At 37.2% G+C, this 71,388-nt stretch overlaps 4 protein-coding genes across 10 annotated transcripts; 2 read left to right on the top strand and 2 right to left on the bottom strand.

The window, feature by feature from the left end:
- The first annotated feature begins 16,791 nt into the window (after positions 1-16,791).
- Positions 16,792-26,782, top strand: LOC133868008 (glyoxysomal processing protease, glyoxysomal). 2 transcript variants are annotated; one of them, XM_062304796.1, is made up of 14 exons: positions 16,792-17,162; positions 17,245-17,291; positions 17,387-17,561; positions 17,656-17,703; positions 17,803-17,883; positions 18,559-18,702; positions 19,550-19,672; positions 19,837-19,940; positions 23,026-23,111; positions 23,194-23,288; positions 23,377-24,124; positions 24,910-25,108; positions 25,589-25,680; positions 26,265-26,782. In XM_062304796.1, the coding sequence occupies exons 1-14, from the start codon at positions 17,097-17,099 to the stop codon at positions 26,525-26,527; spliced, it is 2,271 nt and encodes a 756-aa protein (XP_062160780.1). In that variant the 5' UTR covers positions 16,792-17,096; the 3' UTR covers positions 26,528-26,782. The 2 variants fall into 2 exon arrangements, with proteins under 2 accessions (XP_062160780.1, XP_062160781.1); XM_062304797.1 differs by having other exon boundaries at positions 16,793-17,162; positions 19,580-19,672.
- Positions 26,783-27,645: 863 nt separating this feature from the next.
- Positions 27,646-32,454, top strand: LOC133868027 (mitochondrial arginine transporter BAC1). 4 transcript variants are annotated; one of them, XM_062304820.1, is made up of 9 exons: positions 27,837-27,895; positions 28,868-29,038; positions 29,385-29,572; positions 30,607-30,708; positions 30,859-30,963; positions 31,057-31,155; positions 31,225-31,413; positions 31,531-31,629; positions 31,808-32,454. In XM_062304820.1, exons 3-9 carry the CDS (start codon positions 29,567-29,569, stop codon positions 31,940-31,942), a joined length of 735 nt encoding a protein of 244 aa, XP_062160804.1. In that variant the 5' UTR covers positions 27,837-27,895; positions 28,868-29,038; positions 29,385-29,566; the 3' UTR covers positions 31,943-32,454. The 4 variants fall into 4 exon arrangements, with proteins under 4 accessions (XP_062160803.1, XP_062160802.1, XP_062160804.1 ...); XM_062304819.1 differs by lacking the exon at positions 29,385-29,572 and having other exon boundaries at positions 27,646-27,895; positions 28,868-28,957; positions 31,816-32,454; XM_062304818.1 differs by lacking the exon at positions 29,385-29,572 and having other exon boundaries at positions 27,652-27,895; positions 28,868-28,957.
- LOC133868028 (squamosa promoter-binding protein 1) lies at positions 32,455-56,536 on the bottom strand. Of its 3 annotated transcripts, XM_062304824.1 has the most exons (3): positions 56,083-56,531; positions 35,404-35,507; positions 34,771-35,138 (listed from the first exon to the last, which is right to left on the bottom strand). In XM_062304824.1, the coding sequence occupies exons 1-3, from the start codon at positions 56,412-56,414 to the stop codon at positions 35,071-35,073; spliced, it is 504 nt and encodes a 167-aa protein (XP_062160808.1). In that variant the 5' UTR covers positions 56,415-56,531; the 3' UTR covers positions 34,771-35,070. The 3 variants fall into 3 exon arrangements, with proteins under 3 accessions (XP_062160807.1, XP_062160809.1, XP_062160808.1); XM_062304823.1 differs by lacking the exons at positions 34,771-35,138; positions 35,404-35,507 and adding an exon at positions 32,455-32,724 and having other exon boundaries at positions 56,083-56,536; XM_062304825.1 differs by lacking the exons at positions 34,771-35,138; positions 35,404-35,507 and adding an exon at positions 34,221-34,614 and having other exon boundaries at positions 56,083-56,497.
- On the bottom strand, positions 41,789-42,769 carry LOC133868029 (uncharacterized). The gene is made up of 2 exons (XM_062304826.1): positions 42,283-42,769; positions 41,789-42,143 (listed from the first exon to the last, which is right to left on the bottom strand). Exons 1-2 carry the CDS (start codon positions 42,456-42,458, stop codon positions 41,933-41,935), a joined length of 387 nt encoding a protein of 128 aa, XP_062160810.1. The 5' UTR covers positions 42,459-42,769; the 3' UTR covers positions 41,789-41,932.
- Positions 56,537-71,388: the final 14,852 nt, after the last annotated feature.

Genomic DNA, 71,388 nt, shown 5'->3' with positions numbered 1-71,388 from the left:
TATATTTGAGAGATAGGTGTTGGTATTTGGGTTGTTCTAACTAAATCAATTGATGAGTTTTATTGTTGGTTGATTTAATACTTAAATTGAGGATTAATGGCTTTTAAAGAGACTGCTAGTTTGAGTTGTTAATTTGATCAGTGATGAATTTTAAAGAATAGATTTTCTATGTTGACCATATGGTGTTTTGGAGATTTGTTTTAGGTTCTTTCAATTAGATAGGTATTGGAATGTTATTAGGAGGTATTGGCTAGATATTTATGTGTGATATATATTGTGTTAATTTGGAATGGGTTAAATTTAGTTATAATGGATTGCTAACTGAATTTAAGACTCTAGGTGGCTTTTGTTGTTGATTTATTATGATATGAAGTATTATTGGGATTAGTGTAAGTACTGTGATGGAGTTTCTGTAATGTTAGTTTAGAGAAATCATTGTAATTTTGGAGTTCCTATTTTTGGATTACTGTTCAGGTTTTGGCAGAGTATATGAGAGTTGGCTGTTTGGTGTTTTGGCTAAGTCGTGAGTATGGATTGATTTTGGGTGGATTCTTTTTATGAGTTCGGTTTAATATTGGTTGGTTTGAATTATGGAGTCTTGAACTATGAATTTGATAATTTAAGAAGTTCATTTTTGGGGATTTATGTGAATAGGCCAAATGATTTCTTGCTTCTTATATATTGGAATTGCTAACTATTGAGGATTTAGTTCACTAAGGTAGTGATGTTAGTTAGATTACTCTGATTTTCAAGAAAAGTCATAAGCTATAATTTCAGATATCTGTGGTAATTTGGGTAGAGATTTTGTATTAATAGGAAGTATCTGAATAATTATGATTATGCAGTACATAGGATGTTATATAGGATATTTCGAATTTTAGAATATTCTTCTAAGCCTCTTCTTTCAATTTATTTAGGTAAAAGGTCGATCCTGACGCTAATGGAAAGTCCAGGTAAGGGGATACAACACCGAAAAACTCCCAACAAGATTTTATTATAAATCTTTTGAAAAAGTGTTGGGAAATTTTACAAAGCGTTGCTCATGTGATTTTTAATGCCAAGCTTTATTACTCATATGATATTGTTTAAGACTTTTGAGCATAAATCACAGTTTTGGTTAAGAGCATTTCTAAGAATTATGATTTATGCATAATTATAGTTAAGACTAAGAGTATTTCAGAAATTGTGAATTATGCATACAGATATGATTAAGAGCATTTTTAAAGTTATGAATTATGCATACTTACAATGATGAAAAAGAGAGCATTTGAAAGTTATGACTATAGAGCAGTCCAAAATAAATGACTCTATTCATGAATACAGATTTGAAAGAAAAGAGAATCTAAAGTTTTAAAATTTGCACATGACTACAGTTGTGAAAGCGGCTCTTACAGTTTAAAGCAAAGTATACAGTTATTGCAGAGCCTACAGAATTACAAAAAATCGTTCATGTGCAGTAATTGTTTTTCCCCTAAGGCACTATTACAATTAAGTCGGTACCGTATAGGGTAGCATGGCAAACACATCATGTGTTGGTGTGTGCTACCAGCCAAGGTTGGCCTTCACTTAGGGAAGATCCCCAACTCGGAATGACTCTCCCCTGTGACGACAGGCTGAGTCCATAGGTCTATGTGACAAAAGCCAACGTGCTCCGCTCACGGGTAACAGCGGTTTAGAGTCTGCAAAGGGTTAAACCACAGATAAAGGATTAAAGAGAAAACTGATAAAAAGAATTTACTGAATCATTAGAAAATCTGTTTAATTGTTCATTTTGTTGAACTGCATAAACTGTCATTCTTATACCATTATTCATATTCTTCAAATTCTATTTAATTGTTCATATGTCATGCCACCTGTCCTAAAACAATACATTTCACTTTATGAATCATGCTTTAATATGTGTTTTCTTATAAAACATAAACAGCCTAGTATATCACTTCTCAGACAACTATTCATAACTTAAATCTTGAACTTATACTCAATTTAAAATCACATATCATATTCATACTTTTAAACATCATCGTAAATTTTAATATACTCAAAAACACTTAATTCATCTAAAATAAATTAAAATCAACATACTTTTGGTTTAAGTTATAAATCAATTTACATTATGCAATTCATCATATGTGAAAATAATTCTTATCAGTGAGTAGAATAAATCTGTCATTATGCATGACTAAAGATTATGGCATAAAGGTTTATAACATGTTTTATTCCCCTGGTGTTGTATTTTCCTTACTGAGTTGTCGAACTCACCCCTTTTTCCTCCACCCCTTTCCAGATGACAACAGTAAGACGAAGTCTTTTCCTTGTAAGGGCGTAGACCTCACTGAAAGCGATAGTTCGTGATGAACCGGCCAAACCCTAGTATTGTATAGTATGTTTTGTTCTTTTTGGAGTTCATGACCTTGTAAAGAATTATTAATAGAAAGGTTTAATAAAATAGGAGATTTAAATTTATATGTTGTAAATGCACGCTTCCATTTATATGATTTTAGTACTCAAACTCACGTTTCCCTTATATCCCAAAACGGGGGCGTGACAGATTGACACAACTCGACACAACCTGTTTGACCCATTATATAATAAAGTCTATAAAAATAAAAATATAAACTAAAAAAAATTGATATTGTTTGAATAATCATATTACTCCACATTTAATAGTATGAAACGTTGAGTTGTTTTCTTGTTTACTTGGTTCAGTTCAACTTCAAGTTCGAAAACTTGAAGAAAAAAAAAAATGGCTAATTTTTTTTAGTCTTTGCATTTTTTGTTCAAGTTCTAACTCAATAAAAGGAAAATACTTGTTTTGTCTTTTGTAAGATCTTTTTAGTTTAGTATTTACTCTTTAAATAGAATATTAACACTCTCTCTCCAGAGCCCAGAGAAAAAAAAAGAAAAAAAAGAGAGAGTCTTTCGGCCGGTGAGACCTGTTTTGCCAGAGGGAGGAGGCTCCTCCCTCCTCTCGGCTGTGTTTTTTGCTTCTCTCTCAGCCATTTGAGCTGTAGAGTTTTTGTTCCCCCCGGTAGAACCGGTGGTGGCTAATCTTCCCCTAGCTCTTTTGGGCTATGGTGGTTTGTGTTTTTTTTTTGTTTTTTTGTTTCTTTCTTCTAGTTTTGGCAGGGAGACTCAACTCAAGAAGTCCAGTTTGGGGAGTGGCCGGCTTCTTGTGTCGTCGATAGTGTGCTTTGGCCAGATTTTAGTGCTTTGTTTCCTCGGATTTTGAAGCTAGATCTACGCACATCCGTCGACTTCTGTGAGACAAGCGCCACCCAGCCTTGTTCCCCGGCGTCTTCCGCCCCTACTGTCGGAAGTATCAGTCGCGTGGTTCACCGGAGCTCGGCGCGTGGTCCTCACGCGCCAGGGAGTCTTTGCCCTCTGACTGCGCGTGAAGGCCACGCTTCGCCTTTTTATGCCGTGCTTGGTGGCACCTGGGGCCTAGGGCCTACGGCGTTGGACCTGCTGCTGGGTGCTTCTGGTGTCGGCCCGTGTCCTACACGCGCCGCCACTCTGGCGAAGTTTTGCCATTTTTCCACTGTCGGCATCTTGTGTTTGGGTTTTTCTGTCATTGTGTTGTGTATTCCCTTGTTTCTCCAGTACAGTTTATCTTTGTACTGCTTAAATTTTACTGAAATTTTTATTAGCTAAATACTAGATCGGTCCTCTTTTATTTTGAGAGAGTGTGTTAATGTAAAGAGAGATTCAAATGTAATTCCTGTAAGGTTTGGGTTTCTGCTAAGACAGCTGTTTTTAAGTCAGATCCTTCTGGCTTAGAGTTGTAGGAGTCTTGTACCTCCTTCTCGTGATGTAAGCATTCGGGCCTTTTTTAGCAATATATTGGGTAGCACATGCTACTTTGTTCGAAAAAAGAAAGAAAGTATTTACTCTTTAAACAATGAGAGAAAGAAAGAGATAATATGATTGTTTAAGTTTACTTTTTAATGTTTAAAAAAAAAAAGTTTAAATATATGGGTCAACCCTTTTATGATCCAAACCCTTTTAAGCTTAACCCCGACCCTTTAACTTCATGTCGAGTTTGCGAGTCGTGTCAAAAATTGACAGCCCTTAGCTGCTTTGGAGCTTTACTTTTTTCTTTTCTTTTTTTAACTCTCATCACTGGCGCTTGGCCGTTTGGTCTTCAAAAGTATTAAAAGAACGTTTTGGAACTCGCAACACGCATACAAAAAAAAAAAAACACTCCAACGTGCCAACTAAATCGCAACACATGGAATCTGAAAATTTTAAATCACGACAAAAACTAAGGACATATTTGGGTAATACTTTTTTTATTATATTTTATTATTTTTCAAAAACATGTTTGGATTTTTTTTTTAATTAAAATTCTACTCAAGTTTTATCTAATTTTTTCTAATTTTGTCTCAGGTTCTCTAAACCATCCAAACATAATTTCAAAAAACAAATTAGCTTGGTATTCACAATTTTGAATATAATAAAAAATAGTAGAATATAATATAAAAAAAAAATCGTATACCCAAACGAGCCTTAAAGTTCAAATTGCACCAACACGTTTTGTTAAAAAAGTTTATTAAAACAAAGCGTTTTGTCAAAATCACTAACGCACCATTTTGTTCATCTTCTTTCTTCCTTAAGAGTGAAGACGTTAACCTAAAATTGGTTGAAACTTGAAAAATCTGAAATGGTGGAAGTCTTAGTCTTGGAAATGCTTTGCCCGTGTAATGTAGATGCTCCTTAATGAGTGGCTGAGAGTAAGAAACCAATGTATTCAAAAAAAAAAAAAAAAAATGGGGGTAAGGAAAAATTTTGAGGGTGGAGAGGGTGAGTTTGCCCCTCCCCCCACCCCCCGCTACGCCCCTGGTTGGTTGGTTGTGCGCCATTTTTTATTTACTTTTGTTGTAAGCTTTAGTTGATGTTTAGCTTTTCGGGTTTTGTTGTTTAGTTGCAATGTCGTAGCTTTGTTTTAGGGAAAAATCAACATACCCTCCTCAAATTACCAACTAATTGGCAATATCCTCCCAAACTTTAAATTGCGATAACGTTCTCCCCAAACTACCAAAGAAGTATCAATGTCCCCCCTCAAGATCATAAAATTAAAAAAAAAAAAAAAAAATACCTTAAATTTGTTTAATAAGACAAAACTACCCCTATAAATTCGAGAGAAATGCTTTGGTACAATGCACAAGGGACCTATCTTCGCTAAATTGCACCTACACCATTGTTGTGGGCAATTTTGAAACCTTTTGCAACAACCGCAAGGGATGGCGAGTTCTATATCGCAATTGTTATGTCTGATATGTGCGCTATCCTTTTATTTTTTTGTTTCTTTCTTTCTTTTTTTTTTTTTTTTTTTTTTCGCTTGATTCAAACAACAACATGATTGATACTCTAATGGCCATAATTTATCCATAACTACTTTTCCAAGCCTAGCACATAGGCTAAAGTTAATTACACGAAAACAACTACAATGAAGTAAAATCTTACTCATGACGACTACATTGGAGAGACTAATGGAAAATGCAACAAATACTCTATTGTACTTCTCTACTCACAAATATTGGAGAGACTGCTGCTTCTCTTTTATAGTGATATGAACAACAAATTTTCAAGGTTTTTACATGTGACTTATATCTTAGTTAAAATGCATAAAGAAATAGAGTTAACAAAAATAAATAGTTTTTCAAGAACAAAAAAATTGTTCTTGTAAACTGATTCAAATTAGTTTATTTGCTATTAACAGTCATTCGCCCAGCAAAACGCAACCTAAATGACATGTTGCTAACCCTTTCTATGGAAGTTCTTGAGGCTAATTTTTTACTTGGCATATGAAATGGGTTTAAAAATTGAAATTGCATCTACCACGGTACGTAAAAGAATGTTCGAATTTGTGATACAATGAAGGTTTTGACTACCATATACACCTTACATGTAATTTATTCAAAGGATTCAGATTCTATGCAATGAGGCTGCCTATTATTTGGGTAGCCTAATTGTAGTTGTTGAATATACATGTGTGAGTGTAAAAAGGTTTGAGTACCACATTGTACACCAAACATATGTTGTAAGTATGAGTGATTAATATAGCATAGCTAGGCCTCAACCCACATGCTTAAGCGTTTGAGTTTAGTGATGTTTCAATATGCTATATTATGGATTTACTAAAAGACTTCCCAACGTATCAATCTCCCTAGCAAGTGGTATTATAGCCGATGGTGGTGTGTGGTACGCTGGAGTAGCGCATGCACAGACAAATGTGCAGGGTGCAAGCATGGACGATGGTCTTGGAGTAAGGGGCAAAATGTTCATAGCATTGGCTTGTACAATAGTTCCTAGAGTAGGGACAAAGTTGCAAGGTGCGAACATTGACGATGATTCTGGAGTAAGGGGCAAAAATTTCATGGCATGAGCTTGTACAATGGTACCTGGAGTAGGGGACAAATGTGCAATGTGTGAGTGTGGACAAGGGTCCCTGGAGTAAGGAGCAAAAGTTCATGACACAAACACAAACGAGAGTTCCTAGATTAGGGACAAAGATGCATGGCACGGAAAAACCCACATAGCTCATAAGTGATCTTGGAGAGGGCCCATAAGATTGATAAAAGCTTATGTTTGAGGGGGATTGTATAATATAGTGATGGACTCACACATAAGAGGGAGATTGTTGAGTATACATGTGTGAGTGTAGAAATGTTTGAGTCCTATTTGGAAAGATATCATAAGTGTGAGTGACTAATATAAGCATTTTTGGGCGTCCAAACTCATAAGCTTAAACTTTTGGGTTGAGTGGTGTCTCAACATGTGCTATAATAATCATGGGCTCACTAAAAAGAATTCACAAGGTATCAATCTACCTAACAGTAATTGATCTCATCATATTCAAAGTCTCGCTATGTGTGATTGATCAATATTATAGTTAGAATACTTATATTATTCTTTATATTAGGCCTTTATTTTGTTTTCTTGTAGATCTATTATCTTCCTTATTTAGTTTAGGGTTTTCTTGTTCACCACTATTAATCCCTTTATAAATATCACTCATTTTAATACAGTTTTAATCAAATGTCAATAGTCCAGATTTAGTACTAACTGTCTTCATCATTCTCATTCTCTTTCTGCTTTCGCTCTCTCTTTCTCTTAATATATTCTATTTTATATTTCTACAATTACCTAAGATTGTTTTCTTATTGCCTTTGTGACCGATTGATATGAATGGTATGCACATACAAGTAAACAATGCTATTTACATGATATTCAATGTCATGAATGTACAATACAACACTAAAAATGATAGCCTGGATTCGAAGTATTCGCTTTCAACTCCGAGCTTCGTTTTTCTCCCCTTTAGGAAAGAACTTCACGAGACTTTTTTGTCTCCCCTATTGTCTTGCTTTTTTTCCTTCTCTTTTCCTTTATGGATAACTCACAAATCAACCTTCAAGTTCTTATTGCAGAAACTGAAGCTCTTGGGTGGGATGGTCCCGTTCATTTAAAATCTCTGCCCATTGAACACCCCAAACAAGTTACTTTTGGGTTGATAGGTAAGCTTTTTTCTGCCAAACCTCCTCATCCTCAATGGGTCTGTGATACCCTGATTGTTGCCTGGAAGTTTGCTAGTCTTCTTCAAATAGAAATCCTCTCTTCAGACAAGATTTTGTTCATTGTTCCTCTACGTTCTCATGTTGAACAGATTCTGCACCAAGGCGCTTGGAATGTTCGAGGTTCTCTGCTTATTCTCAAGCCTTGGTCTCCTGAATTAGCCTTTGAAAAGGTAGAACTCAATATCTGTCTTTCTGGATTCAAGCACCCAGTCTCCCTTTACAAAATATGACTGCTATCAATGCCATCAAGATTGGCAAAACTCTTGGTCCTCTATTGGAAGTGGAAAATGGTGAGGTTCCTGGAATAATTTGCCGCCATCATTTTCGCATCAAGGTTGAGATCGACACCTCGAAGCCCCTTGTTCTAGGTTTTCATTTCCCTCGTGTGGGTAGAGATCCTATCTGGGTTCGGTTTCTTTATGAACGGCTTGCAAATTATCATATTCTATGTGGCTTGATTGGTCACAAAAAAAAAAAAAAAAAAGGATGCTCTGCTCCAACGCTTCCTCTTCCCCAAGTCAAATATGGTCTATATTTGAAGGCAACTATCTTCTCCAGTTCTCGTCTCTCTTCGGGACCCCAATTGGATGCCCATAATTTGGCCAAGTCTGGAGCTGGTTCTTCTTCTCTTTACCCTATGGTCATCTCTCCTTTTGAAGCTTCTTCTGCCATCACTAATGGAGGTGAGTTAGCCCTGTTGCAACTCGTTCCTTGATTCTCTCAGACTCAGCTTACAGCCCACACCTCGCATAAAAGGCCGGATTCATGCTCCATCACGCCTTCTACCAAATCTCTACACGTTGCACTGATGCAACCCCTCAAGCCATCCAACAGTCCTGCTGATGCCACGTTATTCCACTCACAAAAATCTCTGACGGGGAAATCATCACAACCCAACATTTCTGACAAACGTAAGGCCTCATTTAATGAAGCCCAAATATCTATGATTTTCGATTCTTATCATCTATTCCACGCCTCAACCTTATCATATCCTGCCCTTCACCAAACGACCCCTCCAACCACACTGGACTCAACAATAACCCACATTGTTCTTCTCCTGTTCACAACAAAATTGAGGCGGCTGACTTGACCATACCCCCTCCTGCCCCATGAAAATCTTATCTTGGAATTGTAGAGGATTGGCTAAACCCTCTACAATTCGTAGTCTTCGAGCCATGATTAGGAAGTCTAATCTTGATATTATATTTTTGTTTGAAACTAAGATTGATCCTACTACTGCTTGTTCTATATTGCATCAACTTGGTTTCCTTTTATTAGTCCAGGCCTCTCCCTCTAGTTCTAGAGGTGGTCTTTTGCTTGCCTGGAAAAGTGATGTAAAATTAACTAGTTTTTATGTCTCTAATGATATTATATCTGTTTGGTGCTACTCGGATTCTCCTGTTACTAAATGGAAGATTTCATTTGTTTATGTTTCTCCCTATCAAAAAAATAATTTTGATTTGTGGTCTAATTTGGCTACATTTGGTGAAGATTATGATGTCTCCTGACTCTGTATTGTGGATTTCAATGCTATTACTGCTCAATCAGATAAGTTGGGGATTGCCCCTTTAATTGCAATTTTAGCAATATTTTCAACTCTTTTTTGAATAAATTTGGAATGATTGATTTGGGATTTTCTGGAAACCCCTACACTTGGTCTAATAATCGACAAGGACACATTTGGATAAAAGAAATGCTTGATTGGGGTATTGCCTCAAACCAGTGGATCCACTTATTCACTTCCTTTTCCATCACACATTTACCAACTCATACTTCTGATCACAATCCTTTGATATTAGATATTGCTCTTACCTCCCCCTTTCTCCCACACCCTTTCCGCTTTGAAGAATTTTGGTCTAGAGATCCCACTTATAGTATAGTTATTAATGAAGCTTGGTCTATAGATATCACTGGATCACCAACTTTTTGTTTGATCAGTAAACTCAAGAATACCAAACAGACTATAAAATTTTGGAATAAGCATCATTTTGGTAATATTGGAAGGAAATTAGATTCAACTTTTCGATTTCTTGACCAAATTCAACAAGCTCCATCTTCATATATTAACTTAGCTTTTGAGCTTTGTCTTAAATCACTTTTGAATGAATATCTTATCCAAGAATAATCTGTATGGAAGAGTAAGTCTAGAGAAGTTTGGCTCACTTGTAAGGATCTCAACACTAGTTTTTTTCACACTAGTACCTTTATTCATCATAGAAGAATTGCTATTGATCTTTTGAAATCCTCCACTAATGGATAGATCACCGATAGGATTGCTATTGGAAGATGTTTTGTTTCCCATTTCAAGGACTTATTTGCCTATTCCAATTCTTCTCCGAGTGAAGAGCTTCTTAATATTTTTGATTGCTCTATTTCAGTTGAAGATAATATTATATTATTTGTTATTCCTACTGAATCTAAATTTTACAATGCTCTCGCTAGCCTGGGTACTTCTAAGGCTCTTGGACCTGATGGTTTTACTACTCTGTTCTATATGAAACATTGGAACTGTATCAAAATGACTGTTTTCAAAGCTGTCTGGAATATTTTTTAGGAACAATCACCTTCTCAAAGAGCAAAACTATACTTTTATTGCTCTAATCCCCAATTAGCTCGGAGCCTCCTCAGTTCATCACTATCGCCCTATCAGTCTTTACAATATTATTTACAAGATTATCTCCAAGTTACTTGCAAATAGGCTCAAGCCTCTTCTCAACAAGTTTATTTCTCCATTCCAAACTGCATTTGTGTCTAATAAAAATAGACATGATAATTCCATCTTGGCTCATGAAATGCTCAATTCTCTCAAATCTAAATGAGGCTGAGGTGGTCTAATGGTTGTCAATATTGATATGGAAAAGGCATTTGATAAAATGGAATGAAATTTTTTGCTGGCTATTCTTCATAAACTTGGATTCCATCCGATTTGGATCAACTGGATTCGATTATGTATCTCTACATCTTCATTTTCAGTTTTACTCAATGGTAACCCCTTTGGTTTATTTTCACCTTCACAGGGTCTCAGGCAAAGTGATCCGCTCTCACATTTTCTCTTCATTATTGGTACTGAAGTTGTTTCCCGCCTGCTTCATAGTAGTCTTCGTGGTTTCAAAATAGCTCAATCTTGTTCTCCATTAAACCATCTTCTCTTTGCTGATGATTTAGTTATTTTTACCCATGCCACTTTTTGAGAAGCTACTATTATTAATGATTTTCTTAATAAATATAGTTTTTGGTTTGGACAAACAGTCAACATCAACAAATCCTTCATTCTGTTAAGCAAAAATACGGCCCCATCCACTATCTCAAAGATCTTGAATATACTTCACTATACTATTACACTTGCCACAACTAAGCATCTTGGTCTTTCTATTCTGTTTGGTAAATCCAAAACATTTGTTTTCTCTGATATATTGGAAAAGATTCAACGCAAAATTGAAGGTTGGTGATCTAAACTTTCTCTCAAGCAGGTAAATCAATTTTGATTAAGGTGGTAGTCTCTGCTATTCTGTCCTATGCTATGAGTTCTTTTATGCTTCCAGATGGTCTCTGTCATCAAATGGATAAGGCATTTAAAAAATTTTGGTGGGTCTTTCCCAAGGACAAAGTTCACAATTTATCGCTCAAGTCATGGAAATCTTTGTGTTCTCCTAAAGATCATGGAGGTCTTAGTTTTCGGCTTATGAAGAATGTCAATCCATCTCTTATTTCCAAACTTGGATGGAAGCTTCTCTCAAACCATGACAGCTTATGGGTTCTCTATTCCAAAACAAGTATATCAAGTATAATAATCTTTTATCTTCTTCACTTAAATATGGCTCTTGAATATGGAATGGTATTAAGGCCACTTTACCTCTTTTATCTGCTAGTGCTTGTTTTATTTCTCACATTCACTTGACACTACCCATATGGTCTTCACCTTGGATTCCCACCATACCGAAATTTCTTCCTACCCCTAGGCTTCCATCTATTCCATCCAATCATTCATTGGCTATGGCTAATCTGATTCACCTTTCTACACATTCTTAGAAGCAGAATCTATTGTATTTCCTGTTTGATCCTGCCACTGTCACTGAGATTCTCAAAATCATTATTGGCCCTATCCTTTCTAATCTTCTTCTTTGGACTCCATCGACCTCTAGTGTTTTCTCTACCAAATCAGTTCATCATCTCATTAGCTCTTTTTCTTCTTCCTACACCACCCCCCTTTCTATTTCTTCTTGGAAAGCCCTTTGGAAGCTCAATCTTAATCATCATTTAAAACTTTTCCTTTGGAAAATGGTTTGGAACATCATTCCTACTAAATCCAGGATCTCTCAAAATATCCATTTGTCCACCTTAGATACCAATTGCTCACTTCGCTTATTTTCCAGAGACTCTCTTTCCCATCTTTTCTTTCTTTGTCCCATAGCTTGAGTGGTTTGGTGCCAATCTTTCTAGCCTTTGGATACTATTGCCTTAAATGTAACTAACATGACAAATTGGCTCCTTATGATTCTCAATCCACATCAACTGCTTGGTATTCCTCAGGCTAAGGCTCACATGTTCCAAATTTTTGCCGATGTTGCTTGTGATTATCTTTGGTTTATCAGGAATAAAACTCGTCACAAAGGTCTTATCTCGAATGCTCTTATTATTTCGTCTACAATCAACAAGACTATTTTGGAATATCGTTCTGCTTAGAAGATTAAACTGGCTATATCTTGTGAAGTATGGCAGTTTCATTCTCCTCCTTTTTTTAAGATCAATTATGATACAACTATTAGAGATACATTTTCTGTTCAAGCTGCAATTTATAGAGATTCCAAAGGTTCTATTTGTAAATCAAGATATGGCAACAGTCACACCAGCAAAGGAAAATGTGGGGACCACGGCATTTTTAGGAAATTGTAAGGACCACTCATCTTCACAGAAGTCAAAGAGTCATCCACATAGAAAGTAGCAAGTCTGCTTCCATTCAAAGGATCTCATTAATTTTGTATAAAAGACAATTCTCTCCCTCTCCTTGTATATCACACTCATTCTGTGTATAAATTCTCTTGTTGTATTGTTGAATAGTATTCAATAAAAAAGCACTATTGTTTTAAGCTTTTCACTATTATCGAGTGCATCTCTCTTATCAGTTATTCCTATTCACCAAATTATGGTGAAGCTCTTGCAATTCTTTAGGTTTATCTAACTTTATTTTGAAAGATGATTCGCTTATTATTACGTTCACTCTTCAATTGTCCGCCATTACCTAAGACTGTAGAATTGCTTCCACTATTTATACAATTCTATCATTTCACCATCTACTAGCTAGACAGCTCGTAAAATTAACCGAAATGCAAGCTTCTATGTCCATCATATAGCAAATTGGGCCGCAGCCTAATTTTTTTTTTTTTTTTGTTGCATTCCCATCATTTTATCTTTATCTAGTTCTATTCCACCCTGAATTGGAAGAGACTCCTCTCTTCTTTCTATTTTCCTTGGTTTTGTACTCTTTATCTCATTGTACTTAATATATATATATATGATATGTCAAGGAATAATGATACTCGGTATTATATAAATTTCTTATTTGATTTGTGATCAGTTGCATCCTTTTACGCATGTGTGGTAAACTATTGGCATTTAAGTAAGCACATGCAGTTTATGTTTACTTATTAGTTTTAATTAAACATTCCTTATACAATTTAAGACACCGACACAAGATTGTATAATTTAAAGCTCCATAAATCTCACAATTTGGTTATTGATCTTGATAAAAATTATTTTATAGTCTAGATTAAATTTTAGAGTATTTAAACAATTTTCAACTGGTTATTAAAAATTGCTTGAAAAGTTTTTACCGTTTCACATTGACATGTGATGATGCGCTTTAATAAAAAAAGAAAAAAGAAAAATATATATGCTCCTCTCAAACTATCACTCTATTGTCTAAGTGTCCTCCAAATTATTAATTGTATCAATGTCCCCCTAAACTATAAAAAAAAATGTCAATGTCCCCCCTAAAGCCGATTAGAAGACAAAAATAACTCTAGAAAGTTTCAATAAGACAAATATATCCTTACAAACTCGGGAAAAAAAAAATTTAAAAATGATTTTTTTTTTGAAAGGTTTAAAAAAGAAAAAACGAGGAAAATGAAAATTGAAGAGGGTGCCTCAAACTAAAAATTATATAAAACAAAAAAAAAATAAAAAATGAAAAACCTTGGTTTTTCATTTTTAATTTTTTTTCATTATTTTATTTTATTTTTTAATTTTATTCAAAATAGTTTTTAGTTTTTTTGTTTTGTTTTATAATTTTATGAATGATATTTTTGTTACTGTAGGGCACATTAATATTGTTTAGCAGTTTAGAGAAAATATTGATACAATTAATAGTTTAAGAGCACATTGGTAATTGAGTAGTAATTTAAAAGAAATATCAGTACTTTTTTTAAAAAATAAAAATAAAAATAAAAAAATCAGTTATAACGCTTATGACCGTTGGTCATTAATATCTTTTATGATTTTTGTTTAACGGTTTGGTGATGTTAGCATTGAATTTTGTTTTGACCGTTTGGTCAGCTCACAAAATATGACTATAAAAAGCGACACTTCTTGATAGAATTTAGTCCTATATTCTCTTATAAAAGAGTTTTGTCCTATTTTAGAAAAACAAAAACTTTTTTTTTTTATTTTTTTATTTTTTTTTTCTTTAATAAATACTTGAAAACGAGATTACAACTAAAGGTTTGACAGACCAAAGCTTAAAACAGAACTAAACCATTATCTAAAACATATCATGAATAAAGACAATCCAAACTAATGAAAACGTTGATCCTTCCCGCTGACTATTCGGATTGAAGGGATAGGGGGGGATAGGTGGGAAAAACAAAAACATTGAATTCTATTATATTCAAATTTGTGAGCGCTTGTTCAGTTTTATATACATTCAAAGGGTTGTTCATTTATTTTTCGTTTTTGAAATTGAATCGTTAATCAAGATAGATGCTATAGTATAATTCTGGAAAGTTGCGTGTCAATGAATCCGATCACACCGAGTTAAATATTTTGAGAGGCATGAATCAACCTTTAAGAACAATATTCTTACGTGAATCTATAGCATTGTGAGATATTTTCTTATTTTAATTTTAATCACTTTAATTTTATTGTTAATTTTTCGGATTGATATTATTTTGTATCGACCAGAATTTCTGCACATTGAAATAATATTCCAACATTGCTTACGTTGGCATATCATTTAAAATCTTTTATACCGTTAAATACTATAAAATTGTATCTAAACCACGAAATGGCTATCTTTAGATCAAATTCTGGTTAACCAATCTACCTTACTGTTTAGGCTGAAGACAAATTGATGATTACTAGATTAGACTCAAGTTGATTTCTCACAAAATCTCAAATTCCAAATCCTTAGTAGTTAAAGATTACAATTCTAAAAAAAAAATAAAAAATTAAGCACTATCATAATACATTTGAAGATAGTTTCAACGTGCTATCTCGTAATACTTGCTTTATTATTAAGAAATAATTGCACCGTTGGTCCTTACGGCTGGTCATATTGTTTTTTACTCCTTGTGGTTTAAAAAGTTCATGGGAGGTTCTCATGGTAAACAATAATTACAAATCAGTCCCTGAACACATTTTCTATCCAAAAGTTAACAAATTCCGTTAGTCAACCACGTCACACCCAATAAGAAGCCAACATGTGTCTATTACAATAAAAAAAAATATATAAAATCTAATAAAAATAAAAATAAATAAAATATAAATATTTATTTTTTTAAAAAATAAATACACCCAATCCCTAGATTCCCACACCGATTGGCGCTCTAATTTTCACAGCAACTTAGGCTTCAATCCCTTCGCCGGATTCCCACACCCACCGGTGCTCCAATTTTCACGACAACTTGGGCCTCAATCCCTTTGCCACTAACTCCGACCGGTTCTCCGACTTTGCGATTGGTTAATTAGAAGAGAGAGAGAGAGAGACCCGAAGGATTGGGGGAGGTTGAGGAGGCCAGAGAGGCTCATGGAGTCGAAGGCGGGGGAGGTGGGAGGCGGCGATGGGGTTGTATCCTCGCTGGCAATGATATCAGCCGGGTCCAGGCGAAGCATGACGACATACACCCCACTATATTCAAAAGTCAGAATCACGTTACTTGTGGGGGAAACAGAATGCCTTTAAGCCGAAAGATGGTTTTTGATTTTGTTGGGTAATTGAATTCAAAAACTATATTATGATTTGCGGTAGGACTTTTTTTTAGCTTCTTTTTGCTACGATTTTGATACATGATTCTTATACATGGGTGACCACGCGCCACCCCAGAGGTGGCAAGGGGTGGCGTGCGGCCACTCCCAAAAGGGTGGCTGTCCACCGTTGTTTATTTATTTATTTTTAAAATAAATATTTATATTTTTTTTTATTGTAATTGACACATGTCGGCTTTTTATTGGGTGTGACGTGACTGACTAACGGAATCTATTAACCTAGCGGATGAAAAATTGGTCCAAGGAGTGATTCGTAATTATTGTTTACCACGAGGACCTCCCATGAACTTTTTGAACTATAGGGAGTGAAAAATAATTATGGCCAACCCCATGGATCAACGATGCAATTATCCTTATTATTAATAATGAGTATGAGTGTTGTTGTTAAGATACTATAGTTTTTATTATAAGTTTTTTTTGTTTTTGTTTTAAAGTGGATACGATGGTTCATGTGATACTCAAGTAATATGTCATGTCAGACATTAAACAATTAAATTTAACATTAAATATATTTTTTCTTCCTTAAATTACCACTCATTTACGCATCATGCTCTTAGAAACTATCACTTATCACATTCCATCTCTTTAAACTACCATTTCTTAAAGAAAAAAAAAAACTATGTCGTTAGTCAAAATTTTTAAAAGAGCATGAAATGACGAGAATGCATTAAGTTTACAAACTAAATTTACTTAAATATCATTAAAGTTAAAAAGTAACAAGAAAAAAAAAAAAAAAAAATCACCTCCAAACCCCCCTTAACACCTAGGGGCCGAAACGCCCCTCAATCACTCCATGTGAATCGAAGGTAGTCGAGCCACCCTTGAAACACGCTAACCCGTGTTTCGGGGTGGATGACTCGTCGCTTTCATACAAACCATCCAAAATCGGAACTTAACAAATTGAGAATTTCATCCTATCATAGCATAGCAGATATCTTAGCTTCGTAGTTCCTAAGCGCGTGGGGAGCATGCCGTAACCGCGTCCGAGGTCATGCTAGCCAAGCTGCATGCAACCTTCGAAGAAGACAGAAGAGACTTCTCAACGACCTACAGGCTACAGTTAAATCCCAAACAGTAACGACGTCGTATCACTCATTTTGCCTCTTATCCTCAAAACGCTTCGTAGATCGGAAATTCTTCCAGGCTCCATTAATTCCCTGAAAAATAAAACCAGTGAGCTCAGAGTCTCAGACCAACAAATCCCACTCGCAAAATCCGAATCCATAGCCTCAAAAAGCTCCTCACGAACCTCCAAACGCCATGGCTTTGCCTGACATAGTGAAGCATGCCCGCAATTTCGCTGTCATGGTCAGAGTCCAAGGCCCTGTAAGTTCTACTCCTCTCCCTTTATACATGTGAAATTGTTTTCAGTGGTAATGAATTTGAACTTCCTTTTATTGATATTTAGGACCCAAAGGGCTTGAAGATGAGAAACCACGCTTTCCACCTATACCAGTGAGTCAAAATTGTCAATCACATCTCTATAACCATTTCCAATTTTGGGTTTTTATAGCACTTATTTAAGTTTTTGTCTATTTGGGTCTTTGTAGTTCTGGTAAAACAACGTTATCGGCTTCTGGGTTTTTACTTCCTGATACACTTTACGATGCTGTGGTAGCTAAGCGTCTTTACGGCCACAGTGATGGGTGCCCAGTATTGGTTGTGACTGTTGCGTCTGTTGTTGAGCCTTTTCTGTCACAACAACACAGAGAGAACTTTGTTGAGGTTGAAAAACTTGTAATATATTGTAAATGAGTGGTTGATGTTATTTTTGGGGTTGGGTTTTTAGTGTGTTTGCTTTGGCTTTTGTGCTTTTCAGGGCCGGCCTGAGTTGATTCCCGGTGTTCAGATTGATATTATGGTAGAGGTACGGGGATATTTTTAATGCTTTGTTACTTGGGGTGACAGCTATTTGTGGTTGACTTGTTGGCTTGGATGTGATGTGTTAATATGATTTGATTTGCAGGGAAAATTGGGGTCGGAGAAGGAGTCGATGGATTTGGATAATGGAGCTCCCTGTTGGATCTCTGCACAAGTTTTAACCTTAGTAGGTGTTTCATTTGTTCATTTGTCTAGTTGTATTTAAAGAGGCATAAGAAACCATTTAATTGTCGTATAGCTGTAAAAGGAGCTTGTAACCTTGCAATATATGGGATGTTAAGTTGTCCTTTCTTTTCCTATTCCTTGTTGGCAATTATTGACAAGATTAGTGATGATGGTTTATTGACAAGATTAGTGATGATGGTTTTCATTGTCTTGTGTAAATTGAATTGCCTTATTGTGCTAATATGTAATTTTAAGCACGAACTCATAAATGGAAGTCATCGTGGCTAGCTGTAGTAAAAAATAATATTGGCAATATTTTTACTATGCATATCATATAATATAAAACGAGGCTTTTCAAAAAATTCTAAAACTGATCCCATGTTATATTTTGTTTGATACTTCCAATTCTAATGTTGGCCTCACATAATTATGAAATTCTTGATACACCTTGATTATATCGTACTATCTTTGGCTACAACTTAATGATATGTTTCATCACGAGACTGCAATGCTATTGTCATGGTTAGTTCTTATTGTCAGTAACACTGGATGTTATGATTAAGTACTTCATGATTTGTAGCCTTCCTTTCTTGTTATTTCTGGAATTTATCATACCCCCTAACGTTTTATACAGGCTTCATGGCTTTCAGTGCTGATCAATTTTTTATATTTGCAGGCTGACATCCCTGCATCTGCTCTTGCTCTCCAAACTCTTACTGAAGCTTCCTTGGGCACACCAGAGAATGGATGGGAGGTTGGTTGGTCTTTGGCATCACACAGTAACAGTCCTCAGCCTTTTATGGATGACATTAGAAAACAGGTTAGTCGGGGAGAAAGTTTTCAATTTTAGTTTATCATTAATTCAAAATTTATTTGAACTAAAAAAATTTGTACATCAAACAAGAACGAGGAAAACCAGAATCACTGAAGTCATCAACTGAACTTCAAACGTAATATTGTTTAACTAATCAGCTTCCCATAGAGACCTGTCTTTCTGGAATACAATGTCAGGAGTTGTAGTGTTTAGAACAATCAAGTGATGCCCAACCAAATTAAAAGAGTTTGTTCTCTCATGTCTAATTGTTTGCCGCCTGTATTTAATCTGTTGTTTGCTTGAGAAATCTGGGAATGTATTTTCATACTTGGGACTTGGGAGGGAGCTCCTATTCTGATGATCTGCTGGCATGAGAGGGCACTATAATCCAAAAAAAAGTCAATAATAATTATTTTCCAAAAGATGTAGTACACCATTGTATGGACTTTGGATATTATTTAACTGAAATTCTATTGAAGCTTGTGGCTTTAGCAGCTGCAATTAAATGTAGAGATGAAAATGGGAACGGTATTTGTTTTTGATTTTTACACATTCATAGTGGAACCTGACTAGGGGATGCAATTTGATTTCGAGCCACATTTGAAATGGTTGACCTAAAAGAGTAAGTTGAAGAAATCCATACCAGAGGTCATCAAAGAAGAATTTCTTGTAAGTCTTGTAAATAAGCACTATCCAGTTCACAAACGCTATCTAGTTCCTAATCACTACTTTTTATTTTTTGGGTGAAATGATAAAACATTAACATAATATTCAATTCGCCTTTCGAATTTATTATTATTTCCTTTTCTTTTCTATCTTATGTACAAGCAATTTTTAAATGATTCGGATCAAGCGTGATGCTAAATCTTTCTTGGAGAGTCAGAGCCATTTGGCAGTGGGAGAATCAGGCAATTCAAGTCTTTTGGGAAAGTCAACAACTAGAATTGTGATTCTTGGAGTTTCCTTATCTCCCAAGGTAAAGTAAACTTTCTGTTCTTACCTTATCTACTAGCATAGCATATGGTAATAAATTCAAATTTAGTATATGCCGAGTATTTGCTGGCATCAGTTTTCTTCTGGTGGTTATCTAGATACTCAATTTATATTTGTGAGAGTGAATGGTGAATTCATGTTATTTAGGATGTGCCAAATATCATTATATCACCCTCCATTAAGAGGGGGGATTTTCTTCTGGCAGTGGGTTCTCCTTTTGGTGTCCTGTCACCTATGCACTTCTTTAACAGGTAGTGTTGTCTTTCTGCATAAATTTATTTTCTGCATAATTTTTTTTTTAATTTTTTACTTATAAAAAAAAACTCCAGTTTGGTTTCTTGAGAAGCTTGCATTGTGAATCACTTTCTAGCTTTAAATTGAAGTGAAACTTCTTAAATAATTTGTAAGGTGTCTTCTGTTGTTGTTGTTTACAATTGATACTATTTTCATATTGTAGGAACAATTCTTCTCTCGTACCCTTACATATTTAAATTCTCTATGGTATCCTTTGTCTTTTGTCAATTTACTCTTTTCTATTCTTAGTACTTTATGTCATAGGCTGTCATTTTGTATATGGCCAGATTAATTTCCTCTGTTATCCACTTTATCTCCCCATTCCGTTGAAGTTCTTTAGTCTTCCCCATTGACTAGAGGGGAGAGTTTATGTTAATAACATGATTTCCATAGTCCTCTAGCTGTTGTAATTTTTTTTTTTTTTTGTAAAGAAAATTGGCAAATATACACATTCATCCAATGGGACTCGAGCCCCCAACCTTACCCACCACTCCGTACTTACGGGGGTGGAGGTACCACTTGGCCCACAGGTCCTTAGCTGTTATGCTTATATGGAAAAGAAAAAAAATTCCTCTGGCTGTTGTGATGATGATTAGAAGGTGATGCAAAATACTGAAAGTAATTTTTTTTTTTTGTTCTAATCATTTATAAATTGTTTTTGTATTTCAAATAGCACGATAAACTTAGTTTAAGTATACTTAACGCTGCATTGGGTCACAACAATCAAGCTTTTTATTATTATTTTTTTTATGAATACTAATTTATTAGAAGAAGAGGTAAAGCTCTCGTACATGAAAAGTATACAAGAGATGCAACCATCACCCTATTGGTATCGAAAATCTAATAAGTCAACAAGATCTACCAGATTTGAGGAAGAAAAATTAGGAACATAAGCTACAATCCAATCTAAAAGCAATCTAAAAAATGAGGATTTTAAACATAGCACATTGGACTCGAGATCCTCAAATAGGCACCGGTTTCTCTCTCTCCAAATGATCAATGTCAATAATGCGGGGATAATTTTCTAGTTGGCCTCTTTAGAGTGTCCTTGCCCTTGAGTCTTCTAACAATGAAGTAGCTCTAGGATATTGTTGGGCATGACCTATAGAATTCTAAATAAGATGAGAACCAAGTGCCAGATCTTGGTAGTAAACTCACAATGGATGAGGAGGTGGTTTACAGTCTCCTCATTCTTTTTGCAAAGACAACACCAATTAACAAGGGTAAGAATTTACCTTCTAAGGTTATTGATCATGAGGATTTTGCCCAAAGATGTCATCTAAGTGAAGAAAGCATTGCAAGGTGGAGCCTTCACTTCCCAAACACTCTTTCGTGGAAATGGAGAAGACTCTCCAAACTGTAATGAGTTATAATAGCTCTTCACTTTAAAGCCATGATTACATGTTGGGATCCACAACATTTCATCTGTCTCTCTCCGGATGGGTTTTCGAGGAGTACAATAGGTTGAGGAATACAACAAGGGACTCTAGCTCCCAATCCTAGACTGCCCCAAAGAAATTCAGATTCTCATAGATACAAGTGCCTGAGGGGTCCAAATAATTCTACACTAAGGCCTCTTTGCCATGAGCTATAGAATAGAGTTCTAGAAATGAGGGCTTGAGAGTCGCTTCTTTGCACCAAACATCCTGCCAAAAACTAATGTGAGACCCATCCCCAACTTTGTAGGAGATCGAGTTGGAGAAATTCCCCCAGCCATTCCTAATATTCCTCTAAAGACCCACCTCGTATGGCGCACGAGTTTCCTCTTAACACTAGCCCCCCTGGATCCTATAGTTCTCAACAATCATCTGTCTCCATAAGGAATTCTCTTCTTGCACGAATCTCCAAAGCCATTTACCAAGTAAAAATTTATTAAAAAACATGAGGTTTTTCACACCCAACCCTCCTCTAGGAACTGAGGAGCAAACATTCTTCCAATTCACTAGATGAAGCTTAGACTCACCATCAAAACCATCCCAAAGAAAGTCCCTTTGAATACGCTCCGTTTTTCTAGCTATATCGGCTGGTAAAGGAAAAAGGGACAAAAAGTATGTAGATAAACTGGATAACTTGCTCTTGATAAGGGTTAGACGATCGCCTCGAGACAAATAGATCTTCTTCCAACTATCTAATCTTCTTTCCATTTCCTCAACTACCCAATCCTAAATAGCATTTGACTTGAAAGAAGCCCCCAGTATTTCAATGGCAGAGAAGAAATACTACAATTCATAATGTCGTCCAACTCATCTTGATGCGGTATGTGCCCTACCACAACCAATTCTGATTTCCGAAGATTGATCTTCAAACCCAAAACTGCCTCAAAACACAAGAGAATGTGTCCCAGATTAAGGATCTGAGCTTGACCTGCATCACACATACTAAGAGTGTCATGTGCTAAAGAAGATGGAAGATCTCCAAAGGAGCTGTGTTTTGGGGGTCAACTCGAAATCTAGACAAATAACCCCCAACCATAGCTCTAGACAACATCCTACTAAGAGCCTCCATGACAAGCTTTTGATTTTGTGCATTCATTCAGGTATTGTATTCTCAGAATACTATCCAAATATCAAAATTTTCTATTTAACATTTTTTCAGAATTGTATGATCTGAAAATATGTTCTACAGCATTGCCTGCCCTTTTAGAGATTTCGATGGTCAGATTATCCAGGGGACACTACTTTGATATTTGGATAGTATTCTGAGAAGACAATTCCTGAATGCAATAAGAGTGTTTTGAAGTCATATGAGTATTGATTGTTTTTCATTGGAATATTTATGTTGGCTGATATATGAATCTGGTACCTTTAGCTCGAATAGCACCTCCTTCCTTTGTAAGAGCAAGGTAATTGTGAAGTCGTGTCGTGGATATGTGGGTGTGTGTGTGTGTGTGTGTGTGGGTGGGGGGGGGGGGGGTTGTGTTCTCTCTCACTCTCTCTGTCTCTGTGCACAAACTCATGGTAGCATTCTATTTTGCTGACCCTTGTGTAATGCATTAGCAGTTTTTATTCTTTCTTGATTTAATAGTTTGGCTGCTTGTGTCAGTATATCAGTGGGATCAACTGCCAACTGCTATCCAGCTAGTTCATCGAATAGATCATTGCTGATGGCTGACATACGGGGTCTTCCTGGTGTGAGCAATTCTCTGTTAGATTCTCAATTATTCATTTGATGCTATTGGTTTCTCATTCCCTTTAATACTGAATCTGTCAGGAATGGAAGGTGGTCCAGTTTTTGGTGAGCATGGACATCTCATTGGTATTCTTATAAAACCGATACGGCAAAAGGCCAGTTTTGCTGAAGTTCAGGTAACTTGAGAAGATTTCTCTCTCATTCACATAGTTTGAACTTTCCCATGGTTAATTCATCGTGCAAAACTTTAGCCCTGGGTAACAGCTGGTCATTCCATGGGAAGCTGTTCCAGCTGCTTGCAATGACTTGCTGCATAAGGAGCCTCAAAATGTAGATAAAGGGATTCGTGACTACAAAGAAAACATGAATTCTGGGGGGAAAGCATTTATAATTAATGGCAAAGACTTAGATGGATCCTTCAGCTATATTCACAAGCATCTTAACCCGTGTTACCCCTCCCAATTGCCAGTTGAGAAGGCAATGGCGGCTATTTGCCTTGTTACTATTGATGATGGTGTTTGGGCATCTGGAGTTGTGCTCAACGACCAAGGCCTGATTCTTACGAATGCTCATCTGTTAGAACCATGGAGATTTGGGAAAACAACTGTCAGGAATGTAAGATATGGAACCAAATCAGAAAATCTTTCCTTCCTGTCTGAGGAATCTGCATCTCTTGGACAAGATAAAGTTGATGGCAACCAAAAGAGTCAGAGTTTACTGCCATGTTCGCTGAAGACTGTGAATCCTTTTGTCATTGATGAGCATGGGCGATATAAAACAAGTCTATCTTATGGAGGCAATAAAAACATACGTGTTCGCCTGGATCATACAGAACCCTGGGTTTGGTGTGATGCTAAACTAGTGTATGTTTGTAGAGGACCTTTGGATGTTGCCCTGCTGCAGCTTGAATATGTTCCAGATGAGCTTTCGCCTATCATCATGGATTTTGAATGGCCATCTTCAGGATCAAAGGCGTATGTTATTGGACATGGATTATTTGGCCCGAGATGTGGTATAGCTTGCTTAACTTATTTCTATGCTTTTGGTTGGTTGAAACCCCGTGGAAAATATTGCATTGCGTTGAGATGACATCTTAAATATTTATCTTTGTTGGATTTCAAGGACTTCTGTGTGTGCATGTGTCTAACAGAATAATTTTATCAATTTTTGCCCTTACTAGGTGCAATGAGTAATGTTTTTCTGAAATAACTTTTAATACTATGTTATTTGCTTATTTTCTTTTTGGGTCATATGTTGGTTGGACAATTTTATTAATTAAGTACCACTATACCACAAAAAGTCTTCAGTAGCCCTTTGCACATGTTTGAGATTCTGATAGTCTGATTTATTCTAGTACAAGTCTTAGAAGTCCTCTTTGCTAGTGCACATAAGAGGAGATTGCTAAGCCTTTTTTTTTTTTTTCAGAAATATGTGATTTAATTTACTTTGAAAAATGATGCAGTTAAACATAAAAAAATTTCTTGTTCAAACTATTATTCACCTCAGTTTGCTCCACTGTGTTGATAAGATGTATAACTATGTTCATAAATCTTGAAATTTGCTTCTGACTCCATATAATTCCAAAATGGAGCTTTTACTTTTAAGTGCCATGAAGGAGGACTAGTTTCTATTCTCATGAGATCAACATCTATTTCTGTTCTATGTTCTTTTTTGAATTTCAACAAAATAAAACAGTATACTTCCAACCCCTCACCCCCCCCCCCCCCCCCCCCCCCCCCCGGGCCCATATAGTTTCTCAAGACTTTGTGTACGATTCTGCTTTCAAATCCCCATCAGGCTTCTTCCCATCTATTACCTCCGGTGTGGTAACGAAGGTTGTCAAAGCAAAGATTCCCCACTCATATTTATCCAATCAAGAAGGAAATACGCAAGGACACTTTCCAGTGATGCTTGAAACAACAGCTGCTGTCCATCCTGGTGGTAGTGGTGGTGCCGTTGTCAATTCAAATGGTCATATGATTGGACTTGTTACGAGGTACAGTGACTGAAATTGTGCAAAAGTAAAATAATTTATTGTGAGGTCGAAGAGGGCCTTTTCTTTTTAATAATCAGACAGGAACCAATTCACTCTTTTTGCTATGCCCGTGAAGTTAAATTCCAGTTCCGGACTTTTGTGTTGTGATATCATGTGATGTTATTGGTTTTTGGTTTCTGTATTTTAATATAGATGGTTGGTAGTATGGAGATGCCAAATCCTTTTGAGTATATTTCTTTGGTTGAAGTTGGGGCTGCTTGCTACTAGGTTTGGTGTCATCTGTATCATTTAAAACAGTAGGATGGGAATTACTGGTAGAATTTGCTTTTTTGATTGTTTGCATTATCATCACCAACAATTCAGATTTTAAGCATGTTTCTTTCTTTTCTTTTCTTTTCTTTTTTTGTTTTTTTTGTTTTTTTTTGTTTTTGGTATAAGCTCCTCAAAGATTGCTGATTGAATTTCACTTTATTCATACAGCAACGCAAGGCATGGTGGAGGAACAGTTATACCACATCTGAACTTCAGCATTCCATGTGCCGCTCTGGCACCAATCTTCAAATTCTCAAAAGGTTATTGAGCTATGGCCTCTTTTAAAACCACATGGAAGATAAGATGATTCAACTTTTATTAACATTACCATCATATTAGAAAAGGTTCTGCTTCTATTATTCTTCAGAAATATGATCCCAATTTCACTTTCAAAAATTTTAGTAGTTCAAGTTCTTCAGAAAGTTGGGCAGTTTTTCAGCTAGATGTATATAGGCACCAAAACTTAACAACATGTTGTATCAGAAGTGGAAAAGATCATCCCCCTTTCCCTTTCCCATGTATTATTCTGAAAAAAAAAAATTGTTGCCTTGTTGAAATTCAAATAAGCACTGCAAAACCGAATCTGGCTCTGAAAATGAGAAAAACCCGAATGTCCTCTTTTGAAATTTAAACTGTCTTGTTTATGATGTGAAGTAACAAAATTAAACTCCTTATTGAATGAATGATGTTGTACATGATAAGTGAGAAAAGAAAGAAAGGAGATAGAAAATATAGTATTCATGCCATATGGTTTTTTTTTGGTCCCATGAATTCTTCACTGTAGTCACTGAAGCTAGGAGTATGCTTGTGGTAGTATCTGATGACTTGGCTTTTTCTCCAACAGATATGCAGGATTTGTCACTTCTACAAATCCTTGATCAACCAAATGAACACCTTTCTTCCGTCTGGGCATTGATGCCACAGCTATCCCCTAAGCCCCCTCCTTTGCCTGAGCTGCCGCAATCACTACCAGAAGATAACAACAAAGAAGGGAAAGGTTCCCGTTTTGCAAAATTTATGGCTGAAAGACAGGAGTTGCTTAAAAAGTCCATCCAACTTGGCAAGGTGGGAAGGCATTCTGATAAGATTATACCAAGTAAGTTATGAACATCTGACGATTTTGCTGCACTGCATAAGAGAGCATCAACAACAAGAGTGAGATCAGGTCCATAGCCCATCCTGTGATAGGTTCTAGCCTGCTTTCTGACCCTCACAGATCGGAAGAAGAATGAATAGTTGGTGGGACGTGTGTTCTTTTCGGAATTATCATGGCAAAGAAAAGCACCATATGCATAAATGAATACCTGTGTTCAACTCAGTTTTTTTTTTTTTTTTTTTTTTTAATAAATATATTTTGTGTGATTTATTTCTAAAATTAGAAGGATGCCCATATATTTTATTTATTTTCTATACTAAGCTTGAGTAAGAAAATGGAACCATCACTGACCGTACTTTATCTCCATCAACGAGCCGATTTTGAGTTAGTACTCCTTCCTTAAGAGACCTTTTGTTTTTTCAACTTGAGCTTTACAAAGCTTTCATTTTGTGTTCGAGCTTGAGTTTGAGTACAAATCAAATTTAAACAAATCCAAATCAAATACACATTAAATTATTATTTTTTTAATCCAAGCCACCCAAAGAGAATGACTCTTACCATTCTTTGACATGGCTGATACTTCAAATGAACAGAAGAACCTCAGGCCGCACCTACAGCACTATATCGGGCCGAAAATTAATAATAAATTATGCTGGCAAGGATTGGGTGGAAAGTGTCTTTGAAAAAGGAATAGTATTTATAAAAAACTAGTGTCATGGTATATACCAATTTTATTATAAAAAGACTGAAAAAAGTGTCTTTGAAAAAGGAATAGTATCTTATCTATCATTCACAACATTTCTTCTTCTTGGCGTTCACTCCAATGCCCTGTTATACCCGAAACGGCTGGGCCCGCAGCCCCGCCTTAACGTTTTCTTTCCTTCAGAGCAGCCGCATCTCTTCGTCTCATTGGTTTAATCGCTCCTTTTCGTCGTCGTCGTCGTCGTCGTCGTCGTCTTCAAACAAAAATCATGTCTTCACCTTTTACCTTTTTAAGGAGCGATTCAATTTTAACCCATGACAAGGAAAACGACCTGACGTCGTCATTATTTATTTATTTATTTTTATTTATTTTTAAGATGAGTGACGTGTCTTGCTTATTACCCTTGGATTTCTTCTTTTAAACACAGATCATCCTCCCATTTAAAAATGTGAGGATATTGGAGGGGAGCCGCTCCCCATCGACATTGTGATTATAAGACTAACTAAATTAAAAGGACATGGGCTGCCCCCCATGATAGTCCGGAGTATTTCCCAGTAGGAGAGAGATTCTGAGAGAGCGAGAGATGGGGGAGGCTTCCAGTTACAAGGAGTACCTGGCAGGGTTGCTCGCCGGTGTCGCCACCGTCATCACCGGCCACCCCTTCGACACCGTCAAGGTAACTATATATATATATATATATATTTATACCTATTCCTACACAAACACAAGTACATGTACCTATTTTTTTCTATGGTTCAGTTTGGCGATTCTAATGTTGTGATCTATGGTTTTCATTTTAGTGCATGTTGCTTTCATGGGTGTCAGACTTTTCTGATTGGAAGTCTAATAATTGGTACGAGCTAGAGTAACACCATTGACCCCCCAAGATTTTAATCTGGGACGATCTTATTTCTTTTTTCATGATAAATTAACCGAAATATTAGTGAGTTCAATCAACAATAACTATAGAGGTGGGATTTAGATTGGTATTCGTTGAACTATTCTCTCAATCACATTTGTTAAAAAGAATGTCTTTACACGTTATGAATGTTCGGCGATTCATGTATTGCTGTGAATTTCTAGAAACTTAGTTATTAGATTCTTTGAAAGTTGAAATTTTTAAATATAGAGAATTTCATTTTGTAATTAATAGAAGGATGAATGGTGCATTCATTTAAGTGCAATTCGTTCTTCCATTTTAAGAATTGAGCTTTCCCTTAGCTTCATTAAAAGCTTTGGATGTGTAAGGTTGCCGCCTCTATAAATTGTGCAATGTGAAGGACAGATGATTGTTAATTTATATGAATACTGAAGTTCTTTGTTGTAATGCGAACTACAAATTTAAGCCTTTCTTTGCACGAATTCCTCATCACAACCCATCAGAATCGGAAAATTGATTCCTGCTCAACAATTTAATTGTACCCAGCACTACCTTTTTGCTTCTGTTACTCTTTTGATGTTTTACAAGTTCCCCATTTTATGATGATTGATGAAAGGAAATGATTATTGATACCATGGGCTCTAATATCTTAAAATATGATCATTTGTATGTTGAAATGAGTGAACTTATTTCATGTATTTGCTAGTTTTGCAGTAAAAATAACAGTGTGTTCTTAAGCTTCTCTTGGATGTTTAATTCATTTATTAGGTGAAGCTGCAAAAGCACAATACCGAAGCACATGGGGTTACATACAGGAGTGGTTTACATTGTACTGCTAGGATACTGAAGACTGAGGGAGTATGGTTCTCAAACTTTTTCTTGTGAGAGACAAAAATAAGCCATGGTTATCTCCGTATGTGCAATTTAGATTAATAAAAGGTTAGAGTAAACTTTGTTGTTTAATTAAATTGTTTCAGCTAGCAACTCAAACGAATCATCCTATAAGTTAATTGTGAATACTAAAAAATTTGCCGAGTGATTAGGGATAGTATATTTTTGCTATCAATAAATCTGTAATTAAATTCAATATTCACTATGTGAGATGATTTCTTTGGTGATCCATCAATAAGAAGAGTCCAGAAAGAAGGTATAATCTGATCTTAAATTGCCCAGTGCATGATGGACCGTGTTATCTTGTATGCTCTTGGCTTTATATAAATAGTTACCTTTTATCGTACTTCGCGCTATTCAAAGATTAACCTAGTTATATAAGGATAGTTTGCAGATTTACCGTTGAGTGCTCATTCCGCCTCCATGGTTGGCCAAGATTGACCTATTTTGGCTGTAACCTTCCACCTTCTAAAGTTAAACCTTAGTTTGGGTTCAACTACAAAGGTTGAGCCCTATGAAGGTGCATAAAAGCCTGCAGATTGCTAGGGAAGTTTGTGGAATGTCATATCTTGCATTATGCAGGTAATCTGGAAGTTGAATACTCATATAGTCTATAATTGTCAGTTCAACACTAACATTAAGACTAGTTGAGGATGAAGTCACTAGTGTTCATTTGGCATCTGCAGTTAGCCTAATATATAAAGACATCAGTAATACAATGAATGGGATACTATATTTATGCAAAATGATTCTAAGATATGCTATAAACATTTTGTTAATGGTTTGTAAAATTTGGGCTAGTCGTCTTAACATAAATTCATGAGTTATGCAAAAGCTTAAAGTTACTTCCATTCCTTTCTCCCAACTCTTCACAGGAGAATAGACTAGCCGACTAGGTATACATTCTAGTGCAGATTGAATGACACTGACATTTCTCATAATTTAATAGTTAAAAATACGTCAAAAAGTATTTCGTTTTACATTAAACTCACTTTAGAGTCTTAGTATCTATCATTCTTTCCTATGGTTAATTTGAAGATTTTGAAGTATTGAAATAAACCAAACATTTCAATTATCTTAGGAAAAAATTTTGGAAAAGGGAAAACCATAATATTAACGGCCTTTTAAATGCTGAAATGATTTATAAAGGAGTGGCCCCAAAATTGGACTCACTTTTCCTTTTCTCTGTTTTGTTTTCTTTTGCCTGAAAATAATTGTTCAAGTTCTTTTTCCTGTAAACAGCTTTTCTCTCTTAAGTTATGAAGCAAAATCCGTGTCTTTCAAAAATTATCTATAGTTTGGAATGCAACACTTATATCAAGAACAAATTAGTGGGTTAACTGTGTTGTAGAGTCTGTAATGCATCAAAATGTGACTGTAAAACACAAATCTATCTCTTCTGTCCAGTTTATATAGCAATCTATGCCCATAAAAATGCATGAAGCTCTCTATATTTCAAGTGTCACCAACTTTTAAATTGCTCTGAAATGACTATGTAGATTGTTTTCGCTTCCCATCTCGGCTTGGGGGTTGGGTTGGGTCAGGGGTTTGTAGTATTTGAATTTTCCACACATCTTTTCCCCTGGAGAAACCAAGTGAAAACTTGTCTTTGACAGGTTAAAGGACTTTATAGAGGTGCAACATCATCTTTTGTTGGGATGGCTTTTGAGAGTTCACTTCTTTTTGGCATTTATTCCCAAACGAAGCAGTCACTACAGGTTTGCTTTATTTGGATAAGCTTTTAACTGATTTTATTTTCCATCAATCACTTAGATGATTGTGCGGTTATATTTCTTCTGAAGGGGTCTTGCATCTGTTTTATGGTTACATAACAACCTTTCAATTTTATCTTTGTTCTGTTCATGAAGGGAGGTGTACAAAATAGTGGCCCACAGCTCCAAGTAATAATTCCTTCTGCAGCTTATAGCGGAGCTCTTATCAGCTTTGTGTTATGTCCATCAGAGCTTGTGAAGGTAAAATGAATGGAGGGCTTGTATGTTGCACAGCTGTTTTCTATATTCACTCTGTTGTTTCTGATGGTACTCTTGTGACACTGAGCTCTTCAGTGTAGGATGCAAGTTCAAGGCACCGACTCTTTGGTTCCAAGGTCAAGGAGATACAGTGGTCCCCTTGACTGTGCCCTTAAAGCCGTAAAAACTGAAGGGGTGAGAAAATCCTCTCGATTTGGCAACATTATAAATGATGCGGTTTTGAGCTGACATAACACCTTTCAGGTTACGGGCATTTTTCGTGGAGGTTTTACAACATTGCTAAGAGAATCTTTTGGCAATGCAGTCTTTTTTAGCGTTTATGAGTATGTCCGTTATTACATGCATTCACGACTAAAAGCTGCTTCATCTGACAACAGCCACTTGATTGACGTGGGAATTGGGATTGTGAGTGGTGGCCTTGGGGGTGTTGGTGTATGCCTCTTGAAAACTTAAGCATATTTCTGAATAAAAAGTGTTACACATTTCAATTATTTCATCTCTGATTCCACAACCATTCATTTTGTGAATTTTTTTCCTCCATTCTTCCAGTTTTGGTCTGCTGTTTTGCCCTTCGATGTGGCAAAAACCATAATTCAGACTGCCCCAGATAAAAGCTCTACAAGAAATCCTTTTCAGATCTTGAGCTCGGTAAGTTGTCCTGATTTCCTCCATTTCATGATTGTCATTAACGTCTGCCTTCTTGTCTCTATTTACAAACAGGAAGAAAAGAAAGAGATAGCCTCTTTTTTTTTGGGTTCTTTTTTCTTTCTTTTCTTTCTTTTTGGGGTTTAGAAGAGAGAGAAGCTGAATGGGTCTTCTGTTGTAGATTTACAGGAGGGCTGGATTTAAAGGATGCTATACAGGTCTGGGTCCTACCATAGTTCGGGCATTTCCTGCCAATGCAGCAGCAATCGTTACCTGGGAGCTAGCTATGAAACTTTTAGGCATCAAGCATGACTGAGGATGGTCTTTTGTTCTTCAATTTACCAAATGCTTTAATTTTCTCTTCCCATTCCCTATAGCACATTCACTCGTTGCTGCTTGGCAAGATTTCATCCAGAAAGTTATTGACATGGTCTGACCAGGGAGTGCTGATATCTGATATAAAATCTTCACTCGATTCTTTTCGAAATGAAGCTCCAACATCTTATTTGATAGTCCATTAATTAGGACAAAAGTGATTTCTTTTGAATCATTGTGATTTTTTCATGTAAGAGCCTCTTTGCTGCGCCATTTTTTTTTATTTTTTTTTTTATTTCCCCTTTTTCCACTGTAGGGTGGTTGGAAGATTGACTTCATAGAGTGGTTGAAGATGTTGCTCAAGCATTTCAGATTGAGTTAGGTTTGTAAAAATTTCAACACTGATTGTAATGCTCCTTAGTTGGGGCATTTTTCAAGTGCTGGACAAGTCCGTGCTCAGTCAGGAAATATGAATTTTGTTACCAATATTAATGAGTATGATGATCTCTCAAATTTTGAAGTTTTACAAATTAACATACTAGGTTGCAGCTAAGGCCAAGAACTACCAGTTTCTTGGGCTTAGGATTCGACTGTTCAGCCATTAGTTTGTAACCAAATAAATTGAAGGTTGCAAAAATTGGCTCGTTCTCTTTCTGTGGTTGGCAGCAGATGTATGTATATATAGTTCCTTTGCTTTGCCTTTTGGCGGCTAGCATGATGTATCCATGGCTATCCATATGATAGATCTTCCTTGTGACTGTGTTACTGATCCCAAACCTATAGCTATTAAATTGTTGTTTAAGTCTATCAGTAGGCATCCAAAAATGTATATAAAGTCATACACAAACAACCTCATGAGATTAAATCAAACCCATGTATTAAATTACTAGCAATCAATCTATTAAGACAAGGAGATGAAAACCATATTAAGGAACAAACACCTAAACTAGTGAATATAAATGATAACTAATTAATGTGCTGAAACTCTTGAGCTTGTTTTGAGAGATGATTGAGGGGGGACCTTTAACCGGCCCCCCTCCCTTCCTTTGAATAAAAAAGACAATTTTATTCAAAAATGAAAAACAAAACAATAATAAAATTGCATTTTTTATTCAAAAGGAGGGAAGGGGGGCCGGTTAAAGGTTCCCCCTCAATCATTTCACTTGTTTTAATGTCCAATACCATTATAGAGGGTTTCAATTTTGGCCATAATTGTCTCGATCCTCCGAGACATTATGAGTTGAGCCACATACACATCCATAATAGAAAATAGAAAAAGCAAGTGAAGTAGCTACACAGTTTGGACGCTGCTAGTGTCTCGATTAGGGTCGACAATTTTTGACATGATCTGTGAACTCAACAATAAATTAGTAAGTTAGTATTAATAGAGTCTGACTCATTTAATTAAATATTTCAAGTTAGGGCTGACATAGTCTTACACCAACACGAGACATTTATGATTGAAAGTTTTTTACATGATCCACAAACTCAACACGAAATTAGCGAATTAGGGTAGAAAGGTTTAACCCGATTAATTAAATAGGTCAAATAAAGATTGACCTATATAATCTTATACTCATGTCTTGACACAAATTGCCGGTCCTAATCATAGGGTTCCTAAGAAAAATGCTTCCCTCTTTAGAAACTACACACCTTCACTGCTATCTCACCTCACCCCCACAAATTCAAGGACAACAGTTACGAAGACTATGAAGTGGGCTACCATCTTCACCATTACGTTTACTATCACTGGGGGACATGGAATTGTGCAGTCTCATCACTATCTGCATAATTGAGACGTACGGATAGGTTCAATAATGTTCGTTTTTTGGCTGGGTATTGGGGGCCTATAGATCCTTCAAGAATCCTTTGAGACGTGCGGATAGGTTCCTCTTCCAGGTAACTAAGAAAATGGCGGTCATATTAGATACCAAGCACAAAATACTGGGAAAGCTAAATGTGTTCTCTCACTCACAACATCATAATTCAGTAGCTGCCACCTTACTTCATGCAAGTAACCATGTGTTTATTTCACGATTAAGCCCAACTTCTTTGTCCATAAAGTACCAAATAATATTAGTTGAATCGGGAAAACTCACCTTAATATGCTGCAAAAACAGCTTGGAAAGGGTGAGAAGCTCAAAGAGCTTATGCATTTGGGGATCAACCTGAGACCCCTTCCTGAAAATATTAACCTTGATATCATATTATATTCTTAAGGGAAAAGTTCCAATTAATCCAAGCCAATGGAGCACAAGTGGAGAAGAAATTCATGTAAATGGAACAAATAGAGACACGTTGCTTTAGAAGGGTAGGTCAATATAGCAATGATTTACACTTTCGAACAGAAGCCACCAGTTGTATGGTGCCATATGCTGTTAGGCAATAATTATTTAAATATATAGATAAACTCAACAGCAATAGTGTGCATAGTGCAAGCCAAGCCAATTGACAGAAGAGAGAGAGCCATACTGTACGTAGATATGGAGTTTTATGGGAGAGAGGTCTAAAGTCCCTCTTCCGTTAGCTTAATTACCTCCAGTTAATAATCCTTTTCAACTGGAGCCTTCTCTATGAAAGTCAGATGAGCTTTTCCGACGCCTTTCATTGTGTCCAGCCAGACGCTTGCGACAGCTCCTTTTATATTCATCGAACTCTGATATATCATGGAACCTGTAATGCAACATTTCAAAGAAACGCTCAACATGAAGGAAAACAAACTTTGTCCTTCTACTTTTTCTCCCTCATTAGGTACTTTGTTTTCATTTTTCTTATTCTCATTTAATTCCTTTGTATCTCCTATGTGAGTAACACTACCTTCATGGCAGAAAAACTAACAAGCAAAACTAGTGGCAGTAGGGCGTCTTTTGTCTATATATCTAGTATGTACATTCCAAGAAATGAGAAAGAAAAAAGCCTGTGCAACAAACCTCTGAAATTGACTTGTTTCTGAAATGTACAGGAATGAAATGATTTTGTTTGTTTTAGTTGAAATTGGAAATGAGTCGGTTTGGTTAATTTCGAGGATAACCGGGCCTCAAAGAACAGTTTTAACTTTTTTACAACTGGCTTCATGCCCTTTCTTTCCATCTTATGTCACGTGTCGTCCATCACTCTCCCACAGAGACCCTAGCTTGTCCTCTGTCTTTCTTCTTTTCCACACATTACTTTGTCACTCAGCATCTCTCTCCCGTTTCCTAGACAACCCAGAGAGTATTCATGTTACATACCAGGCATGAGAGTGATAAATGAGAAGAAGAGTCCCACCAGCCATAAACAAGTAGTTCAAATGATACAAACTTTGGGTAAAATTCACCCTTGAAAACTGGATAACAAAGGGAGGGCATCCAAGAGTTTATATATACACGGTTAAGCTTGTACTTAAGCCATGTAGAACACTTAAGATCGTAACATGTTTATATATATTGTTAAGCTTGTACTTGAGCCACGTAGGATACTTACGATCATTGCATGTCACCACGCTTCCAAATCCAACATCCACAACGGCCCACTCTATCTCATAAGTCGCCCCTCCGTGACTTGGACCCGTAATGTGAAACCTGGCTCTGATACCAAAATGTTACGTGCTTAATTTCACAAACACATTACGAATAAATTTAAATAGTAATGAGCGTTTTGGATTATTATCAACGCTCATTACTATCTAAATCTATATGCAAAATTAAATAATGCGGTTATTACTGCATGCAAAAATGACGATGCTTATCCAATAACTTTTTTGTCGACTTTGGGCGGTGAGCATCTGCTTCCGGAGGAGTGCAAACTTATTTTGTGTCCTGCACCATTTCTGGGCCTAACAGTTGTCTTTCACCAACTTCATCATAATACAATGGCAATCTACACTTGTGTCCATACAAAGCTTCATATGGTTCTATGCCAATAGTTGCTTGGAAGCTATTATTGTAAGCAAACTTAACTAAAGGCAAGTATTGTATCCAACTACCCTTGATGCCTAGTACGCACAACCTAAGCATATCATCAAAGGTTTGAATGGTTCTTTCGGATTGGCCATCGGTTTGCAGATGATATGCCGTGCTAAAGTTCAACTTTATTCCCATTGCATCCTGCAATCTCCCCCAAAACATCGATGTGAACCGTGGGTCACAGTCTGACACAATGAAAACAAGCATTCCATATAGTCTCACAATCTCCCACACACACATTTCTACAAACTTGTCCAGAGAATCTATAATCTTGATGGCAGAAGTGGGCACTCTTCGTGAGTCTATTAAAAATCAGCCATCTGACATCTTGTTCACCTGGTGCTTTTGGTAGACCAACAACAAAATCCATAGTAATTTGATTACATTTCTACATTAACACTTCGAGAAGCTGAAGTTGCCCAGCTGGCCTTTGGTGTTCAGCTTTCACAAGTTGAAACGAAGGGCATTGTGCAACATACTCAACAATATACCGCTTCATGCAACACCACCAAAACTTTTTCTTCAAGTCTTCATACATCTTGTTACCGGGGTAAATAGTGTAACCGTGTCTGATGAGCATCATCCAGAATTTCTCTTCTCAACTCAGCATCATTGGAAACAACTGTTCTCCCATCTTCCACCTTCAATACTCTATTTGGATAGAAATGGAAACCCGTTGCTTCACCCCGAGTGGTTTCCCTAAGGAGGTCTCCCAACTCTAAATCGTTTTCTTGTGCTTGTCTAATTCTGTTCAGGGCTAACGGTTCAACCACTAGAGTTGCCAGGACTGGCGCCTTGTCAGTCAGCACATCCTCAATCCATGCTATAGCAAATTGATGGGCTAGTTCTTCGATAACCATTGCTGGATTAGTCTTCTCTTCACGAGATTTCCTACTTAGTGCATTAGCCACAATATTAGTTCTACCGGGATGATAGAGGATATGACAATCATAGTCCTTTATCAACTCTAATCATCTTTGTTTCCTCATATTTAGATCTGTTTGCATAAAGATGTACTTAAGGCTCTGGTGATCAGTATGGATTTCACACCTCACCATAGAGATAATGCCTCCATATCTGATGTAGAACAGATTATTGCAGAATATTAATCAAGAAAGAAAAGAGTCGAGTGAGGACAGATTATTGCAAAATATCAATCAAGAAAGGAAAGAGCCGAGTGAGGTGACGATTAAAGAATAATTCATATAATAAGATTTTCTTTGACACCAAGTTTTACCATAACTAGTTTATTTCTTAGGCACCAAGTTTTGCCATAACTTGCTTATTCTACCTTCTTTTGTTTTATTTCCGTTTGTAGGAGATTTATTTCCTTTTAGTAGCTTTATGGTTTCATTATAAATAGAGGAACAGTTGAATTGGAAATTCATTCAAGTTTATTTTCAATAATAACTTAGTTTTCTCTATCAACGTGTGTGTTGGTGTTTGTGTTTGTGAATTGAGAGCACCAAGTTTTGCCATAACTTGCTTATTCTTCCTTCTTTTGTTTTATTTCCGTTTGTAGGATATTTATTTCCTTTTAGTAGCTTTATGGTTTCATTATAAATAGAGGAACAGTTGAATTGGAAATTCATTCAAGTTTATTTTCAATAATATCTTAGTTTTCTCTATCAACGTGTGTTGGTGTTTGTGTTTGTGAATTGAGAACACAGTTTCTTTTTCACGTTCCATCGCTTCCTATTAACAAAACTAACGCACATGACTCACAGTGCAAGCGTGAGTCTTGTGCGGCGCAATATGTCTAGGATTCTAATGATAGGAAACCTACTCCTATCCAAAGTTCTAGCACTAAGTGGATAAGGCTGTGTTATCTTAGAGTTCAAACTCTATGTTAGATAAGATAAGGGATAATGTCAAGAAGAGTTATAGTTCTATTGTATTGGAAGCAATCGTGTTTATCCTAGGAAGTTATGTTTATCTTCAACGATTGTAAGCTTCTATAAGTATCAATGAAGGCTCAAGTTGATGAGCAAGGTTAAACAGCCAAATATATCTAAGTTCTATCATGGTATCAGAGCCATATCATAGACTAACGTCTTGATCTATGGCCAATTCCGATTCCGAGTCCACTGCCTCCGCAGCTTTGGTGGCTTCCACTGCTACTCAAAATCACCCACCCAACCGACAGCTACCACAAGTTATTTTCACTCAACCCAAAATGAAACACAATCTCAACATCAAACTCTCCAAAAGCAATTTCTTGACCTGGAGAACCCAAATCCTTGCCTATATCAAAGGCCAAGACTCCTATGGTTTGCTTGACGGCGTCGTCACAGCCTCCTGCTCAAACAATCCTGAATCCTGCTACTAATGTTGGAGCCCCTGCAACTATTGTCAATCCTGAATTTCTCACGTGGAGTCCAAGGGATCAAATGATTCTCAGTGTCCTCATCTCCACCCTTACCGAACCTTATGTTGTTCACACCATTGGTTGTGCTACATCCTCGGCTTTATGGACCACCTTGATCACCATGTTTGCTTCTCAAGTCCGTGCTCGAGTTATGCAAATCCACTTCCAACTGGCCACAGTCAAGAAGGGAAATAACTCTATCACAGAGTATTTTTCCAAACAATCAAGAATCTTAGTGACACACTTGCAACCGCTAGTCAACCTCTCAATGACTTGGAGAGAGTCTCGTTTCTTCTCAAGGGCCTTGGATCCGAATATGATCCTTTAGTTACATCGGTCACTACCCGAGTTAATCCTCTCTCCATTGACGAGTTATACAGTCATATCCTAGCTCATGAGATGCGTCTGGAATAGCAAATTCCAGCCCTTGATATTCACCAACTGTTTGCAAATTCCTCCCCTTGGGCTCCCATGCAAAGGGGCCGAGGATACTGTGGCTGTGGTGGACGACCAATCATGGTCGTGGCTCATTCTCCAACAACCATGACCGTGGCTCCTACTTCTCTCCTGATGCAGCATCCTATTATCGGCCTACATGCCAAATTTGTGGCAAACCCGGACATATTGCTCTTCGCTGCTACCATCGACAGGATCTGTCTTTTTTTGACTAGCAGCAATAGCCTTCTCCACAGGCCTACTACTCATCTCTGGTTCTGCCAGCTGAGGAAACTTGGTACCTCGATACCAGGGCTACTCATCACATGACTAATTAGCTGCAGCATCTCAGCTTAGCACAAGAGGATTATTGTGGACAGGATCAAATCTGTGTGGGTGGTGGAACAGGTTTGCCTATATCTCATATTGGTTCTGCTTCCTTAACACTCTCGTCGAAATTTCATTCTAAATCAACCCCTTCGGGTTCCTTTGATTTGTAAAAACCTTCTCTCTGTTAGATAATTTGCTCTTGATAACTCTGTATTTTTTGAATTTCACTATTCTCACTTTGTGATCAAGGACTCTCAAACCGGGATCACCCTCCGTCAAGGTCGAATTAAGTCTTTATCAATTCCTTCCTTTTTCTAGGTCTTCGTCAATAATAAAAGCACTTGTAGGTGAGCGCACCTCTCCGGCTTCATGGCACAAGCGCTTAGGTCATCTTGCTTTTTGTACAGCCCAACGTGTTCTTTCTCAGTTTCAGCTTCCGGCTCTTCCCAATAAGACATCATCCCCTTGCACTGCATGTCTGCAAGCCAAAGGTAATCAATTGTCGTTTTCTGCTTCTACTTCCAGCATATGTAAACCTTTAGAATTAATTTATTCCAATGTATGGGGACCTTAATGCTACTTTCGTTTCTTTGATTCCTAAGAAGACTGGTGCGATGGAGGTGAAAGATTTTCGCCCCATTAGTTTGATTGGTGGGATTTACAAGATTATATCCAAAGTCCTTGCGAATAGATTTAAATCTATTTTGGGCAAGATTATCTCTAACTCACAGAATGCGTTTATTGGCGGTAGACGAATCTTGGACTCTGTGCTTATTGCTAATGAATGTGTGGATAGTCAAATTCGATCGGGGGACCCAGGACTCCTGTGTAAGCTAGATTTGGAGAAGGTATATGATCATGTGAACTGGGACTTTTTGCTTTATTTGTTGCAGAGATGTGGTTTGGGGGAAAAATGGAGGGATTGGATATGTTTTTGTATTTCTACAGTGAGATTTTCTATTCTTATAAATGGAACTCCGTCCGGTTTTTTTAGTAGTTCTCGTGGTTTGCGACAAGGAGATCCTCTTTCTCCTTTGTTGTTCGTGGTGGTTATGAAGGGGCTTTGAGTCAGATGCTGACTGCTGCATTGGATCAAGATAATTTGACAGGGTTTTCAATGGGTTCCAGGGATTCCGAGGCCTTAGTTGTAAATTACCTTCTGTTTGCTGATGACACATTAATCTTTTGTGGTGCTCAAGAAGAACAAATTCGACATCTAAGATGTATCTTCTTATGCTTTAAGGCAATTTCTGGTTTGAGAATTAACTTAGGAAAATCAGAAATTGTTCCTATTGGTGAAGTAGAGGATGCTAAAGAGTTGTACTCCTTTGCATGCAGGTGGGTTGGGAGCTCACAATTTCATCCAATTCAGTCGAGCACTCCTGGGTAAGCGGCTGTGGAGATATAGTAGGGTAGGAGTTGGCCCTCAGTCCAAATGGATAGACGACTTCTTCTAGGGATCTGAGGCGAGTCACGCTAGGGATGTGAGGGATGGATAGACGATTTCTGGTGGAGGCAAAAGCGTTTGTCTTCTCGGTCAATGAAGGGGCGTCAGTGCTAAGGGTGGAAGAAAATCGGAAATTTTATTCCGGTGCGGTGTTTCTGAGCAACCAGTGCATCGAATGGCTGGGTTCGACTATGGAGGTGCTGAGGGGGGGAAATGGTATGCCCGATTCTGTCAAATCATTCCGGGAAGAGGAGAAGGTGACGATAGTACGCACTGGAGGTAACATTAATGGCAGGTTTATGGAGGTAGCGGTCTATGGGGTGGGCGTTCATAGAGGGTTCCTTCGCATTCCTGAGGGGCGGGGTGGATGGGGCTGGATCAAGTTCATCTCTGAGCTGCGTAAGGCCTTAGTAGTGGTTGGTAATGCGGCTGGGCGCGGGCCCGGTGGTTCCTCGCCGGAAGAGAAGTTAAGGGGGAAGAAGGTGGGGGTTTGGTTCGGGAAGGCTGCGGGATCTCTGTCTTTCGCGGAGGCGGTTCGCTCGTCGCCATCCATCTCTGCATCTGGTGGCAGGAATAAGGTCGCGCAGGAGGAGGCGGCCTGGTGCGAGGAGCAGCTCACGTTAAAGGACCGGTCCTGCGAGATTATTCGGCAGGCGGTGGACTGTTACGTCTGGGAGAAGAGCCGTTTGGTTCCGGCCGGGAAAGACCTCGGTGGCGATGATTTCAACGTGCGAAAAGTCAGAAAGTGCAGTAGCAGGGACAGCGATGTCAGAGTCTGCAGAAAGATTCTTGAACAGGTTGGAGTTTGGCTGGATTGGGTGAGTGGGTCAAACGTGGGCTGGAGAAGGAGATCTTCTCTTGGGCTGAAAATGGGCCAGTGCAAGATATCCTCAGTTAGTAGGCCACGTTGGAAGGTTGGTTATAAGAAGTTGGGCTCTAAGCCCAAGCTCAAGAAGGCTAAGAGGACTTCCCCGGAGCAGATTTGTGGTCTCGACGAAGCGAGGTTGGATTCTGGATCTTCGGGACTGGGCTCTTTGGCGCCGGAAGCCGTGGACGGGTCGAGTTCTACCGGTGGGGGGCTCAAGGGAGGTTCGTCGTCGATGGAGGGTGCTGCCCCGGTGGAGACTACGGCTCTTTCCGCTCATCACGTTTTGGACTGGCAAGATGGGTCTAGGCCGAAGAAGATGACGATTGGCGTGGATGGGGGGATGTCGGAAAATGGAGAGCTTCCTAGCGGGTGCACGGCGATGGTTGAAGATATCTCAGTGTGTGCGGTGAAGCCCATCAAGCGTCTAGAAAGGTATGGGTGTAGCTTATCCTCGGGTAAGCTTGGGGGAATGGAGCCGGGCCCTAAAGGATTTGAGTTTCCCTCTGTGGGGGCGGATGAGTTGGGAGAGAGGATTCGATTGTCTCTTCCAGTGATGACGGACAGTGGGTCGCTCATTTACCCGTCCGAAACAAAATCAGTCATGAGGTATCAGCGGAAATCGAAGGCCAAAGCGAGTAAGCTGGATATTCCCTTGATTGAAGAGGCAGTGACTGCTTTGTGTTCGCCGATGACACAGTGCGCGGGTACTTCCCAGGCGTTGGACGGGTCTGTGGGTCAGAAATTGCCGAAGCCAAATGGGGGAGTGGGCCTTCGGCGAGGGTTCCTTCTCCCGAGAAATCCTTTGAGCGACTGTATATCAAAGACAGAAGTCAAGGGTGAGAATCCCAAAGTGAATGGATTAATCCAATCTCAGAAGTGGCCGGTTGGGTTTGGCCCAACCGGGGAGATTGTATTGTGGGATCAGGGAGAGATAGGTGATTCTCCTTACCCCTTGGGCGTAATTCCTCCTGATCTACTTTTGGAGTGGGAGTCCGATGGTGCTGAGGATGAAGATTCGGCCCTGGCATTGTTGGATGCCATTGAGGAGGATTTCCATCGGGATACTATGGGGAAGCGGCAGAAGAACAAAGGGAGGAGGGAACTGCAGAATCTGAAGTGCTCCATTAACTATGACGGTGCGAGTGTGCGTCCTTGGAGTAGGAGAGGAAAGGCTCAGGTTCTGTAGTGTGTGGGTCGGAGGTGGGGTTCGGGTGTCGTGTCTTAGGGTGTTGGGTTTCGAGGGTTCTTGGATGGGTATGTGGTGTGCTCTTTGAGGGTTTGGGTTGGGGTTTGATGCTATCGTGGGATGGCTTGGGTGGGTTCTCTCTTCCTTTTTTAGGGCTGTTTTTTTATTTTCAAGCAATGCGTTGTCTTGTATACTGCCGGTGTACTAAGGGGCGCCTGACGCTTTTAATAAAGTCAGATTATTACTTATCAAAAAAAAAAAGATATAGTAGGGAGAGAGGCTTTATGGCAATTGGTGATTGACGCCAAATTTGAGAGTCTAAAGGGTGGGTGGTGCTCGAAAGAGGTGTCGAGTTCTTTTGGAGTGGGCGTATGGAAACATATTAGGAGGGGGTGGGAGAAGTTTTGCAATTTTGTTCGTTTTGAAGTGGGGAACGGATCACATATTAGTTTTTGGCATAATTGGTGGTGTGGGGATAGACCCTTGAAGCAATGCTTTCCGGCTCTTTTCAGTATAGTAAGGAACAAAGATGCGATGGTGGGGGATAATTTGGCTGTTCATAATGGTGTAATTCAGTGGAATGTTCTTTTTACGCGTCAAATCCAGGATTGGGAGATGGATATGGTCCTTTCTTTCTTCGATCGACTATACTCCGTTTCGGCTCGACATGGAGAGGATGACAGGTTAGTATGGCATCCCTCAAAATAAAGTTTATTTGAGGTGAGATCCTTCTATGAAGAGCTTATTAGGAAAGATGGCCCATCTTTTCCTTCTTTTCCCTGGAAGAATATATGGCGTGTTAAGGCTCCAACAAGGGTGGCTTTCTTCGTTTGGTCAGCTGCTTTGGGCAAAATATTGACGCATGATAACTTGCGTAAGAGAAATGTTATAGTGATTGAGTGGTGTTGTTTGTGTAAGAAGAGTGGGGAGTCTATTGATCACTTGTTGCTTCATTGCGAAATCGCCCGAGATCTTTGGAGCTACATTCTTACTTTATTTGGGGTAGAGTGGGTTATGCCACGATCGGTGTTGGAGTTGTTGAATAGTTGGGGGCCGGCGATAAGGTGTGGTCGTGCTAAAGAAGCTTGGTGGTTAGCTCCTCTGTGCTTATTGTGGTGTATTTGGAGGGAGCGGAATGCGCTGCTTTTTGAAAATGTAGACATCTATGGTGGAGCTACGGAAGCGGTTGCTCAACATGTTATATATTTGGATAGCGTCCCATCATAGTTTGAATGTTTTTACTTATGTAGACTTTTTAAAATTATTCTCTGTTCGTCCTTTTTAGGGGTTCTCTTGTACACTTCCCGTGTATAAGGGTTGCCCCCCTCTGTGCTTTTTTTTATATAAATTGCAATTACTTATCAAAAAAAAAATCTTTCAAGTAATGGAAATTGGTTTTATGTGTCTTTTATTGATGCTTTTAGTCGTTACACTTGAGTTTTTCCAATTCAAGCTAAATTTGATGTTATGCCAACTTTTCTACAATTTCAAGCCTTGGCCGAACGTTTACTCAATTCAGAAATAATTAGTGTCCAATCTAATTGGGGTGGCGAATATTGCAACCTCCATTCCTATTTTCGGTCTCAAGGCATAACTCATTGCATTTCTTGTCCTTACACACATCAACAAGGGTGTGTAGAAAGAAAACATCGTCATCTCATTGACACAACTTTAGCACTCTTAGCCGAGAGTCATCTACCTCAAAAATTCTGGGATGAGGCTTGTCTCACTTCATGCTATCCCATCAATCGTTTGCCAACACTATTGTTACAAAATAAGTCACCTTTTGAGAAACTATTTAATCAAACTCTTGATTATATGTTCCTTAAGGTATTCGGGTGTGCCTGTTTTCCAAACTTAAGACCCTATAATTCTCACAAGTTTTCACCTCGTTCAAAAGAATGTGTATTTCTTGGGAATAGTCAAAATCACAAAGGTTATAAATGTTTTCACATTGATTCTGGCCGGATGTACATCTCACGAGATGTCATCTTCCATGAAGATCAATTCCCTTTTGCTGCAACTCCTATTGTCTCTGCTTCTCTTCCACCAATTCAGGTACCTGTCCTTCCTCCTCTACTTTGTTCACCTACTGTTTCTATTCAGTCACCACCTTCAGCAACTGTATCTCCTTCCACTTCTATTTCCAGCCCCTCCCCTCCTAATTCTGCAGTTATCAACATGCCTAGTTCCAACTCCTATACAGATACACCTCCTGCTCGGCTACATCCCATGCGTACAAGGTCACTAAACCATATTTTCCAGCAAAGACAATTCACGGATGGCACCATCCGATATCCTGCTCCTCGGGCTTTAGTGGCAGAAACACATTCAGCACTTAGTGAACCAACTTGCTTCTCCAATGCAATCATAGTTCCAGAATGGAGAAATGCTATGCAAGTCCAATTTAATGCTCTACTTCAAAATCAGACCTGGTCTCTCATGTCCCCGCAGTCTTCTCAGAATCTTGTGGGCTGTAAATGGGTATTCAAGCTTAAAAGGAAAGCTGATGGGTCCATAGAACGGCACAAAGCACGTCTTGTGGACAAAGGTTTTCACCAACAGGCCGGTGTGGATTATGGAGAGAAATATAGTCCGGTTGTCAAGCCTACAACAATCCGAACGGTTTTCTCTCTTGCCTACTCTGCAAGGTGGTCACTAAAGCAAATTGATATTTAGAATGCTTTCCTTCATGGTTTTCTATCTGAGGATGTCTACATGGTCCAACCACCTGGCTTCATTAATCTCAGCTTTCCTCACCATGTTTGCAAGCTTCAAAAGGAGATTTATGGTTTAAAACAGGCTCCCCAAGCCTGGTTTTCTCGCTTAAGTGACAAGTTAGTCCAGATTGGTTTCGTGGGTTCTAAGGCCAACACTTCACTCTTCATTTAATGCACCAAGACAGTCACCATTTATCTTCTTATTTATGTCGATGACATAATCATCATAGCATCGGATCCTAGTGCAATTACCGAGCTTCTGCAGCTTCTCAGTGTTTATTTTGCTGTGAAAGATTTGGGTGATCTCCACTACTTTCTTGGTGTTAAAGTCCTCAAAGTTGAGTTTGGTCTTCTTCTTTCTCAACGACTATACATCTTGGATCTCTTAAGAAAACAAAAATGCATGACCAAGCCTATTTCTTCACCAATGGCTTCTTCCTCAAGTCTATTTGCATTTTCTAGTGATCAAATGGAAGATCAGTCCCTATACCGCAACATCGTCAGGTCATTACAGTATCTCTCTCTCACACAGCCTGATTTAGGCTTTGCAGTAAATTAGGTATGTCAATTTATGCATAGGCCACTTAAACCTCATTGGCAGGTTGTTAAAAGAATTCTTAGGTACTTGAAACACACTCTTTCTCATGGTATTCTTCTTCATCGCACATCTTGCAAGCAAACACGGATGCTGACTGGGCTAGATGTCCAGATGATCGACGATCCACAAGTGCATATTGTGTGTTTCTCAGGTCTAACTTGGTGTCTTGGAGCTTACGCAAACAACCAACCGTATCTAGGTCCTCAACTGAAGCCGAATATAAGGTTGTTGCTAATACTACTGCAGAACTCCTCTAGATTCGTGCTCTTCTTCAAGAACTTGGGATTCGGTTATCTTCTCCACCAACACTTCGGTGCGATAATATTGGGGCTACTTACATGTCAGTCAATCCGGTTTTTCATGCCCGTACCAAGCATGTGGAAATTGATTTCCACTTTCTTCGTGATCGTGTTGATGATAAATACTTGGACATCCGCTTCATTCCTAGTTCGGATCAACTGGCTGATGTGCTTACTAAGCCACTTGTCTCCACTCGGTTTCAACAATTGTGTTTCAAGCTCAACGTGTGTTCCTTCCCGTTGATCTTGCGGGAAGGTTTTAACAAAACTAACACACATGACTCACAGTGCAAGCGTGAGTCTTGTGCAGAGCAATAGGTCCAGGATTCTAATGATAGTAAACCTACTCCTATCCGAAGTTCTAGCACTAAGTAGATAAGGCTGTGTTATCTTAGAGTTCAAACGTTATGTTAGATAAGATAAGGGATAATGTCAAGAAGAGTTATAGTTCTATTGTATAGGGAAGCAATCATGTTTATCCTAGGAAGTTATGTTTATCTTCAACTCTTGTAATCTTCTATAAGTATCAATGAAGGCTCACGATGATGAGCAAGGTTAAATAGCCAAATATATCTAAGTTCTATCACTTCCGCTACATTAATTGGTATCAGAGCCTTGACTAACTCGGTTTGATGGCAAGAGACGAAAACGCAAGTAACCACTCTAACAACGAAGAGTGGAGAGTGCAGGCTCTTCGGGCAAAAGTCTGTGCTCATGACCAGCAGTTTGATGGTATTGAACGCTTACTACAGGAGATGCAGCAAACTATTGCTGGACTTGGGATTGACGGCAACAGGAACCATAATCGCAACCGGAATCGCGCCAACGAAGAGGCTCGTGGCCATCAGGGTGGAGATAGTGGCCCTGAACCGTGACGGAAGCACCAAGCTTTTGAAGAGCTATCTAGCGAAGACAAAGATGACCACTTCGAGGAGGAAGTTGGCGGTAGGAGGAGGCAGGAGAATCCCCATAGCTTTCGGGTCAAGATTGACCTTCCATGTTTTAATGGTCATTTCCACGTCGAGAATATCCTTGATTGGATTCTCAAAGTAGAGAATTTCTTTGATTATATGCAGATTCCGGACGTGCAACATGTGAAGTTAGTAGCGTACAAGTTGCTTGGTGGAGCTTCAGCCTAGTGGGAACAGACGCAGAGTAACCGAAGGAGGCAAGGTAAGTAGCCGGTTCGTACGTGGCTAAAGATGAAAAGGCTGATGAGATCTCGGTTCCTACCACCTGATTATGAGCAAATCTTATACCGACAATATCAAAATTGTCGACAAGGAACTCGGTTTGTTAGTGATTATACGGAGGAATACTATCGATTGGACTCAAGAAATAACCTGTCGAAGATGGAAGGACAACTAGTCGCATGGTATATTAGAGGGTTGCGAGTAGCTATCGAAGACCAAGTCACTCTCCATACCGTCTAGACATTGTCGGAGGTGGTCAATCTAGCTATGAAGATAGAGATGCATATGACGCGACAACCTGTGCGATCACAACCTTTCAGACAGCTGAGCCCTCAAACCAGCAGCCAACACAACCAGCTCGGATACCCCCGAGGGAAAGCAATAGTAACCAAGTGCCCAAGGCAACAACCGTCCCACCTCATGAAAAGGGACCCGTCAACATCAATCCTTATAGTCGTCCAATGTTGGGAAAGTGTTTTCGTTGTGGGCAGCCCGGGCATCGATCGAACAAGTGCCCAAACCGGCAAACAGTAAACATGATAGAACAAGCGGATGAGGAGGGGTTTCCGTTTGAAGAAGTCAACATGACTTGAGAAGAATATCTAGGAGATTATGCTAGCGGAGAATTTGCAAAAGGAAATGATGGGGAATTCATCAATTGCGTCATTCAACGACTCTTGTCGACACCAAAACAAGAGGAGACGCAACGACATAATATTTTCAAGACCCGTTGCAACATCAATCAAAAGGTATGCAACCTAATAATTGACGGTGGACGTTTCTTATCAAAAAATAATAATAATAATTAAAAGTGGAAGTTGTGAGAATCCTCTCAAAGGCTTTAGTAACAGCTTTGCAGCTGAAGGTGGAGAAGCACCTAGACCCATACAAGATTAGCTGGATTAAGAAGGGAGCAGAGACAAGGGTAACTAATACTTGTCGAATTCCATTTTCCATTGGTAAAATTTAGAAGGATGAGGTGGTGAGCGATATTGTAGAGATGGATGCCTGTCATGTGTAGATAGGCTATGCCTAGGGAAGACAAATCGTACTACACCCTAGTTTAGTGTAATTTAGGTAGAAGATTCGTACCAACCGAAGATGGATTATACTTTTCCATTAATTGTATGTATCCTATTAAAGACGTAGCTAATCCATGCCTAAGGGAGACGGGTCGTACTGCATCTTAGTGGTTAGGTGGACAGTCCGTGCCAACCGAAGATGGATTAGACTTATTCTTTAATATGGTAACTTCTTGTTTATTTATAGCATGCATAGAATGAATTTCTCTAATTAAATATGATTAACCATTGATGTGCGGATAGCGGTAAAGTCAATACTCTACTCTTTCTCTCTCTTATATTTCAATTCTCTTTTACGTTTATTGTATACACTTTAGCTAATTACAAATTCAACAATCTTTTCTTTAGTTATTTTTAATCTTCACAAACTTAATAGCAATCCTCCTGCAGTCCTTGAGATCTGACACCCTCTCTATAGCCTTATCCTACAAGGATTCGTCCTATTGCGAGTGATAATTATTATTGATATATTTTGGTAAATAAAAGACCACATCAGATGTGACAACACATACTTATTCTGGTGGCAAGGGCGGAAAATTGTGCTAGTATCGTCGGGTGAAAGGGGTCCCCAACTCGAAGTCTGTAACAATGGAGGGGAGGCCCTTCCTTACAGTGGGAGAAAAAGAGTTTATGGAGAATCTGAAGGTTGCCGAAGAATTCTCGACACTAGTGGTTAAAGGTGAGGAGGTGGTACATACCACAGTGGTTTCGACAGAAGTGAATCATTTGTTTGAAGAATTTAGGGACCTCATGCCAGCCAACCTACCAACTGGGTTACCACCTATGCGAGATATCCAACACCAAATTGATTTGATACCAAGTGCAAGTCTTCCCAACTTGCCACACTAACATATGAGTCCCGACGAGCATCAAATTCTACAAAACCAGGTGGACAACTTGATTCACAAACGCTTACTGAGAGAAAGCATTAGTCCTTGCACGGTGCTTGCATTACTTACTCCAAAGAATGATGGAAGTTGGAGGATGTGCATAGACAGTCGCGCCATCAACAAAATTACGATAAAGTATCGTTTCCCCAATCCACAGCTAAATGACATGTTGGATATGCTTGCAAGAGCCGAGGTATTTTCTAAACTTGACCTACGAAGCGGTTACCACCAAATTAGAATTCGGCCAGGAGAAATATGACTTTCAAAATGAATGAGGGATTGTACGAGTGGCTCGTGATGTCGTTTGGTCTTTCCAACATGCCTAGCACCTTCATGCACATGATGAACCAAGTTTTAAAGCCTTTCATCGGTAAGTTTGTCGTTGTATACTTTGATGACATTTTAATTTACAGTCGGAGCAAGGATGAACATATGGAGCAATTGCGAGAAGTCATGTCGGTGTTGCAAACTACAAGTTGTATGTCAACTTGAAGAAATGCACATTTCTCACGGACAAACTCTTATTCCTCGGATTTGTGGTGGGCGCTGAAGGTATTCAAGTTGACGAAGAGAAGGTTCAGTAAATTTGAGAGTGGCCAACACCCACTACTGCCGGTCAAGTCCGTAGTTTCCATTGCTAGCCACTTTCTACCGTCGGTTCATCAAAAACTTTAGCGGCCTCGTAGCTCCAATCATCGAGTGTATGAAGAAGGGACAGTTCCGATGGGGCGAAGAACAGGAGACTAGTTTTGATGTGGTTAAGGAGAGGTTGTCCTCAACACTTGTCCTTGCCTTACCAGATTTTAAGAAACTCTTTGAAGTAGATTGTGACGTGTCAATTGTAGGCATCGGGGCCGTTTTGTCATAGGGAGGGAGACCAATTTAATTTTTTAATGAAAAGCTGAATGAAGCTCAACAGAAGTGGACCACTTTTGAGCAGGAGTTCTATGTAGTCATTCACGCTTTGAAGCACTGGTAACACTATTTGATCCAATAGGAGTTTGTTTTGTATAGTGATCATCAAGCGTTGAAGTTTGTTAACACCCAGAATAACCTGTATCAAATGCACGCACGGTGGACAACATTCATGCAGAAGTTTACATTTGTGCTCAAGCATAAGTCGGGGCAGCAGAATAAAGTGGTAGATGCTTTAAGCCGGCATGTGGCCCTACTCATGACATTAAAGTCCAAGATTGTGAGCTTCGAACACCTAAAAGGCTTATATGCGGCAAACGTTGACTTTCAGGAGATTTAGGAGAAGTGTCTATCCAAGCAGCCAATAGATGATTTCCATATTCAAGATGGCTACTTGTTTCGCAGAAATTAGTTGTGTATTCCTCGAACCTCTCTGCGGTAACAAATCTTAAGGGAATCACATGGGGGAGGATTGAGTGGTCACGTGGGGCATGATAAAACTCTCTCTTTGGTAACCGACCAGTACTATTGGCCCCAATTGAAGCGTGATGCTGGCAAGTTTGTACAGAAGTGTCCCATGTGTCGAACTGAGAAGGGTCAAGCATAGAACACCGGACTATACACTCCATTACAAGTGCCCGACAATATGTGGGAAGACTTAAGTACGGATTTCGTGCTCGGACTCCCAAGGACTCAATGAGGTATGAATTCTATTTTTGTAGTGGTTGGCAGATTTTCCAAAATGGCAAACTTCATACCTTACAGGAAGACCTCTGATGCGTCACACATAGCCAATCTTTTCTTTAGAGAAGTCCTCTGACTACATGGAGTGCCCAAATCCATCACATCCAACAAAGACGTCAAGTTCCTTAGCCATTTTTGGGTAACCTTGTGGAGGAAATTCGACACATCACTCAAGTACAGCAGCACATGCCATCCACAAAGAGACGGTCAAACAGAGGTGGCTAACCAAACCCTTGGTAACATGCTTAGATGCATCTCGGGAGACAAGCCAAAGCAATGGGATATCAATCTTCCTCAAGGGGAGTTTGCATTCAACAATATGTGCAACAGGTCGACGGGTAAGGCACCGTTCGAAATTGTCTACACCAAGTCCCCTGAGCATGCATTAGACTTGGTCCCTCTTCCAAAACTACCAGGAAGGAGCATAGCAGCCAAGAATATGACTGAACAAGTTCAACGGATTCAAGTAGATGTACATCGGAATCTAGAGCAAGCAAATGATAAGTACAAGGCGGCAACGGATAAGAAAAGGCGAGTGAAGACGTTTCGAGAAGGCAACTTAGTTATGGCACACTTGCGCAAGAATCGTTTTCCCACCGAGACTTATGGCAAGTTGAAGAGTCACAAGTATGGGCCATTTCGAATCACGAGGAAGATCAATGACAATGCTTATGTGGTGGAATTACCTGAAGACATGTCAATTTCAAATACCTTCAATGTAGCTGATTTGTTTGAGTTTCATCTGGATGAGCCGTTGTATACAGATGACAAATCGAGGACAAGTTTTCCTGAAGTGGAGGAGACAGATGTAGGACAGATTATTGTCGAATATTAATCAAGAAAAGAAAAAGCCGAGTGATGATAGATTATTGCAGAATATTAATCAAGAAATGAAAGAGCCGAGTGATGGCAGATTATTGCAGAATATTAATCAAGAAAATAAAGAGTCGAGTGAGGTGACAATTAAAGAATAACCCATATAATAAGATTTTCTTTGACACCAAGTTATAGCATAACTAGTTTATTTTCTTTGGCACCAAGTTTTGCCATAACTAGCTTATTCTTCATTCTTTTGTTTTATTTCCGTTTGCAGGAGATTTATTTCCTTTTAGTAGCTTTATGGTTTCATTATAAATAGAGGAACAATTGTATTGGAAATTCATTCAATTTTATTATCAATAATATCTGAGTTTTCTCTATCACAGTGTGTGTTGGTGTTTGTGAATTGAGAACACGGTTTCTCTTTCACGTTTTATTGTTTCCACTATGTCAATATCTTTAAGGCATATACAACCGCTGCTAGTTCCAAATCATGAGTAGGATAGCTCTTCTCATGATCTTTCAACTACCTTGAAGAATAGGCCACAACGTTGCCTTGTTGCATAACTACACATCCTAACTCTTTCCATGATGCATCCGTATAAACCACATACCTAATAGACTCCATAAGTAGTGTAAGCACAGGTGCAGTCACAAGTCTTCACTTGAGCTCTAGGAAGCTTGCTTCACATTCCTTGCTCCATACATATGGGGCATTCTTCCTTGTAAGAGTGGTTAGAGGCACAGACAATATGAAGAATCCCTCAATGAATTTTCGATACTAACTAGCTAATCCCAAGAAACTTCATATCTCTCAGACATTAGTTGGTCACTCCAAATCTACAATGGCTTCAATCTTCATCGGGTCAACTGCAAGCTCATTTTGGTTCACTACATGACCCATGAATGACACTTCTTCCAACCAAAACTCACATTTCTTGAGTTTGGCAAACAACTTTCTTTCCCTCAATACATTCAACACCGTCTTCAAGTGTTCTTCATGTTCAACATAATCAGCTGAGTAAACCATATGTCGTCGATGAACACTACCAGTTGAAAGATCAAAAGAAGAACTATCCTACTCATGATTTGGAACTAGTAGCAGTAGTATAAGCCTTAAAGATATGGAGGCATTATCTCTATGGTGAGAGGTGTGAAATCCATACCAATCACCAGAGCCTCAAGTAAATATTTACGTCGACGGATCTAAATATGAGCAGCGAAGATGGTTAGAGTTGATAAAGGACTGTCAGATCCTCTACAATCCCGGTAAAACTAATGTTGTGGCTGATGCACTAAGTAGGAAATATCATGAAGAGGAGACTGATCCAGTAGTGGTTATCGAAGAACTAGCCCAACAATTTGCTATAGCATGGACTGAGGATGTGCTGACTAACAAGACACCAGTCCTAGCAGCTCTAGTGGTTAAACTGTTAGCCCCAAACAGAATTAGACAAGCACAAGAAAACGATCTAGAGTTGCGAGACCTCTTTAGGGAAACCACTTGAGGTGAAGCAACAAGTTCCATTTCTCCCCAAATAGAGTGTTGAAGACAGAAGATGGGAGAATAGTTGTTCCCAATAATGCTGAGTTGAGAAGAGAAATTCTTGATGAAGCTCATCAGACACGGTATACTGTTCACCCCGGTAACAAGATGTATCAAGACTTGAAGAAAAAGTTTTTGTGGTGTTGCATGAAGCGGTGTATTGCTGAGTATGTTGCACAATGCCTTTCGTGTCAGCTTGTGAAAGCTGAACACCAAAGGCCAGCTGGGCAACTTTATCCTCTCGAAGTGACAATGGAGAAATCAGATCAGATTGCTATGGATTTTGTCATTGGTCTACCAAAAGCACCAAGTGAACAATATGCCATATGGCTGATTGTTGATAGACTCATGAAGAATGCCTACTTCCCCCATCAAGATTATAGATTCTCTGGACAAGTTAGCAGAAATGTATATGCAGATATTGTGAGACTAAATGGAGTGTTTGTTTCCATTATGTCAGATTGTGACTCACGGTTCACATCGATGTTTTGGGGGAGATTGCAAGATGCAATGGGAACAAAGTCAAACTTTAGCACAACGTATCATCTGCAAACCGACGGCCAATACGAGAAAACCATTCAAACCCACGATGATACGCTTACATTGTGCGTGCTAGACTTCAAGGGTAGCTGCATACAATACTTGCCTTGAGTTGAGTTTGCTTACAATAATAGCTTCCGAGCAATTATTGACATGGCACCATATAAAGCTTTGTATGGACGCAAGTGTAAATGCCATTGTATTATAATGAAGGTCGTGAAAGACAACTATTAGGCCCAGAAATGGTGCAGGACACGAAAGAGAAAGGGGATGTTTGGTAACCAACACACCATTCATCTCCTTTATTTTCATTTTTTCCAAAAACAATCAACTTCAAAATATTCTAACTTCTTTCACTTTTATATCACATCAATAATTTTTTTATTAGTATTCAAATAAAAAAATCCACTACAATACAAAACTTTTTCACTTTTCTATAAAAATTATTTCTATTTTACATCACATTAATCACTCCTTACAATTACTTTAAAAAATTAAAAATAAAAAAAAATCAACTCACAATCTTTACCAAACACACCCAAGGTTACACTCATCCGGAAGCAAATGCTTACCGCCCAGAGCCAACAAAAAAGTTATATGGATAAGCATCGCCATTTTTGCATATAGTAATAACAGCATTATTTAATCTTGCATATAGATCTAGATAGTAATCAAAAACACTTATTACCTTAGATACGGATAGCGGATAATAACCGCATGTAATAACCACAATAACTGCGTAAATGCGGATGTGGATACCAAAAAGTGATAACCGTATTTTGCGGATGCGGATATTACTAATAACCGCATCCACATTTTTACTCATAATCTAAGGGTTAGTTAAAACTGTCTTGTAAGCATTGTGGGATAACTGTAAAATAAAAATGATGTTTCTTGCATTACTCCTTATATATATAGGCTCTCAATCTATTATGATGCAATTTTCAAGCTTAATCGTAAGAGTTTTCTCGACTTTCCATGATTGTATTTCAAAGACCAAATCACGTATGTCTGGTGTGTACGTCATAGTAATATGGTTATTCAGCATTCTGAATTATGTATCAATTTAGTACTCTGAGCATATAACTGTTGTGTTCCGCACGCATAAATTAAAAGTGCATATTCACAGAGATTTCAAACTAATATTTGGGTTAGGAAAGCAATTTCCTTTTTCCCAAGCAAACATTTTTCCAAAATAAGCTATAAATATAATAAAAATGCTTGGATATACCATAAATTTTCCTAAAATATGTTACAGATCGATCATTATGTTTATTGAGTTATCATACAACACGTACGTATCACATCTGCAACTTTATCCCATGAATTTAAGCATATACTTATAACAAAATACATAGGACATCGATCACCCCTCTAAAATCGCATCACTTTGTAACAAATTATTGAAAATTAAATTTGTAGTACGTGACTAGCATTACTCGATATCAAAAATAAATAGGTAGTTAATTCTAATCTGTCAGTTCAGTTTTCATGATATCTGGTAAACATCTGTGTAGCCAAAATGGACATTGGTGAACTCAATTTGAATGGTCAGATCAGCGGCCTAAAGTTTTAGATTATGACAATCAGATTTGTCAAAGGCCCTTTTACATAAGATTAAGATTAAGCTCGGGGTTGTTAACTAAATAGACAAGACTTGGTAGTAGTTGACATGATTATGATTGTAATGATCATCAAGTGGGGTCTGTGGCGTGTTCCAATATTGATGGCTTTGTCCAGTACATTATTTCACATAAATTGCATGGCTTCCAGCTCACATGGATCCCATTATATATTGTGTACCTCTGGTTTAGAATAGAGTTAGGGTTTGGGTAGGAGCTTGAGAATGTACTTTGTTAAGAGAAATGATAGTCTATTTTGTTAAGAGTAATTTATCTCATCATGTGGCGTAAATAATCAGAGTATTAGGTCAAAAATCTCCTACGCAAATGCTCAAATGCAGTTTACTTTTCTTGATAGGAACATGCATCATGCGAGAACCCATCAATGAGTTCAATATTGTGCTATATATGTTCTATTCGATCGATAAACTAGTAGCTAGCTAGATCCAACAACAAAAATGTTAAAAGGGTTAATTTGCTTGAACAAAAAGCTTCAATTAAGCTTCTTTCCCTGGTTCTTTAGTGAGAAAACAATCTCTAAGTAACAAAGAACAAGAGAGAAATTGGAAATCAGTGGAAAACTAGGGTTTCTAACCTGCTACATTGCTGGCAAAACCTTTTCTGGCCTCCGGCAACATAGACAAACGGAGCCTTGGCATGAAACTCGCAGACCTTGTGGCGTCGGTGGTAGTGCTTGGCATTCGTCAAATCTCCATTGCAGTTCTCCACCTGGCAAGTAGGCGGCGCTGACCCTCCTCCACTGCCAGATGCTTTCCTGCTAGAGGAAGTCGTTTCTCTCTTTTTCTTCTCATCCAGCTCTCCAATTCCATACCCACTAGCATCTTCATCCTCCTCCTCTTCCTCCTCCTCCTCCTCCGTATTGTTGTACTCGAAACTCCTCTTCCCCTCGGCTTTGCTTGTTTCCATTTTGCAAAACAAGAGCAGACAAACGAGGAGGAAGATGGAGCTATAGCTAGCTAGCAGTCAAGAGGAAGAAGACTAAAAACCTTAATATACGGTTGGAAAAGGAGAAGAAAACAAATGTCAGGACCACACGTTCCATTTTTCCCCTTGCAAGCATAAGAATAATAGTGAAGGGTAGAAAGAAAGCAAAGAAGAAGATTGGCTCTGAGACCACATAATTGATAGGTCTCAACAGTAACATGAATAGCTTTACTTTATAGGGCTGCGCTACTAAAGATGCAACGGACAGTGTTATTCTGGAAAGATTATTACTACCGTAAAATTAGTAAATTCTACAATATTTTATGAGTCATTTATTAAATTTGTTCTTTATTAAATAAAACAGAGATTTATAACTAATTTTAGAAAGTTTCCTAATTTATCATTTTAAATTAATAACACAGATTTACGATTAGTTTTTTTTTTTGTTTTTTTTTTTTTTTTTTTTTACTATAAAGGGTATTCAAGCAACCTAATAATACTATGTGGTACTGGTGTACAGTATGACGTATCCCTAATGAGAATGTTAAAAATTTAAGTGAAAAAAAAATATAAGGGTACTGTAATTTGACTATAGTCATTTAAGAGTAATAATGTAAATATAATTAACATTTTTTTTTAGTACGTAGATAGGAAAGGCCACTCTCCCACCAATTTGACTCTTTCTATAAATAAAGATTTGTTTAATCGCTTCAACAACTAGGTTGTATGTGAAATAAGATTTGTTTAATCGCTTCAACAACTAGGTTGTATGTGAAATAAGATTTGTTTAATCGCTTCAACGAGACTATACCTATATTTCCAAACCAAAAATCACTTAACAAAGGACTAAATCTCTCTCAAGTTTCAACCCATGAATGGTGGTTGTTAGACTGTCTATTTTTTTTAGAAGGGGAGCTTCATCTAAATCCAATTGGATTTGTCATTACCAATGGATTTGTCTGTCATATTACTGATCTCTAATTAAGGTCATTTTATTAAATTAAAGCAGCAGGTTTTTCTGGTTGATGTAGTATTTTTTCCAAGGATATATATATATATATATATATGTTACATGGAGCCTCTTTTCCTCTCTCTAGTAGTAGTAGGCAGTCCTTTTTCCAACAGAGGGGATGAATTCTTCCTCAAAGTGCATTATTGAGTGGTGAAAAAGGTGAAGTTCTATATGGTCCAATGATTTGACAAGCTCGGCCTAGCCATCCATTAGCGCGTATCCTTTGTACGACTGTCGACAATTGTGCATGCATGTCCTAATTGCATCTTATTTTTGCTTGGCCCTCCTTCTTTTCTTTTCACATTACATTCTGGTGTAGCCAACTGGTTTGCAGCAAAGTGGCCAACTATATATATCCACATTATACAGTACTTCCCATCATCTGCTTGGACCACCCTTCATTCATTATCCTATTTAATGGTCCCATCTGTGCAAGGGTGTCTCTTTAGATACCATTTTGATCCAGTTTCGTATTGTTTTCTGTTTGTCAGTACAGTAGCTGGCACGCTGTTCATTAGGGAAGAATCTGCAAAAAGAGAAACGGGGTTATAGCACTAGTAGTAGATACCTTATAAGTGGTTCTATTCTCTAAAATAAGAAAAATTTGAAAAAAAGTTGCAAAATACATGCCACAGCAGATTCTTCATTTTCCATGGAGTTGCTTGGAAAACTACAGTGCTTCCCAACGCATTACTTTAATGAAAAAAAACTCGTCTCTCTCCTTCCTCTCGCGTTAAAACAATCTCTCTCTCTATCTCTCTCTCTCTCTCTCGTTATCTCTTCATCTTTGTTAAATCAATAACAAGTGACCAAAAATGACAATATTATCCCTGCATCAAATAAAAAGAAAAAAATGTGGCCCATGACTTCATGGCTAGAGACCCACGGTTTGAGTCTCCATTACTATAAACTGCAGTTATGGGTCCCCATGACTATGAAAGTTTTTTTTAAAATAATAATAATAATAATAATCTAAAGTAATGTTTATTGTACAATAATTATACATATTTTGTACTATTTATTGCACAATAATTGTACATACTTTGTACAACAAAGCATATGTGAAAATAATTTTCACAATAATTATACACACTTTTTTTTCATTTTCATTAAACAATAAAATAAAAATTATTTTCACATTAGCTTTATTGTACAAAGTGTGTACAATTATTATGCAGAATTAATCAATAATCTAAAAGTATAAATATATTTTCACGCATCTCATATGGGATATATATAAAATTCAAGTTGACAAAAAATTCTAATTATGGAAGCTAGGTGAAAGGGTTAGTTTGGAGGACATGTTGTTTGAAGGGTAAAGTATATATAGTTAAATAAAATAATAAAATAATGGGAAAAAAAAAAAAAGAAAAAAAAAAAGCGATGATCTTCTGATGAGCTAGCTGGTTACGGCTGTTCCAAAGCAAACTACGTACAGTGTCTCCAGACCTAAGATGATGTCGTAGATGATGTCATACTTCGAAATAAGATGATGTCATACTTCTATTAATGCCCTAAACAAGAGCATTTATTATTTTTTTTGTTTTTTTGCTTAACACACAGTGTACTATTCAGAAAAGCCCATCACGTACGTACCAATAGGCAATAGCCTTTTTATATGTTAATTTAATTTTTTTAATATAAATTACGTACCCTAGAAAGATTTTAAAATCGAACAAATTAATTGTATGACGAGAGTGGAGGGGGGAAAGGACAAATTTTTGAGAATAATGGGATTTTTTACACTGGATAGCTTTCCATTGATGGTCCTACGAACAAAAAATAAAAAGGCAGCAGGTGAGGGAATATATGGTGGCGTCTCTTTGGATCTCTGGTCTTCCTACATCAACGCATAGATGGAAAGATCGAAAGGAATATATTCTCACTTTAAGAAAAATCTGAAATATATATGTTAGTCCTACTATTTTAACCTGATTATGTAATTTTTCAGGCAATCGAATCCAGGGAAGGAGTTAAAAGACATATATATATATATATATATATATATATATATATATATATATATATATATATATATATATATAAATGCGCGTGTTAAATAAAAGTAGATAAGTCTTAAACTTAATTTTATATTAAGTTATAAATATTGTATACAAAAGTTACATATCTATAAAATCATCGTTAAAAATAAATTTTCTTACAAAAGTGTTCTAGTTTGCTATATAGACATGTATAAACAAAAAAAAAAACTCTGTATCTCGTTCGAATTGTGTTCAACGACGATCTTTCATAGAATAAAATTCATCAATTATCATTTTTGTAGTGAAATCCTTAGATATTTATTTCTCAATGCAAACTAGTAAATTATATGTTAAAAACTCATATTCCATTTTATTACGTAATTTAGCTTTTATTAATAGAGTAACTTTTTTAAGGGGTTGAATTTCATTTTGGTCGGGTCATTATATGATTAATCCTTGAAAAATAAATTTTTTTCAAGGGTTTAGATTTTTTTTTTATTTTTTGAGGGGAGGGGGGTCCACCCCTACGAACTAGTGATGGATCACTTGTCAAAAAAAAAAAAAAAAAAGTTAGTGAAAAATTGTCAATCTTAGGGGACCAAAGGTCATTATCGTAAACGACCTCCAAGAAAAGAATTATTTAAATCATTAATGATTCTTCAAGAAAAACTTCATGGAAAGTAGGGTCACCTACAAAATGAGAAAAAGAGTCATCGAAAACGACATGTTCCTAAGGATCGAATAAACCTTTGATGCTTAAGTCAGTAATGATTTACAATAAAAACTTAATGGAGAGTTGGAAAAGAAAAAGTTCCCTTACCTGAAAATGTATGCCTTTTTTTTTTTTATCAGAGAATCAATAGGAGTGTAACCTTGAATGTTTGCCACGTGGCAAGCTTACAATCTTATGATATTGTTAACCTATTTTTCATGTAAGGCATTGATTTCTATGTAGTAGGTTTGTACAGTTATTTTTCATGTAGTATACAGTTTGAGTGGGGTCCAGTGATTTTTTTCCCAACATATTCGAATATCCACTTCCTCCGTGGTAAAACGGTGTTCAAAGGTACACGATACAATAATTATGACATCTTAAAAAATTAGTTTCATATTGAATCGGTGAATTGTCATCATTAAGTAAGTATAGATGTAAAAATAGTTATAGGTACTAAGTTTGACATTCACTCCTTACTATATAAAAATGAACTTGGTGAGTAATTTTAAAAGATTTTAATTATAACTAATCCCTTTCAAAATGTCAGTACAAATGTGATTAATAGATGTAACACTTTTCCTTATTCATTACAATTATATTTCCTCTTTTTCACAGAGAATACGACGAAGGAACATAAATTTTCCCCTCTTAATTATCACATGGCAAAAAGTGAAGTTTATTTTTCAGGCCCCCTCTGGCCTTCTGTACTGGCACTGTGGGCTTTCTTCTTTCTTTATTATTTTTCAGTTTTTCGTAAATTGTTTCCAAGGTGGCCTAAACCAGACCTTGGTTGACTAAACTTGCCTTGGCCTCCCCACCAAGAGAGAAAAGCTTGTCTTGCCTGAATTTGACTGGACAGATCGAGCTTTGCCGTTATGAAAAGCATATGCATGGGGAGTCGGGGACCCATTTTCCAGACTCCAAAAGTCAAATATAATAAATGCAAACCTGGCCCAAACTCTGAATTTTATGGGTTGCCTTGGCCCAACATGGGCCCAGGCAGGTCACCGAGGTCGTTCATATTCCGCTCCCATGGGCCTGAGCCTTCCACGTAATCTCAGCCCATTAGCCTGGAAGATTATCATGGGGACCACTCACGGACCAATTCGGTGGGATGGTCCCACCAATAAGCTGCGCGGCTTGATTAATGGCTTTTTGATAGAGCGTTTTGGACTTAAAGAAAATTATTTGAGTTTGACCCTAATCAACCATGATTATAAAGCTCAAGTTATCAATTAGTGGTCCCAATCCTACAAGTCATGATGCCTAGGGTTTGGTGTTTGGTATCCCTGTAAAACTAGTCCTGGCAATATCATAGCCTAGTAGTCTCTGTTTTTTTTTTTTTTTTTTTTTTTTTTTTTGGGGTGTTTTGCTGTTGTCTTTGTTCATGTAGGTTACCATCTCCCCAACTCTGATGTGGTTTGATGTAATAAAAGAGATTTTTATAATCGGTGTTTGTTTTATATTGACGAAACCGTTCGATTCTCAGCAATATTTTTTTTAACATGAAGTGATTGTTGTCTTTATTGTTTGAAGCTCTTAATCGAGCCCTTATGCTCTTATTTACCGCTCGCTTCATGCGGCCCTTAAAAAGATTCGGATCATTTTTTAATCCATTGCATACAATTTGTTGCATTCTCTATATTATTTTTTCCGTTTAAATTATATTATTGAGGAGCCCACCCCAATTCATTTGTTTGTTATTTTGTAAACCCTTGGAAGTTGTAATTCTTGTCCCATTATTGAATAGAAAAAAACAATATACAATATCATAGCCAGTACTTACGACAACAAAAATAAATCAATAAAACCCAATATCATAGCTACTTAATTGCATAGGAGATTTGTATAAGAGTTCTGCTTGCTAGCTAGCTAGGACACTACAAGTTTTTAATAAATTGATGTAGTAATTTACCTGATATTTATTATATCAATTATAAAATAAATAAATTTGATTAAGCTGACGTGTTAATTAGTTCATAGAGTCACATATATAATACTTACAAAATCAACTAAATAATTAGATTTGAAAATAAAAGAGGAAAATGAAAATAAGGGTCGCAGAAGAAGTGTTGCTTTCTATCCTTTCTGTGGTGGAGTAGCAACATCAGTCTTACTGTCGTAATCATGATGATGAAATATTTGGTGTTAGGTGTGATGCGAAGAGGCTACTAGAAACAAGTCAAGAGACCTAGCCCAACTTGTCGAGAAAGGGTAAAATTAAACGGATTACGATGAATTAGAAAAATAAAATAAAATCTGATATGACCCAAATTGTCAAAATCAAAATAATTAACTTGAGAAAAATAGTTAAATCAAAGCTGCATGACATGCATGGCTGTGGTCGATAGTCCGATAATAATGGTGCATGTGGATGACCAAATTATTTTGGTAGGGTGGGGCGCCTGGCCTATTACAAAGAACTCAAGCACTACGTAGGACAGGGTCATGTAGAAAGGGTAACTATCAGACTGATTAATCAAGGTGACTAAGAAATTATTTATGATACCTCCAAATTGTCAAAAGTAGATGAACCAAAGATGCCTAAAATGTGATAGACAATATAATGCGAAATATAAATAAATAAACATAAATAATTATGTGGTTAGGTCGATTTATGGTCTCTACCTCTACAAGATAAAGCTTAAAAGGCTAGATTTTGCTCTTATTTCTTTGAGTGATGTTTACGATATAACAGACTCTTATTTATAAGAGAATTAGATAATATAAAGAGACTTTAATTACAACTAGATGATAGTCTTCAACTGTGAATATGTAATAGGCTTCAACTGTAGGTAGGTTACGGTCTTTAATTGTCTTCAACTGTACGTAACTAGATCACAATCTTCAACTTTGATAGTCTTCAATTGTAACTTGTATTATTAAACTCATGATATATTATAACAATATTCATGGCCGTGGTTGCAAATCCTGATGACACTATATGTATACACTAGTTAAGAAATATTTGCAATCTTTTTTGTGGGATTGTTTTCTTTTTTTTTTTATAAGTAATTGCAATTATATATAAAAAAAAAGGCAAAGGGGCGCAACCCTTATACACGGGAAGTATACAAGAGAATCCCTAATAGGAACGAACAGAGAATAAATTTAAAAATTCTACACAAGTAAAAGCACTCAAACTAAGATGAGGCGCTATCCAAAAATATAAAGTATTGAACAACCGCTTCCGTAGCTCCACCATGGATGTCTCTACATCTTCAAACAGCCGAGCATTCCGCTCCCTCCAAATACACCACAGCAAGCATAAAGGAGCTAACCACCAAGCCTCTATAGCATGACCACCTCTAAGCGCCGCCCCCCAACTATTCAGCAACTCCAACCCCGGGATTGTTTTCCTAATACCCTAAAGGGAAATCAGGTCATGATCCTCCTTTATGTTTTTATCATTTTGAATTTAAGATTTTAGTTTTTAATTTGATAGATTTGAAACCTAAATTTGGGCCCATTCTGAAATTTTACATGGATAATTAATCTTATTGCTTAATAGTAAGTTTAAAAATAAATCAATATATAAATTTGATTAAAATTTTCAAGAAAGAGAAACTATATGTAGTAAAGGGGCAGTTGGAGATCATGCAAAATTGAGAATAGAAAATATTATAGACGTGATGAGCTGCCTGGTGGGTTCATAATCTGTTCTAAGACGACTAAACATAAAAATCTAAAACATAAACAGTAGTGTTAAGAATCTGTTCTAAGGTATCCCTCCTCGGCTTTTGGGTTTTTCTCATTTCTGTCTGTCTGTTTGTCTGTCTCTCTCTCCATATGTTTCTATGGTGTTTTCTTTGTCCCCCAACCCATTTCCAAGACTATCTACTATCTACTGTAGTTGATCACAGATTTGCCTCATGACTTGGGCTTCAATTCGTAGGACCACCATCCTGTGGGCCACGCAATACCTTTGTTTGACCTCGGCTCCTGGCCCACTCATGCTTGATTAGCACTTGTGTTTTCATTTATTTTTTAGATTAAGTTGATTAGCTAGAAAAGAAATTTCTTACAAATTGTATTGTAGGACATTTTTAACAAATCGGCCTCTAAAAGTGATATGTACGTATTACTTAGTCAGCATATAAGAAATACATGTTTTTTTAATAGCATTCTCACGTGCTATTAAAAGATAGACAAATGCTACTTTATTTTTTCTTTTTAATTAACATTGATATAAAAGTGGATTGACAATGACATGCTAGCGGAAAAGGACAAGAGAATACCAAGTAACATATCTCTAAAAAAATGTGTTTCTCACATATTAAGGGACCGACACATGTCACTTTTAGAGGTTAATTTATAAAAAACTTCCTATATCCCAATTTGTAAAAAATTTATGTCCTTTCACTAATGCCCTAGTCTTCAAAGTCGATCATGAAAGTTTCTTTTTCTTTTGAATGGAATCGAGTGAAACCTATATTAAAAAACCAATTTAATTAAGCACAACGCTCAACATAGATAATATCAAAAATACTAAAGTTTTGCTTGTTAGCTTATTTGTAGGTAAAGTTATACATTCTATTTCACTAATCACTATGATAAACATATATTATAGTCCCTAACGATGTCTTAAGAACGATGGACACTGGACAAAAGTTGCAAGAGAATGAGCAGATTTAATTATGCTAACATGATAATTAATTTGGAGCAGATCTGTTAACCAATATATGCTTGTAGATATGATGTTGACTGACAGCTGAGAGACCCTTCTCTCCACCATCTATTATTGTCCTATTATTTGTTCTTCGTATTCATACTATTATATTAATGATAAAGTTTTTCTTCGATCATATTCGAATTAAGCATTTATTTTTATTTAATCTACTAAGCTAATATCTTTTATAAAGCAAGTTGATATAATAAATCTACCATAAGCCCACTCAGAAATATCAACTACATGAAAAATAATCATAGGACTGACAGTGCCAATAGCCTGCCACGCAGCAAACATCCAATTGGAATGCGGCCATTGATAAGGAGGCTCCGAAAATGAGTATTGGTGTTGCAATTCGGGACGAGGAAGGCAGTGTTGTGGCAGCACAGTCGAGCTTTCTCCCCTATATTGTTGCTCCCACAACAGCTGAAGCAATGGGCGGCGTGGTATGCAGTGTCACTTGGCAGAGAAATGTGGGGAGGGGGAGGGATGCATCCTTCTTGAGGGTGATTCATAAATAGTGGTCAGAAGAGGAGTACCTGCAATCGGTGTTATGGCCACTAGCTTGTTGGATGACATTATAGATAGTTTCTTTCATTCTCAATCTACTGAGGTAGTGTATGTTAGACAAGATGCTAATTAATGAGGTAGTCCATGTGTTGGTTAAATGTGCAATTTCTCAAATGCTAGACAAGGTATGGATAGAAGAGTGTTCACCCTTTATTCTTAGCATTGTGTTGGCAGAATTGTAGCTTCTATTTTGGAGTAATGAAAATATCACTATTTTCCTAAAAAAAAAAAACCAATTACCATATTTAGGAGCCTCTCTTTAAAAGGGCATGCACTCCCCAAAAAGTCAATTACGATGTTTCTGCTGCTCGCTTTATTCATATTTTTCTCACAAAATACCTTGCTAACTAAGCATCGGAGGTTCTTTGGTTTTCGTGACCGGCAATTTTTTATGACCTTTTTTCCTATTTTGCAAGTAACTCGTCGCCTGTTTGTTTATCCGAAAAATTAAATATTTTAATTATTTTCACATGCATTTTTAATAAAATTAAAATAACATGTGACATATGATGTTCTTAAATAGGCTTGGCAATTCGAGTTGTCGTGTTAACCCATCGAGTTAGCGTGTCAACGCATTTAACTAATTTGATAAAAAATATGTAATTATCACATCATAAATATGTTATAAACGGGTTGATGGGTCATAAACGAGTCATAAACAGGTTAGTGGGTCATAAATGTGTCATAAACGGGTTATAGCCTAAATCTAAACCCTTTATATTCGTATCGAATTTACGAATCGTGTTAAAATTACCAAACCTATTCTTAAACCATATAATTCTGTAAAGACATATCAATTTAACCTAGGAGAAATTTCCATTTAGTATATCATAGACCGAGTCTTCCAAGATTTGGACCGTCTCGAAAAGAGAGAAAGAGAAAACAAATAAAAAAGATTTGTTGATGGCACACCCAATTAAAAAACAGAGGAATCGTCCCTCTCAACATTCTCGAGGTCCCACAGGACCGGCGCCACCTGAAACTTCCATAGGCAACGGTCCAAGCGACTTACCATATTTTGTAAAGGCATTAGATTCTCTAATTAAAAGACAATTTATGAACTGGAATTTTCCATGCTCACAGTCACTGCACCTTCTCGCACATTTCCCAGGTTTGACTCTCTTCTAATTAATTCCATCCATTAAGCTTCAGTGGCACATTTAAAATTGCTTAATCATTATCTGTCCTTAATCATTATGTCTAGTTTAACCAACAAATCATCTTCCTTTGATTATACACATTTTGAATTACTTCTTTAATGTCTTCCTTGATCGGTATATTAATGTTAAAAATTACATTTTTATTCTATAATGTTGATATTTTGTGTGAAAGTTTAGGCGTCTAATTCACTCTCAAAAAACGTTTTGAGAAATGAGGGGTGTTCGTGACTTATGAAGTGTTCAAGTCATGTATCTATTAGCAATATATGACACTTTAATACGCATTCTCACGTGTGACAACTTTAGCTGAACATGTATTTAACATCAGGAGGGAAAGGTTCATCATCGTCCAAAGAACCCACTTTGATACCATGTTAAAGCTTTTGGGATAAGCAATGTATGACACTTTAACACGCCCTCTCACATGTAGCAACTTTAGCCAAACATGTGTTCAACACTGTGAGGGAAAGGTTCATCATCATCCAAGGAATCTGCTTTGATACCATGTTAAAGTTTTTAGAATAAGTGGTAATTTAATATGGTATCAAAGTCAAAGGTCCTGAGTTTTAACATTGACTTCGTTATTCACCCCATTTCAATTATATTTCACGTGTTGAGCCTCACATATTAAAAGAGTAGTTTAAACCTACACGTTACACGTGAGAGGGACTGTTGAAGTATTAATTAAGTGATTAAATTTATATCTTCATATCAGTTTAAGCTTTTAAGATAAGTGATAATTTAACACTTTGGATAAATTATTGTTAAAAAAAAAAAGAAAAAAGAAAAAAAGAAAATCAATAGGTGGTTTAGATTTTCACATTAGTATTGTTAGATAATTATGAAATAAAATTGTGATTTATAGTTGTACTCTTCTTGATTAAGTTGTATTTCTCTTAGAGTATTAATTGGGGGATGATTCAATTAATCATTCCTTAATTAAGGGAAAAAAAAATCATTTCTCATCCGACTTTAAGTTTTTGAAATAGTTGATGATTTAACGTGATATCAAAGTAAAAGTTTTAAGTTTAAACATCGCCTCTTAAATATTAAATTCCACTTATTGAAAGAAGCTTTGACCCGCATGTAAAGAGAGGAGTTAGAATTGTGTACTCAAATGTTTCAATTCATTTGGACGTATGCATAATTATAATATATAAATCATTCAACTCATCATCTCCTATTAACATTAGGCTTTTGAGATACTGACAAGTGACAACTTGTATGGCAGAATCAATTTAAGAGATACTTAAAAACTTGCAATTTGCCAAAGAAACTCAAGCACGATTAGCTCAAAGTGGGAGATATATGTTTTGGGTCACACATCCATTTCATTACATCATCATCTTTGTTATATTTTGCCATTAGTTTGGATTGGACCCTTTAAGGTATACGTACAATAGAATGATATATATATATATATATAGTCCATGAGATTTTGCTTGATTTGCCAGATAGTGGGTGACGTGAAAGTAAATAGGTCCAAAATTCTATATTTGATATCATAAAATTTGCCCTACTGGGGTTATCATGAAGGACAGCATGAGTTTCTTCCACTTGACAAACTATTTTGGTCTTTTATAACACCCCATCGCCATGTTCATATAACATCACACATAAGTACAGGGGGGTACATGATAGATAAGTCGTCATAATGGAATATATGGCTTTCGAAACAATCCATCCACATTGTCCATCATGCATCAACCATTTACAATTTGACTTCATACATATTACGGATATTCTAAGTATTAAAAGTAGCCTAATTATTTTAGCAACCCTGGTTTTCATTCCCACAGCCAAAATTCCCAACTTGCCCCACTCTTTTATAGAATAATTTTTTAGCCCCAATTTTCGACGCAATCTGCAAATTTGATATAAAATTAATGCTACGTTTGTTTCGACGTAAAATATTTTTAATGAAATTATTTTTCAGAGAAAAAATGATTTCTCTGAAAATATTTTTTAGTGTTTGGCTTTTACAAAAAAATACAAACGGTAAAAAACCATCAGTGACGATATTTTGTCACTGACCGACAGGATTCCGACGATGGAGGCCAGAATCCATCGGTAATAGCTGGATTTCGGCCACCAGATTCCTACCAAACTGACAGGAATCTTGGCCAGTATGGCAAGTCTGGCTATACTTGTTAGATTCAAGCCAGTTTGGCCGAAATCTGGTTCGCCGGAATCCGGTGACGGTAGCCGGACGACGCTGGATTCTGGTAGAAATTTCCAGATTCAGGCCAAACTGACCAAAATTTGGTCCACCGAAATCCGGCTAGTGCCGCCGGTTTCCGACAATCGAATATCAAAATTCGGGGACCTTCGACAATAGATTCGAGCTACCAACCGTAAATCGTTTTTCAAAATTTAAAGAGGATTTTATAGTCAAATTGAAAATAATTTCCGTTGACCATAATTTGTTTAGTGCAACCAAACACTGAAAAATACAAAAAATATTTTATGCCCAAATAAATGGAGCATAACACGAAATTAAGGTTGATGGTCAAAGCTAATCTGTATAGTCTTATACCCATACCCAGGGACGTAGCTAGGTGAAGACTTAGGGGGTCCATGGCCCCCCAAGCTTTTCCCAAAAAAAAAAAAAAAAAAAAATCTAAAAAAAATCTAAAAGCTGGCTCTGCCCTTGCCCATACTACGACACCACCCGAACCCAATGCACGACATTTATGGTTGTTAATTTTTAACACGATCAACCTGTGAACATGACATAAACCAACACGAAATTAGTGAGTTCAAAAGTCGGATTAAGATTAACCTATATAATTCTAGGGGTTTGATTGCTGCACAATACCCACACAACATGGGTACAATACCCCCTCACATGAGAGTGGACCACAGTGTATGGGTCTCACCCTCATGTGAGGGGGTATTGTGCCATGTTGTGTGAGTGTTGTAAAACTAACATTTTCCTTAATTCTATAATCAATTTTCGACGCAACTCAAATATGAAATCATACCATAAAAAAAGATATTCTTCGAGAGGGCAATAATGGCAAGACATTGAATATATATATATATATATACTAAATTTGAAGTGAGATCTTTGTCTGCACATTGTTACGGGGTGCAATGTGGTCAGCCATTGATGGATACAGTTGGCTTGGATTTGATGCTTTGGTCCCCCTTCCCCCTAGGCCCCAGTATCTCTCTCTCTTCTCATATTACAGAGACTCCCCTTTAACGTGCGTGTTGGGTTTCTTTCATGTTGGCCATATTGGAATCTCTTGTCCGTTGGTGGTGGGGTGGTGACTGGTCTGGGTGGATATAGGACCCACCTCCACATCCACATCCACATCTAACTCTTCAATTCACTCACTACTACTCTAATGCCTCCCCGGCCCTCTCGGTTTGCTGCATCAAATATTATCACTCACTAAGCAAATAACCATAAAGTAAAGTGCATATATATATATATATATAACTTCTTATCCCCCTAATGATAATTTCTACTTCTTTTTTTTTTTTTTTTAGAAAAAAAATTCTAATGCTAATTATAGGACAACCTTATCACATGGACAAGATGATCAAGAATTGTATTTTGAGGTGACAAAATATTATATATTATATATTTATATATATCCATTGACCCCAGTTGACCAATATATTCTTGTATGAATAAAAAGCTAAGTAGGGGACAATCTTATCACACGAATAATGTGATTAAGAGTTATGTCTTGAAGTGACAAAATATTATATATATATATCCATTGACCCCTGTTGTCCAACATATTCTTGCATGAATTAGGAGGATCAATTGTACCTATAATCATATGGTTAATAGAAACTTTAATTTTAATAATCTTGTGGGAATGGATTCAAATTAATTTTTTTTTGTTGCATGTAAGTTGTAACAGTGTATATGGTGTTATATTATTTAGATGAAAATATATTCATTGGATCTGTAAAATGTAATGTGTTAAAATATTAAAGTATATTAAGAGATCAAGAATCTAAGCTATAGTTGAAGACTATTACTTACTCACAATTGAAAACTGTGACCTAACTACAGTTGAAGACTATCTTGAAGTCTATCACTTAGTTAGGGTTACCTAGTTGTAGTTAAAGTCTATTTGTATTATTTAATTCCCCTATAAGTATGAGCTTGTTATATTGTAAATATCACTCAAAGAAATAAGAGCAAAATGTAGCTATTTGGGCTTTATCATGTGGATGGAGTAATGATATATAGCACTCCTTTATCCTCTCAAAATTGATGTGATTTTTAAAATCATCATTGGATCAAAATTTAATAATGATCTATTTTTGATCTAATGGTGATTTTAAGAGCCACATCAATTTTGAGGGGGACAATAGGGTGCTATGTATCATTACTCTTCGTGGATGTAGGTCATAGACCAACCACGTAATTCTTTGTGTCTATTTATTTTTATATTCTGCATTATATTATATTTCATAAAAGAGTTTTCAAAATTATAATAATTATATATGTATATAAGTGTGTTTAGAGATATGATACGTTTACAACTTCTCTACAACTCTAACAACTTTTTTTTTTAAAAAAAAAAAAAAAAATCAATTATTAGATATGTATGACCCACATGTAGGAAAACAGATCAAATAGTTAGTTTGAAAAAAAATTATTGGAGTTGTACAACAATCTTTTCCGTGTTTATGGTTTGAGGGTATTTTGAAAGGATTCGAATCTTTGGCAATTTATTGTCTCAGTTGTTAGAAATTTGGACAGCAAATATAAAATGGTTTTTATAGGGTTTATTTGCCCAAACAAGTGAGCGGGCTACTCAAAACATGTTCGGGTAAGTGAGCTCCAAATGACTTTTTCACATTTGTTGCTCACAACAA

This window comes from Alnus glutinosa, chromosome 5 (genome assembly GCF_958979055.1).
Source record: "Alnus glutinosa chromosome 5, dhAlnGlut1.1, whole genome shotgun sequence".
NCBI lineage: Eukaryota > Viridiplantae > Streptophyta > Magnoliopsida > Fagales > Betulaceae > Alnus > Alnus glutinosa.
The sequence above is the reverse complement of the archived record's forward strand: the minus strand, read 5'-3'. Positions and strand labels throughout refer to the sequence as shown.

Bases quoted from the DNA above. Each gene is read 5' to 3' on its own strand.
- LOC133868028 (XM_062304823.1), bottom strand. From the start codon at position 56,414: ATGGAAACAAGCAAAGCCGAGGGGAAGAGGAGTTTCGAGTACAACAAT. The intron at 32,725-56,082 runs GTTAGAAACCCT...ACAATTTAATAG, and splicing joins TTTTGCCAGCAATGTAGCAG to CTATAGGTTTGGGATCAGTA.
- LOC133868008 (XM_062304796.1), top strand. From the start codon at position 17,097: ATGGCTTTGCCTGACATAGTGAAGCATGCCCGCAATTTCGCTGTCATG. The intron at 23,112-23,193 runs GTGTGAGCAATT...TGAATCTGTCAG, and splicing joins TGACATACGGGGTCTTCCTG to GAATGGAAGGTGGTCCAGTT. The intron at 24,125-24,909 runs GTATAGCTTGCT...AATCCCCATCAG, and splicing joins ATTATTTGGCCCGAGATGTG to GCTTCTTCCCATCTATTACC.
- LOC133868027 (XM_062304818.1), top strand. From the start codon at position 27,803: ATGGGGGAGGCTTCCAGTTACAAGGAGTACCTGGCAGGGTTGCTCGCC. The intron at 28,958-30,606 runs GTATGGTTCTCA...TGTCTTTGACAG, and splicing joins GGATACTGAAGACTGAGGGA to GTTAAAGGACTTTATAGAGG. The intron at 31,414-31,530 runs GTATGCCTCTTG...CCATTCTTCCAG, and splicing joins GTGGCCTTGGGGGTGTTGGT to TTTTGGTCTGCTGTTTTGCC.
- LOC133868029 (XM_062304826.1), bottom strand. From the start codon at position 42,458: ATGGAGCACTTCAGATTCTGCAGTTCCCTCCTCCCTTTGTTCTTCTGC. The intron at 42,144-42,282 runs GTAAGGAGAATC...TTTGATATACAG, and splicing joins GGAGGAATTACGCCCAAGGG to TCGCTCAAAGGATTTCTCGG.